This window comes from Ziziphus jujuba, chromosome 2, assembly GCF_031755915.1.
Source record: "Ziziphus jujuba cultivar Dongzao chromosome 2, ASM3175591v1".
Lineage (NCBI taxonomy): Eukaryota > Viridiplantae > Streptophyta > Magnoliopsida > Rosales > Rhamnaceae > Ziziphus > Ziziphus jujuba.
In genome coordinates, this window is record NC_083380.1 from 7468828 (window position 1) to 7537189 (window position 68362).

The 68362-nt window shown below is 33.7% G+C and overlaps 12 protein-coding genes and 1 non-coding gene across 27 annotated transcripts in view; 6 read left to right on the plus strand and 7 right to left on the minus strand.

Moving 5' to 3' along the window:
* Positions 1-474: 474 nt before the first annotated feature.
* Positions 475-4864, minus strand: LOC132799114 (serine carboxypeptidase-like 40). Of its 2 annotated transcripts, XM_060814656.1 has the most exons (8): positions 4724-4864; positions 4038-4355; positions 2823-2930; positions 2430-2704; positions 1545-1805; positions 1190-1401; positions 956-1061; positions 475-760 (listed from the first exon to the last, which is right to left on the minus strand). In XM_060814656.1, the coding sequence occupies exons 1-8, from the start codon at positions 4728-4730 to the stop codon at positions 602-604; spliced, it is 1446 nt and encodes a 481-aa protein (XP_060670639.1). In that variant the 5' UTR covers positions 4731-4864; the 3' UTR covers positions 475-601. The 2 variants fall into 2 exon arrangements, with proteins under 2 accessions (XP_060670639.1, XP_015881553.2); XM_016026067.4 differs by lacking the exon at positions 4724-4864 and having other exon boundaries at positions 4038-4691.
* Positions 4865-9402: 4538 nt separating this feature from the next.
* Positions 9403-10653, plus strand: LOC132800590 (protein BPS1, chloroplastic-like). The gene has a single exon (XM_060814657.1). It carries the CDS (start codon positions 9523-9525, stop codon positions 10450-10452), a length of 930 nt encoding a protein of 309 aa, XP_060670640.1. The 5' UTR covers positions 9403-9522; the 3' UTR covers positions 10453-10653.
* On the minus strand, positions 10607-14617 carry LOC132799106 (agamous-like MADS-box protein AGL15). Its single transcript, XM_016026070.4, has 8 exons — positions 14202-14617; positions 12928-13003; positions 12483-12547; positions 12296-12395; positions 12133-12174; positions 11916-11957; positions 11651-11823; positions 10607-11353 (listed from the first exon to the last, which is right to left on the minus strand). Exons 1-8 carry the CDS (start codon positions 14381-14383, stop codon positions 11266-11268), a joined length of 768 nt encoding a protein of 255 aa, XP_015881556.2. The 5' UTR covers positions 14384-14617; the 3' UTR covers positions 10607-11265.
* A 2555-nt stretch (positions 14618-17172) lies between these two features.
* LOC132799216 (uncharacterized) lies at positions 17173-21065 on the minus strand. 4 transcript variants are annotated; one of them, XM_060815151.1, is made up of 9 exons: positions 20672-21065; positions 20441-20518; positions 19051-19164; positions 18878-18946; positions 18730-18749; positions 18594-18646; positions 18421-18451; positions 18233-18314; positions 17173-17645 (listed from the first exon to the last, which is right to left on the minus strand). In XM_060815151.1, the coding sequence occupies exons 1-9, from the start codon at positions 20853-20855 to the stop codon at positions 17446-17448; spliced, it is 831 nt and encodes a 276-aa protein (XP_060671134.1). In that variant the 5' UTR covers positions 20856-21065; the 3' UTR covers positions 17173-17445. The 4 variants fall into 4 exon arrangements, with proteins under 4 accessions (XP_060671134.1, XP_060671135.1, XP_060671137.1 ...); XM_060815152.1 differs by lacking the exon at positions 20441-20518 and having other exon boundaries at positions 20672-21059; XM_060815154.1 differs by lacking the exon at positions 20672-21065 and having other exon boundaries at positions 20451-20474.
* Positions 21066-21992: 927 nt separating this feature from the next.
* Positions 21993-22898, plus strand: LOC132800609 (glyoxylase I 4-like). The gene is made up of 2 exons (XM_060814740.1): positions 21993-22402; positions 22530-22898. Exons 1-2 carry the CDS (start codon positions 22067-22069, stop codon positions 22773-22775), a joined length of 582 nt encoding a protein of 193 aa, XP_060670723.1. The 5' UTR covers positions 21993-22066; the 3' UTR covers positions 22776-22898.
* Positions 22899-24086: 1188 nt separating this feature from the next.
* LOC132800504 (protein transport protein SEC31 homolog B-like) lies at positions 24087-33727 on the plus strand. Of its 2 annotated transcripts, XM_060814350.1 has the most exons (22): positions 24088-24724; positions 25629-25683; positions 25798-25920; positions 26655-26751; positions 26833-26869; positions 26985-27090; positions 27168-27225; positions 27653-27750; positions 27916-28035; positions 28472-28514; positions 28702-28823; positions 28898-29025; positions 29146-29701; positions 29877-29969; positions 30484-30669; positions 30766-30979; positions 31141-31253; positions 31450-31698; positions 31971-32096; positions 32185-32470; positions 32897-33135; positions 33220-33727. In XM_060814350.1, the coding sequence occupies exons 1-22, from the start codon at positions 24405-24407 to the stop codon at positions 33313-33315; spliced, it is 3465 nt and encodes a 1154-aa protein (XP_060670333.1). In that variant the 5' UTR covers positions 24088-24404; the 3' UTR covers positions 33316-33727. The 2 variants fall into 2 exon arrangements, with proteins under 2 accessions (XP_060670334.1, XP_060670333.1); XM_060814351.1 differs by lacking the exon at positions 31971-32096 and having other exon boundaries at positions 24087-24724.
* Positions 33728-37530: 3803 nt separating this feature from the next.
* Positions 37531-39659, minus strand: LOC132799115 (serine/threonine-protein kinase-like protein At3g51990). The gene has a single exon (XM_016026063.4). It carries the CDS (start codon positions 39353-39355, stop codon positions 37868-37870), a length of 1488 nt encoding a protein of 495 aa, XP_015881549.3. The 5' UTR covers positions 39356-39659; the 3' UTR covers positions 37531-37867.
* A 4398-nt stretch (positions 39660-44057) lies between these two features.
* LOC107417451 (acyl-CoA--sterol O-acyltransferase 1-like) lies at positions 44058-46183 on the plus strand. The gene has a single exon (XM_060814269.1). The coding sequence runs from the start codon at positions 44548-44550 to the stop codon at positions 45835-45837; it is 1290 nt and encodes a 429-aa protein (XP_060670252.1). The 5' UTR covers positions 44058-44547; the 3' UTR covers positions 45838-46183.
* Positions 46184-46599: 416 nt separating this feature from the next.
* Positions 46600-48473, plus strand: LOC107417470 (acyl-CoA--sterol O-acyltransferase 1). The gene has a single exon (XM_016026077.4). The coding sequence runs from the start codon at positions 46867-46869 to the stop codon at positions 48016-48018; it is 1152 nt and encodes a 383-aa protein (XP_015881563.3). The 5' UTR covers positions 46600-46866; the 3' UTR covers positions 48019-48473.
* Positions 48474-49692: 1219 nt separating this feature from the next.
* On the minus strand, positions 49693-54737 carry LOC107417468 (putative disease resistance protein RGA4). The gene is made up of 3 exons (XM_016026074.4): positions 54215-54737; positions 51196-54117; positions 49693-49811 (listed from the first exon to the last, which is right to left on the minus strand). The coding sequence occupies exons 2-3, from the start codon at positions 53969-53971 to the stop codon at positions 49807-49809; spliced, it is 2781 nt and encodes a 926-aa protein (XP_015881560.4). The 5' UTR covers positions 53972-54117; positions 54215-54737; the 3' UTR covers positions 49693-49806.
* On the minus strand, positions 54094-54526 carry LOC132800702 (putative disease resistance protein RGA4). The gene is made up of 2 exons (XM_060814930.1): positions 54215-54526; positions 54094-54117 (listed from the first exon to the last, which is right to left on the minus strand). The coding sequence occupies exons 1-2, from the start codon at positions 54524-54526 to the stop codon at positions 54094-54096; spliced, it is 336 nt and encodes a 111-aa protein (XP_060670913.1).
* A 365-nt stretch (positions 54738-55102) lies between the features above and the next one.
* On the minus strand, positions 55103-58319 carry LOC132800493 (pheophytinase, chloroplastic-like). Its single transcript, XM_060814268.1, has 6 exons — positions 57947-58319; positions 56818-57586; positions 56363-56589; positions 55908-56099; positions 55665-55821; positions 55103-55491 (listed from the first exon to the last, which is right to left on the minus strand). Exons 2-6 carry the CDS (start codon positions 57568-57570, stop codon positions 55252-55254), a joined length of 1569 nt encoding a protein of 522 aa, XP_060670251.1. The 5' UTR covers positions 57571-57586; positions 57947-58319; the 3' UTR covers positions 55103-55251.
* Positions 58320-58706: 387 nt separating this feature from the next.
* Positions 58707-68362, plus strand: part of LOC107417439 (uncharacterized) — a 10773-nt gene continuing 1117 nt past the window's right edge. Inside the window, exons 1-12 of one of the 10 annotated variants that reach the window (XR_009635622.1) lie at positions 58707-60343; positions 60473-60785; positions 61466-61545; positions 61809-61927; positions 63177-63397; positions 64414-64544; positions 64659-64731; positions 65890-66039; positions 66125-66624; positions 66715-66839; positions 66984-67062; positions 67927-68362. The exon at positions 67927-68362 is cut by the window's right edge and continues 1117 nt beyond it. This is a non-coding gene — a transcript (uncharacterized LOC107417439). Of the gene's footprint in view, positions 60344-60472; positions 60786-61465; positions 61546-61808; positions 62921-63176; positions 63398-64413; positions 64545-64658; positions 64732-65889; positions 66040-66124; positions 66625-66714; positions 66840-66983; positions 67063-67147; positions 67411-67926 lie in introns of those variants that run through there. The other 9 variants (XR_009635616.1, XR_009635617.1, XR_009635623.1 and 6 more) reach the window with 9 other exon arrangements.

A 68362-nucleotide genomic window follows, 5' to 3' on the forward strand; every position in this document is an offset into this window, starting at 1 on the left:
TTTTTGGTGTTTCAAGATCACAAATATAAAATTATATATCCAATAAATTAAGTCTCTCATCATGAGCTGGTCTTCATTATAAAAATAAATAAATAAAAACTTGCTTCATGGTTGTTGGATTTTGGAACTATTTTTACTTTGTTGACCAACAAAATATTAAACGGAGTTTTGCTTTGAAAAACACTGTGCGTTAGCAGCCCCTCTTACTCCACAGCAGCCCAACTTATAATGTCAGCAAGAGATTATAAGCCGCCAAATCAGAATTTTCATTCGGTTTAGGAGACTACTCTGCTCAACTTCAAAAGTTGGCAAATTTTATTTTTTCAAAACAAATGCCAAAAAAAAAAAAAAGGAAAAAAAAATTTGTTTACGAGTTTCATGAAGAGAGAAAGAATCACAAAAATCAGTTAAAAGCAAAGTAGATATTTGAACATTTGAGGTAATTACTATGGATTTTTTTATTAATCAATGAAATTGAAAAGAAATCAACTGTAAAATAATTAGCATTATAAAAACACAAACCATCTAAGCATTGAGATACTATAAAATTTTCTAAAAAGAAAAAAATTATATTGCTAAATTGATAGGCTTATTACAGAAATTAGCCATATCGCGAAGTATCAGGAAGTGGTGTGCCATCAAGGAAGTGTTTGATGAGTGAAAGGGCTCTAGGAGGCTGATAGCTTGGCACTTGATGCCCTGCTTCCCTTACCGTTGCAAATGTTAAGTCCCCTTGATATACTTCTGTGTATCCACCAACCTGTTTACACAAAATGTTGTATTTATATTCATAACAAAGATTTATAATCTTAACCTGGAAGAAAATCTAAGCTCATAGTTGAGTTTTTTGTTTTCATCTTCCAAGGAAAAACTTAAAGAGAAGGACAAAATCATCTTGGTGAATTGAACTGTCTTTTTCCAAATTCATTAGAGAGCTTTTGGTTTCTGACTTTACCTCCCCATTGAGTAACCAAGGATGCCATTGGGTCTTCACTGGAAGGTTCAACTTTTGAATGGAGTACTTGGTTGAAGTAACCGGCACCCTTCCATCTATATCACCACTGCATCACGAACAAATCCCAATTTACATGATTCAAAATCTCAATCTTCACTATATCAATTCAAGGTTTTAAATTCTCTGTTCTGGTTTTATGAAACCAATGGTATCGGTGATTGACCATGTAATTACCTGAAAATCCAAACTCTAAGTCCATTAGCTATTAGCTCGTGTATAATGGGAAGTATAGTTGTGGCACCATCAGTCCAATCTTTGATCACATCGCTGCATGGTTCCCAATCATGTGTGAGCTTAGTCACATTGGCATGAAGAGCTTCTTGAACTTCTGGTCTATTCAAGTAAGCATACACATAGTAATCACTGCAAGGATCAAACTTCAATACCTGAAATATTACCAACAACACAATATTACCAACTGAAACTTCCTCAGAAACCAAATGACAAACAAATAAATCTTCATATTCCAAAAGGGAAAAGGGGACAAAAACCCATGAATGGGAATTGTGATTGTGTTTTTGTTACTTACAGAAGCTTTTTTGGGTCGAGAAGTGAGATTGGTAGAAGCGCAATTTGGGGCATAGATGTTGTAGATGTCAATGTAGTAAATGTCCTTCTCAACTTGATCAGTGGCTTCAGTGCACTCGTCGGTTTGAGAGGTTGCATTGGGTGAGAAGTCGCAGTGTTTTCGGATTGTATTTGCAGCATCATCTGAAATGATAGCGTGTGACGCAAGAAAGTCATACATCCCTTTTGAATCTGTTTCATCATTGATCACTGCATTCCCAATCTGCAAAATAGGCGACACACAAAGTTATTTGGCATATGAACTATTCAGCTCCATAGGCAGACAAAATGAAATTCCCCATATGAAAGTTTATGGGCCAAGTAAACAATCTTGGACCACCCAAGAGTTGTAAATGGGCTTTATGGCCCAGATACACTAAAAGGCCTAGTCTAGATTTCACTTGACAAAACTATCAACCTAGATCGGTAATGATGAAAGAGTTTGGAGAACATTGGGACATCATAATCATGATCATGACGAATTATAGACAATATTGCTCCACAAAATGTGGAAAAGTAGGTCAAGGAAAACCCAATGGAATCTAAAGGTTATACCCAAGAACCTTGAAATAAAAATTTAAAAAATAACAATAATAATAATTAAAAAAAAAAAAAAAGGGGATAGAACTTATCATGATTACAAAGACATGGGTATATCATTGCTTCACAGATAGGTAAGAAACATAACACAATGCTTCACACGTGAAATTATCAAAAGCAAAAAACGAAAATAGTGCTTATTAGCTGAGGTCGGGCCCCATTTCATAGGACATGATTTTGGGCTATACTAAGAAGCTTGAGGTCCCCATTAAGAGTGTAGAGTGAGAGAGAGATTAGGGAGACATACAATTATTCCTTTGAGGTTGATAATGGTCTTGTTGGCCTTCTTATTATGGTAGAGAATAGTATGAGCAAGTTGAGGAACATAATGTCCTGCATAGCTTTCACCAGAAATATAGAAATCTCTGTCTTTGTATTCAGGAAATCTTTCCAACCAATTCACCAAAAACACATAGTTATCTGCAGCTGTTCTTCTATCTCCACTTTTGTCATAATCTGATGTTCTATTCGAGTATGAAAATCCTACCCCAGCAGGAGACTCAAGAAACAAAACGTTTGCAGCTGAAAAACAAAAAATAAATAAATAAAAATGAATTCCAAAAACAAAAAATGAAATGAAAATTTAATTTTGAAAACAAATGATCAATTTTACATTATTCTTTCTAAAATCTAAGCATACCATAATTCCATGAATATCTGTTTTTGTAAAGTGTTTTTCCATCACTAAAGACACGAAATGGTCCCAGCTCTTGCATTGCTCCATATGCAAGAGATGAACAACCAGGTCCTGCAAACCAACAAAAATTTAATTAATTAATTGTAGGATTATCTCGAACTCCGCATTATAATCAAATTTAAGACATTTATAAAATAATAATAATAATAATAATTTTCTTATGGAAGCCTATTTTTCTGTACTTATGTGTAAAAGGCATAAACGAAAAAGTCAATAAAGTAAAGTTGTACACATAAATTATCTAATGGAACAACTTTTTTAGATATGATAAATCATGAATTAAATAATTTTTAATATATATATATATATATATATATAAGAATGATAGTTTCATCAGGCACGGCGAGAAATCCTCCATGGGAGAGAAGTTTGGGATTTGAACCCCGGGAAAGGAGCTGGTACGGTGGTACCACTCATCTGGACAAGAGACTGAAAATAATATTTTATTTTTTTTAATAACAATTTGATATTAAAATAATTAGGTAACCAAATTCAATAATATCATAAACTATAAGACCCTTTTTACGATAACTTAATCCAATTTTGAAAAAGCAAAGCAGCCTAATCATTAATTGTCCGATATGATTATTATAATAATAAATAAAATATAAGATATTACGAAATATCTTTTTTTCTTTTTAATACTAAAATTTTTCCAACTTTCTTTTTAATACTAAATTTTTTCCAACCTAAAGCAAAGAAAAAACCAAAGTGACTATCATGCAAAAGTCTGTGGCTTTGCTACAAAAGTAAATAATGTACAAAGACTAGAGAAGAAAGAATAACAAAGAGATATAGAGAAAGTGCAATAACTACCACACAACAATGCTAGAAATTTAACTACCACACAACAATGATAGAAATTATCAACTATTTCAGGTTCAGATGCTATAGACTTTTCTTGGATCTTGATCAAATTTTCTCAACCATTCTCTCAGAAAAATAAAATAAAAGGGTATAAAGGGTAAGTAATAAGAAATATAACTATCTTATTGCTGCTTCAGCAATCAACCTATTCACTGACAAGGCAAAAAGGAAAATTCCATATATATAGCTTGAAGAAATGGCAATGACATATTGAAGATTGGAATGAAATGGTTGAATGAATATAAAGTCATTTATAGTAGAAACTAAATATTATTAATAAATATAATATACCTCCATTTAGCCAAAGAAGAAGAGGTAATTCATCCTTAGAATGCTGAGCTTCAACAAAATAATAAAAAAGTGCTCTTCCTGCATTTTTGTCCACAGTAACATAACCACCATAATGCGAAAATTCAACCTGAGGTTGTCCAGGCAATCTGATGATCCTATCTTTCTCTTTAAGACCCTCTTGAGGATGAATATTGCTTTCATGATCAATATTTCCAATTGCCTTGAAAAGGCTTATGTCCATGGCTGAACTTCCAGCTCTCTGCTTGGACTTGTAATGGCCAGAAAGTGATTGTGTTTGTTTCCTGGCATGGATTTGACCTGTGAAACAGGAAAGAATGAGGAATATGGAAAAGAGAAGGAAATTATAACAATGGTGGCTTTTTTCCATGTTTTGCTTCTTGCTCTTGGCAAATTAGAGAGAGGAAGAGAACATGGAAGGAGAAGAACAAGAGATTTTTATATAGAAGGGCTTTGCTGAGTTGTGAGTTTTTGGATCCAAGCTAGCTGTTTTGATATGATCAAGTGGTGAATGTATGGGTATTTTTATATGTATAAGTTTCAACGAACCTTGAAAATTTGAAGGGCTGGGATTAACTGGGTGTGACTGATTAATATATATATATATATATATATGAAAAATTAAAATAAAGGGAAGCATATATAAGAGAAGTATGTTTCTTAGTTACCAATCATGTTCTGCCATGTGAGTAGTGTTCAGGTAGTGCTAGGCCATTTAATATTATCAACACACACAATAATGGAAATCTAATCATTCGACACAAAAAAATAATAATAATAATGAAAATCTAATCTGACAAAAATAAAATGAGTAAGATTAACATTTATAAATCCTTCATTGGGAAATTTCAAGCGTTCCATCAGGAGTATCTAACATTCCTTGTATTATTTGTTCACCATTTCATAAGTTTTCTCAACAAAAATAAGAAAGAAAACCTTATCTTAGCTTTCAATTATGATGGCTTACTTAATGATTGCCCCTTTGAAATAATTATGAGAATTTAGGTACAAAATTGTATGCAATAAACCACAACAAGCAAATATAATTTTTCGTGGGACATACATAAATGGTCCCTATATGCCCCTTTATTTTACTAAGAACAAAGTTCTACATGGTGGAATAATAATTATATATATTTATATATCTCTCTCTCTCTCTCTCTATATATATATATAGATATATCAATTTGATGTAAAGAAAAGATTCTTACACACACATACATATATGTAAAACAGCAGAAAGATTTGAGGGGTGTATTTATACTCGTACTACTTTTTATGTTATTAATTTTCTGTGGTTTTCTTGGTAGAATTGTATTCCTAACGCACGTATACATCCCCTTTTTCCATGTGAACCAGAGAATAATAATACATAACCCTTAATTGCCATCACAAAAGAATCCTGATGGGTCAAATTCATGAACATGCAAAGTGGGTCCTACCAAAGATTTTAAATGCAGAAAGTCAACATCCCCTAATTTCATATATTGCCCAAGAAAAAGTCTATATCCAGGGAAAAGAATTTGAAAATGTGTAAAAAGAAAATTGTAAAGAGAGTATCCCAAGGCAGTAATTAAACTGTAACAGCAAGAACAAATTAAGAATAATGAATGATTATCTAAAAGTATTACCCTTTTGATAAAGATTTATCATGTAGATACAAGTTTAAGGCAAAAGAGGTTCACATAATTTTCATCAACATTGTTAATGATCTGTAGCTTTTTCCCAATTATATTAAACTCTTAAGAGAGAGACAGTTTCTAACTTCAAATGGTCAATTTTCTTTGCTAGCTGTAGGCATTGAATTACTTTTTCATTTAGGAATCTCAGATTATATTACAAACAACCATCTATGAGCCAGAACAAAATACCTTTGTTATTGAAAACAGTTGGGTGAAAAATACTTTTTAAAATATATATATATATATATTCTATTAAAGAAGAAAACAAAAATAAAGTAACATATATTATCAAGGAGAGGAAAACAAAGAATTGGAGGATTTTTCGGTTTGGATTTGGAATTTGATGATATCATTGGATATGAGGTGCCGATTTGGAGTCTTTTTGAAATGGAAGATACATAGTTGGGATATGGATTGGACTCTAACAGTGAGTAGATTCCCTCAGCTAGTATAATGGATAACTATATTTATGTATTTATTTTATTTATTGATTCAGAGAAAAACCAAAAATAGTTGTCTTTTCAGCTGTTATGGTAGTGAGGCATAGGCATATAAACATAAAATTAAACTAGAATTACTGAAATTATACTGATGGTTAACAATGAATTTTCGACGTAGAACTAATAACCAATCACATTTGAACATGTGGACCACCAAAAAATTCCAAATTTGGAGTCCAATTATTGATATATATATATATATATATTCTTAAAAGCTTGTTCCAGTTGGAGGAGTTTTACAATAAAATCATGCAGATGAGTGTAAAGGATGATGACTATGCCTTGAATATATTAAGGACAATTGTTCATAAAGATAAGAAAACCACTAGAATTGGGGGTGGATTGAAATTATTTATGTATGTAGAGTAATATTCTTAGTGGTTTATATTTCATTGTCAAAAGCTTTATCTTTTCAATACTACCTAAAATGTTTTTGTATTGTTATTGGAAAACAATACACACAAAAGAATCCAATAATTCTGTAAACAGAAAAATACAAAACCAATGATGGTAATACTTTGTTCTAGTTTTGCTAACTTTAAAAATTGGGTCAAAAAAACTAGAGTATATTCCTTGTGGGGTCCAGTTCCGTTTGAAGGTTGAGGTCAATTTATCCTGTTTTGCAACCTCTCACCATCTTGACCCCATTTTCTCAAACCCAGCCCATGTGACATTTTTACTGGGCCTTTTTCTCTCTTTTGTTTCTTTCACCATTATGATCCCACAAAAACTTCTCTTAGGACATACTAGTTGTCTAGCCTACACATGCGCCAGTTTTCTCTGTCCTTACATTGTTTGCTCTGGAAATTACAATTTCTTTGTTTATACAATTAGCATAATCATATTATACATAGAACTCTTGGCTATGTTTCTATTTTAAACTAGTTTCATATTGCTTAGAGGTACTTTTCATTTATGTTCTCTCTGACACTTAGAAGGCACAAGAGTTGCTGCAGAATATTTGTGGATATATATACAAATTTCAAGCCAGTTGAATTATTCCTTATTTCCCGTTTAGTTTGATAGTAACAAGAAATATTTTGGTTTCCTATAATTGAATTATACTTCCTTACTAGGTATGATTCAGAAAATATAAAGTAAATAATAAGAAGAAAAAGAACTCAAAGAAACCATGATAATATGTATCATCCATAATGTATGTTATCTGGTTTATAATAGAAATGATTTGCATGTGCTATGCTAGCTGTGAATGTATTATATGCATGTGCTTTATTTGTCCCTTTAATATTAAAATAAAAGTTGTACGAACCTTATAAGCAATTGCTTTCTTCTCAAATGAAGAAACAGACACAAAAAGAATATGACATACCCACCTTCCTCTCCTAGAATTCTGCCTACAGGAATTAGACCATCCTTTTGAGCCAGTTTCTTTCACATGATCAAGATATGCTTTAGAATAGAAGTCCCCTTAATAACTCTTCTTTATATACTTACTAGAAAAATCTAGTGGGGGTTTTGATTAACAAGTAAGAATTGGAAATTTACCCTCCTTTTACAATCATTTTTTGGTTTGGTAACCTAACGTTCCATTTTATGAATTCTAACTATGATCCTGTACTATAGTACAAGTAGATTTGAAAAATGATAAAGAAAAGTTGCATATACCAATGAAGGGCTTTTATGACTGTTATAAAGTGATTACTATATTAAGTAAAAGAAAGATTAATAGAGGATTGCAAGCCTAAGAAGATCTACCATTGTCCTTTTCTTTTCGGATGGCTTTTGTTTACTAAGAAAAGTTTTTCCAATATTAAGGTTGTAAGTTGCTTCTTAGTTTGCTTCAAAACCAACACTAACGATGAAAACATGTCTAATTTGGCTCTTACTTTTGGGAATTTTTTTGAGTTGTTTAAACAAAAAGAAAGCAAAAGGGAAATATCTTTATGTTATTTTATTGAGTTCTTTGAACAACAAAAATATCTTCTCTTGTGTCTATTTCATTGAATACTTTTTAAGTAAAAAAAATAATTTCGTGGGTTACACTTTTTGTTATCAAACCAATTACTTTCACTTTTCTTTCCAAACAAATTTTTAAAAAAAAAATTTTAAAAAAAAAGGGAAAATGTTTCAAGCATAATGAGCTAATTTTCTCCATGGGGCATAGCAAGTTGAAGCAAAACGTGTTGGTATGAAATTTCTAGGTTGCAACCGTGTGTTCTGGAGGGATACACTTCCTTCCAGGTTCTACCTACCTCACCACCAATTGAATTTCAACAAAGCATAAACTTCTTCTTCAATCATCTTTATTGAAATTGACCATTTATCACATATTCTTATTCAAAACTCTTTTATGAAATTTTTTTTCTTAAAAACATTTATCAGAAAATAAATCTTCATATAAAAATGGATTATTGATGGCTAAATTTCAGATGGGTTTTGCACCTAGCGCTCATTTGAGCGCAACTACATGTGAAAATCAGTCATGACAAGATGTTTTGTCTTAGAATGATAATGGCTAGCTTGGGACAATCACAGACTTGTATATGGACCATAAATATGTGTATATATATATATATATATATTTTTTTTTTTTTGTGGTTTTATATATATATATATATATATTATTTTTTTGGTGGTTTTTTTCAGACTATGCATTTTTTTCATTGTTTGATTAGCAACCAAAAACTCAAAAAGATTTATAATCAGGTGGAGCACCATGATGTGAACTATTGATCAAATCAGGGGGCACTAAGTCGTACAAATGTTTCTGCTTTTAACAACAGCAAGCATAGAATAATACGTGTTCATGAACATGAACCAAAAAATACCATCCTCGCCGAAGAACCCTTTTCTTTCAAGCTTCTATCTATTAGAACCCCAAGTGAAAGGACTTAAAAAGTAGTCCTTTTTACACCAGGAAACAAACAATAAGAATGAGAAAAACAGAAAGGGTTTTCCATATTTTTTTTTTTTTTTTTTTTTTGGTCCTCTCAAAGAAGCTTGTAGATTAAGGTATAACTGGACCAAATTGTTATAAGGTAGCGTGTAGGCTGATAAAACTAATTAAAATTAAATTATAAATAAATAAATAAGGGAAATGGATAAGCACATTTGACCAAACTTTGATGTCCATGGTTTTTGAATATTCAATGGGGTATTTTTTTAACAGCTAATGTTGCTTGTTTTTTTTGCCATTCTTTATTGTTTCTGTTCTGCTAAAGCAAACACAAATTTTTAAAAGACTTGTATATAAAGCACAAGCACCAAAACTTTGTAAAGAACTTTCAAAACTCCTTTTTTTTTTTCTTGGTATTGTTTTCCATCATGGTTCTTTTGGTTCCAAAGATTGGCAAACTCTATACCAAACAGGAAAGTCATCATCTTGGCTGCAAGTCAGAAGCTTTATCATCTGCTTTAGAGGCTTTTAGATCCGATGTTTCGAATGGTTTGAACAAGCTGTCAGTGAATTCAAAACCCAGGTTGGAAATTCTATCATTTTCATGGATTCAGCAATGTTTTGAGCTCATCAACATCATCAACAAAGCTTTTGCCAAACTAGTTGTGGACATAGACTGTCCTATGAACAAATGGGAAGCTGCTTCTGTGGAAGAATATCTGAAATACAGCTTGAATTTGCTGGAACTTCTCAATTCAATTAGTTTATCTATTTCAAATCTTGGACACTCCAGGCTTAGAATCTCTCATGCTTTGAGCCTTGTGGAGGAATCTCCTTCTTTGGCTATAGAGAGTCTGAAAGCAAGTCATACTATGAATTCCAGCAAGGAATTCAAAAGGAATATGAATAAAGAAGATGGAAAAGAAAAGTCTTACTCAGGAAAGGAAAGAGTCATCCATGAAGCTATGATTGTTATGGAGAGCATGGGATTTTGGATATGTGGGATTTTGCTATCTGGTATATGTGGGGATGAAAAGCCATACTCAGAGATGAGAAAATTTTCCAGTCGGTTGGTAGTTTTTTCTTCATTTCCGAGATTAGATTCGAGTATTTGCGAGGCAATAATGGAGAAAAAGAGTGAGTTGGTAGAGTTGAAAGAGCTTAAAGATGCAGAGGCTTGCCTTGTTGCTGCTATAACCATAGGGAAGTACAGAGATGGAGCTGAGGAATTGCAAAGAAGATTAGAGAAATTTGAGAAGCTGCTGGAGGGTTTAGGTAAGGAAGTAGATCATGTTTTCAAGGAGGTTTTGAATGGAAGAAACCAATTGCTCAAAAGCCTGCAACAGAGAAAACAATAATTTTCAATTGCTTTAGCTTTTCTTTGTACAAAAATTTAATGTTTTATCTTTCTATGTATCTTATTTGTTTTGATTGGAATCGTGTATAATCTTCTTCCTCATAGAAAGACCTTCCATATTCTGAAAAATAGCTAATATTCATGGTGTAAAATGATTTTGTGAATTACCCAAAAAAAAAAAAAATGATTGATCTTGTGGTTTCGTGATTCTGTTTACTGTTTATATTCTTCAATTGAATGGTTTGCAGAATGATTTTAAGTTTATCATGTCAATCTGGTCTTGAAATGTTTGTTATTAGAACATGTAATGAAATATAAGAAGTTCATAATTGCGTCTGTAAATCCCATGAAGCATTTTGCAACTCCTTTTTATTTTCCTTTTCTGTTTTTCTTCTTTTCTTTTTCTTTTTTCTTTTTTCTTTTTTCTTTTTTTTTTTTTTCTTTTTTACTCTTCGTAAAGGATAGAAAGATGAATTTGCAAACAAAAGAAAGAAAAAGAGAACCTACAGGCCATTTTGTTGCATGCTTTTAAACCCCCAAAAAAAAAAAAAAAAAAAAAAGTCTACAATTTGCAATATCCAAAACCAACAACTTAAAAAACTGGTGTGACAACTAGAAAATTTTCTCCTCCACCTGAACTGGCAGAATATAGAAACACCATCTCCATTTCTAAATTTGGCATTGCTTTTGGATCCTACATTTTTCTAAAATGGCTAATGTTACTTTTTCAACAATCTCTGCTAAACTTGAATCAACTGTACTAAATTCCTGTTCTGTTGATTCTGTGCAAGAAAAATTACAAATGAAAAAACGATCACAGAAGTCCCAATTGGCTTCCCGAGTCACTGGAGTGAATTTCCCCCTCGTGGATCTTCTTCTTGTGATAAACATCACTTGCCAGCCTGAAAAAGCCAGTGTATAAATATGATATGCAATTCAGTAGCCGAAGAAGAATACCAAAACTGTAAGTTCTAACTGAAAAATTGCCACTTCCAAGTAGTATAGCATGAAAGGAAGTCTTCAATTATATGTATCAAGATCTAAGAATGAGCATGGATCAGATAGAACATTGAAAATGTATTATACTAAAAACTTATGTGAATAATCTACTTGGTTAAAACTGTCAAGGATGCAGAATAAGCAACAAAACAATTTTTCAGTTTAGTTAAAGGTTTAATGACATAAGAAAGAAGGATTACCCCAAGTGCAATGTGGTATCTGAATCTCCTTTCTCAACTGCAAAATTGGAGGACAAGTCTGTATTCAAGATACCATGGTTTACAAGTGAACTTCTCTTCTCAATAGGGTAGTATTCGAGATAGGATGGAACTGGGTACTCTGTTTGTGGAAATAGGCATCGAAGCTCTTCAACCTACAAAAAATAGCCAGAAAAAAGCTTTTAATATATCACCCAAAAGCAAGTTAATTTCACAAATTCTATTCAGCATGAAGACAAGTTTTTGCCTGTCTGCGCAAGGTTTCATTTTCCAATACAGCACGCTGTTCCTGAAAACAAAGAATTGAACAAATATATTACCCTTAAGTATTCTTTGTTGTAAACAGCAATAATTATAAACTCATAAAACATATAATAATAATAATAATAAAGTTAAACTCTTATCAAGAAGCCAACTTCCCGAACTATAACTAAAGGTTTGCAAGTTTTAGATGGGCCATGTACCTGTACTATTGATTGCTCTAGTTGCTCCATGAGTAACTGCTCCTGAAATGGTAGACATCTATTAAGGCCTTTCAAACTGTTTTTCATATTAGTTGACGTAATACCTAATATGAACTCCCAAAAAAAAAAAAAAAAGATAAAGAGGAAGATTGAATATGCAGACCTTCCTCTCCTTCACTGACAACAATCCATCATTTAGTTGCTGTTCTAGGTGCTGTAATTCTCTCAGGGTTAAGCCAGTAAGGTCCTTACCCAATAGATGTCTACAGAATCAGAAGATTCAATGTTATACATGATGAGGATCTTGTAGTGGGGAAGAATCTAATACCAATAAACCAAAGGAAACATACAATTGCTTCTTTTGTAGCTTTGCAATTTCCTCTTTTAGAACATCCGCCTCCTTAGAATCTTGTTTCTGAAAAATAAAAACAAAATACCATCATTAGAAGCATATTAACAAAATCTGAGGACAGAAGGGTATTCTCAAAGAAGCTATTGAAACTGTCCACCAAGCCTCATGTATGACCATTTTGTTAAACCCTACATCTTCTTCAGTTGAACATTGTGCATCAACACATATCTTTCATTAAATTAGGCAAACTGAACAGGATGTCAATGTAATGTTACAATGCATTTGTTTGGACATCTCTTTCTCTTTACCTAAATTCTATGAGAAACCATACCTCGTCGTGATCTTGTTATAGAAGAAAGAGGAATAGTTTGTCACAACAAGAACTAAAACTAAGACAACAAAAATCACCAAGAGTAACAAGGCCGGCATGTTTCATTGAATACCTCCATCTTGTATTCTACAACAGCAGTCTCAGGAGAATCTAGACATTTGTTGTATCTTGAGAGTGTTCGCTTCATTCTGCAAAAAGTTAGTGAAAATAAACATCCATAGGCGTTGTTTTTGGCAAATGAAGCATGCATTTGAACTCCATCTGCAGCCTGCCCATATCATATAGAAGTTTGCAATCATCATAGGCTAACATAACTACTACTGAAAATCTTCTACCTACAAATCGTTCCAATTCCTTCCTCCAGTAAATTTCCTAAATAATCAACATAACCTATGTTTCAGAGAATAGAATGTGAATGCACCTTTGAACTTGACTTGTCATAGCAATTCAATTTCACAAGTCATGAAAGCAAAAGAATTCATCAAAATTTAATATGTGTTCAACAAGAAAAACTTGAACCATGTAATCATCCCCAATAAAATCCACTGGACTGCAGCATTGGGACCAAAAACTTTAAACTCTACAGAACTTTTTAACCTCGATAAAACATTAAGAGAGATCATCCAGCAAATATAACTGCACAAAATAGATCAAAGGTTAACCCGTTCATTCAAAGCAGGGTTCATCAAATTCTGATCAGGAAGACCCTCACAAAGCCAAGCATTATAGTACTTAGAATGCTCCAATGTAAAAGCATATTTGGGAATGGGGTAATCCTCAAAGCTGCCCAAGTTTAACAGAATCTCACTGAAAATAGACTTCGAACTTTAAAGATCATATTTTTCCATGGAGAAAAAAAATGGCTTTTTAGCATGATTCTAGTATGCTTCAACAGTAACAAGAAAATGTGAGAATCGTTTTTTCTTTCTTTTCAACAAAGGCATACGATACAGAACCAAAAAATCCCTTTTTTTTTTTTAAGGAGAAAAACTAGAGAAATGCCATAGCTAAAAAAGGCCATACTGAGGCTTTAAATTAACAATGGTTGAAAAAAAAAATAATAATAATAATAAAATAAAAGAACAGAGCATCTTAAAAACCAAGCACATGCAAGTACAAGCAACAATGAAAATTCAGAAGCAGTAGCAGCAGCTGTAGCTACTGCAAATACCTCAGATAATTCCTGTAAAGCTATGAAAAGTCCAATCAAAATAGGCCAAAATAAAAACATTGAAATCCTCCCTAAAATGACAGAGTACAAAATCTCAACCAAAAAAAAAAAAAAAAAAAAATGGCTCTAAACACATGACCAAGAACACATGCAAGAATCCCAAACCATCAGAAATGAAAAATCTCAGAGAAAAAAAAAAACCAGGAAAAACATACCCAGAACTAGAAAACTCAAAAAGCTTGCCGGTGTTAGAGAAGATAATAACAGCAACCTCGGCATCACAAAGGATAGCCAATTCCTGAGCTTTCTTGAGCAGTCCAGCGCGTCTTTTAGAGAATGTGACTTGCCTGCTATTTGCATTCTCAATCCTCTTGATCTCAATCTTCCCCCTACCCATTTTTCCAAATATCCAATTGATCAAAACCCAGAAAAAAGAAACTTCAAAGAAACCAAAACACACACACACACACACACAGAACACAGATTTCAATTCCAAAGTCTTAATGGGTTTTTCTTTTTCTCTCTCTTTGAAATTTTATTTTTTAAAAGAAAAGAGTACAATCTCTCTCTTAACCCATTTGGGTTTTCTGCTAAACTTGGGAAAGAGGGTGTGCGAGATTGCTAAATTTAGAGTGGGGAGAAGATAAAGGGGCGTGTATATGAAAGAGAGAGAAAGAGAGAGCGTTTTTTACCCCAAATGGCGAGAGCTTGGAAACGGCAAGCTTGCATGGCTCTGTATACTATTTAGAGTTGTGCATGACTCTTTTTTGCCACATTTAGAGTGATTTGGTGTTAATAGGTCTCTGGTTGGGTCCCACAAACTATCTTTTTTCCTTTTTTTAATTTGAGTTCCTCAGTCAGTCTGTCCTGTGGGTCCCACTTTTCAGCTCAATGAAAACAAATTTAATTATTTTTAAATTTTTATTATTATTTTGGGATTCAAATTTGGTAGTTTTTATAATTATAGTTGCTACATATAGTAAAGCTACTGCCAAATATAGAGAAAGAGGCAGTGGGGCTATTTTGTGTTCTTTGCTGTTTTAGGGATGTGGGGGAGGAAGTGCAAATTGCTATCCTTTTTCCTACATTTATACAGTTTTTGGTCAATTGGGTCTGTTGTGGCCCCCACTTGTGTTTTCTAAATTTATTTTAGGTTTTTTAATCTATTTTCCCACAATAATTAGTTTTTTGTTACATTTAAGTGTTGGATTTGGTAAAAGCCACTCTAAAATTTAGAGGAAATTTTTCTTTATTTTTGTTTTTCCCTAAGTATTTGCTGTTTTGGGAAGGAGTTCAATTTTAGTGTCAAATTAGTGCCTTCTACTTATAGAAAAGTTGCTAACAGGGTTTGTAACATTTTTGTAATTTCACATTTTAGTAAAAATGCCCAAAATGATATTATATTTATATCTGTATATATATATATATAGGTTTTCTGAAAAGGAAAACTGTCTGTTTTTGGAGGGGTGCTGCATTAAATCTGTTGCTACATTTAGAACTTTGGGTTTTGATTACCTTATGGTTTTAATTGCCTTCTTTTATTTGCTAGATATGGAACTTTGTTCCTTTTTTTTTTTTTTTTTTTTAATTTCCTTCTTCATCTATTTGCATAATTATCCCCTAACTTCCTCTTTAACTAGCCTACGTTTTTGGGTTTTCTTCATTAATGGGGAATTCTTAATTTTGGTGTTATTTATTTTGATGCTGTATATCTATATGCATTATGTCCTTCTATTTATATGGGTAAAGACTCAATTTACAGTTTTAATTATTTATAGTGTGGCATAAGATGCTGCCAACTGCCAAGCATAATATCATCAAATTCTTAACTAAATAATTTTTTTTCCAAAAAAAAAAAAAAAATCCCATCAATTTTGAAGTGCCTCTTTCATAGTCTTCTCAAATTTTAAGAGCAAATCTGAAAATTAAAAAAAAAATAAAAAAAATCTAGAAGACTAATGTGATTATCCTTTAATTTTAAATATAACAAATGGGTAAAAAATAATCAAAATAGAATAAATAATATGATTAATAATATGGGTTGTGGCTTCCCAAAAAAGGAAGTATCCAATTTTAGAAAAGATAAGATTTATATAAATCTTTAGTACGACTAAAGAGAAATTAATTACCTTTTTCAAAAAAAAAAAAAAAGAGAAATTAATTACCTGCTGAACTACCCCAATAATTTCCAAAATATAACTGTTTCTTTTTCCTTTTTATTTTTTATTTATTTATATCCTTTTTTTTTTTGGGGGGACGTCCAAGAAAAGTAACCGTTTTGAATTATGATTTTTAATTTTAAATTATTCATTCTTCGATGATAATACCTTTTTTTATCCGATTGAAAATATTACAATATTAGATTTAATAGATGACATTTAGATGGATGAAATCACTTAAAAAAAAAAAAAAAGGAAAAAAAAGATGATTAGACATAATTGGATGGCCTTGTTACCCTTTCGTACTTTGAAATTTTGATTCGGAAGAAATATTTGGATGAAATGTATTTTCAAAAACAAATTTCCCAAATAGGAATAAACATAGTCCAAAGTTTCATGACTTGGTCTCTACCATTTTCAATCTCATGTCCAAACACATGGACCTTTGATAAGACAGACCATGTCCTTAAAAACCAATCCTCTTCTCTGCTGGTGTTTTACATGTTCAAAAAACCAAAAATGGGCCAAGTTTCCAGGACATTAAATAATTTCCCTCTCTCACTGTTTTATCTTTTGGATATTAGAACTGGTTTTAAAACTTTCCAGAGCTTATATGAATAAAAAATGATTGTCGCTTGCCAAAAGCCATAGCATATTTACCTTCCAGACACCAACAAAATAGAAGAGAAAAAAGGGGCATAGATACCCAAGGCCAATCACATCTCTGAATTGGGTCAATTCACATATCCTCCTATAATTTTCAACTTCGACAAAAAATACAATTTTTATGAACACCTTTATCAACCCCTGTATAATTTTTCTCTTCTTATTCAATCAAATATTCAATTACATAGAAGGTCCACCTCAGCTAAAATCCTAATTTATGTAAAGACTAGCTTATGCAAAAACTAGTTCTCCATCAATCATTTTAGAATCAGTAGATTTTGAGACATTAAAACTTAAAAACAAATTAAAATTCTACTGGTACACTAAAGTACATGAAAAAAAAAAAAGAAAAAAAAAGGGATGCTTGTATCTGATCGGTATATTTGGTTTTTTTTTTTTCTTCTGTTGTTTTTGTTTTTTCTTTATTTTCCACACTGAAAGCTAGCCCTGGCACATTGATTCAACAAAACAGAATCCTTTTTTATCAGTTACAAAAACCTCAAGAATGCTAATGATTAGTCCTCATTGTACAAGCAAGAATAATGATCACATATAAATGATTGTTGAAGCTTGTAAAATAGGGTGTAACCCGCTACCTCTTCATCAGTTCAGTGCTTTTCAGTGGAAGTTATTACTATAAAACATCAGCTTTCAATGGATAGACGGTTGCATTGCTTAGCTCCGTATCATCCGTCTTTTTACACACATATATAAAGTGAGAATCTGGATCTTCCAATACATAATCTGGCGGAAGCAAGCCCTTATCAGTGGTAGGAATAGGTTCCAAATTTGACTTTGTTGATGAACCTGCAGGCTTTTCAAATCCAGGTCTAGCTGCAAAGAGGACAGGAAAAAAATGAAGAAAAAAGAAGTGAGAGGAATAGAAAGAGGGGAAAGAATTGACAGAATGCTCTTAATCGACAATCAATCACTCTCAAGTTTCAAGAAAAGACAATTTTATAAACAAGCAACCCCTTTAAACAGTTTCATTTTTGCACTGCAAGGCTTTCTCTTAAGTTCAATTGTACCCATCACCACCTCACAAGGAACCCAAAGGAGGAATAAGGAACTAAGAGGAAAACCTAAACAAAAATTATTTAGCAATATAAAAGACAACTTGATATCTTTGCATGATCAACAATATCCTCTTCCGTATTGAAGTTTGCTGTTTGTCAAACTATGAGTTCTAGACTAATTTTATAATCAAATATTTGCGTAGATATTTGCTTCTATTATTGTTTATGCTCTCATAAACAAGTTCCAAAGCCTAAATTACCTCAATGGGAAAAAAATATCAATAGAACTTAATTTCACTGCCTTTTATTAAGCAGAATAAGTAACACTATGGAAGCAGAGTCATATCCAAAGAACCAAAGAAATATGGACAAGAAAAAGAAAAAGGAATCTAATGAAAAACTTACGTATGATGTATAATACAGTTTTCCAACTGTAAGCTGGTCGACTCAAATGAGGCATCCTTACTGAAGGATCACCATATGTTATCTGTGGATTTACAATTCAACAACAGATAATAAGTTTTCTGCTTCAGGTTAAAGAAAGAACAGACAAAATGAGGAGAAATAAAGCATGTCTAGAGGTGTGTAGTTACCAACATATAAATACCCCCCGGTTTAAGAAGCCTACAAAAAAATAAATAATAACTTTAGAAATATAGATATTAACAATACATATAACAAACATAAACAAAATTCAACCTCTAAACAATAATATGTAACTAACTGCAACACATAGTTGAGCTTATAGAGTCTTAAAGTCTACAACCTACTCACTTCCCCTAGCATCTGGGCAGCACTAATTGGAGCATCGGTGCCACACTAAAATCAGAACAAGATGGAAGTATTAGAACAGTTCCAGCAATGAACAAGGAGTGGTAAGAACATCGGAGCATGAAACATACCATCAAAGAATCAAGAGTGCCTATTATGGAGGTTTGGCAGGCCATTTGTGCACAAGTGGTGGCACCAGCAACGCAGCAGAAATGCATTAAATGCAAAATTAGAGCACAATACAGAAAATTCCGAAAAACTAATGTAATAAATTTATACCTTTATCAATGACACCGTCAAATGATTCATCTGGGAAGAAGCTCATATCCCTAACATCCATTTCCATATCTATTAAGATTTATATAGGAAATTTGCCTTCATACTTGAGCTCATGGTTAAGAAATATCAAAACAAAATGGACTATGCATATCAATATTTTATCAATAGGATACATTTCAGCTGAGGGACGTGGTCATATTTTTTTTTCATCAGGTCAATGGCAACTGATGAAACATCAATGTTCATTATGTCTTCATATCCATCCTTCGCCATATCCTCAGACATAACTACCAAAATATTCAAAAAAAAAAAAAAAAGGCAGAAAGTAATCCATGAGAAAATGGTCAAACAGCCAAAAGCTTATATACCATATATTTTACTCCAATAAAATTGTAAATCACATCAAAATTTTGCCTTTCAAATTTTCAATTATGGCAAGGAGGATGTCAGGTAGAAGCATGTCAAAGCACCCTAAACAGTATTTTGCATTACATCATTGCATAAAACTCTAAACTTCCACATAGAAGGTAACTAGAATATGTCGCCATGTCCAAATTAGCACATTATACCAGTAATTTTAAAATCTGGAATCTTATTCTCATTTTAACAAGTCAATTGGAATGATTACATCATAGATCAAAATGTAAAATTACCATCTTGAGTATAATAGTGCACAATGAAAAGGATGACAAAAGAAGCATTTATCTCAAGCAACTAGTATGTTTAAACTAGAGAAACAAGATGCTACAAATTTCAACGCCAAAACTTGGCAACTTAATGTACTAGTCTTAGATCCTATAGTTTAAAAGAATACATTTGCTGGATCAACTTTATCTAAATTTTGATTTTTTTAGCTAACTAAACATGATATTTCCATTTCTAGGTTTTTAAAAGATCGGACTCCACAGAAAATTTCCTGGTAAGCTCCTAGAATGCCTTAGAAGACTCTAATGTGGGTGAGCTCCAGTTTGAAGCCCAACCTGATGGATTCATCCAAAGCTGTGACAAATTAAGAAAATCAGCTCCACTAAATAAAACAGTTAAGCTAAATTGAAACTGAAGTTCCCAATAATGTATGCTTATGAAGAATTGGATCCATTACTCATATTTAAACCTCATTCACCACAAATCTAATAATTAGGGATCATCCCCTAACCTCCCCCCACCCAACTTTCAAGTAAAACGAAGATTTTCACATCAGGTACTGAATCATACATGCCTTGACAAGTATCATACTTCTTTTCGTTTACCACACTTTCTCACCGACCAAACAGAATAAAAAGATAACGGAATCCACTCAATTTGGGGAAATTCAAACTGAAGCGAAAATACCCAAACGGGTTACTTAAAAGAAATATAAAAGGTCCTAATCCATTCTCTACATATAAAAGAGAAAAGCACAAATCCAAATTTCTACACAATTTTATCCACTACCAAGAACGAGCAAAACAAGCATCAAATACTCCATAATTAGGAACTGCACCAAAAACCCCATTCTTTTTCCTTTTATTATAACCCAGCCAGGAAAAGGGAAAAGGTTATATTCGAAGTCTTAAACATCACCAATCACAACCCAATATCGAAAAAATCCAATCTTGCTCCTTTCCTCTCTAGCCCTGTTCATCTTTTCGCCAAACAAAGCTAAAAACAAACAAAAAATAAAAATAAAAATTTCAATGACCCACAACAACCCAGTTCATTTTTTAGCCAAACAAAGCGAAAAACCAACAAAAAAAAAAAAAAATTCAATAACCCAGAACCAGAAATCTAGAAGTAAACAGAGAGAGAAATCACCAGCATTGCCACAGCCCACCATAAGAACACGGGAATTAGTGGAAATATACTTGCGGACAAAGGGTCGGAGAGCAACGTAACGCTGATACCAGTCAAAAGAACCACCTTCCTGGATATATCTTGCATCCCAGTAAAGGGCATCGCCATAGTTGTAACTGTTGCAGCTCGAGACGTCCCTGTACATGGTGATGGTGGTGGTGACTCCGGTCTGAGACCCGGCTTACCCGGTTTGATCTTCTCTGTGGTAAGCGACGTGGTGGAGAAGCTTGTAGGCTGTGGGCGAAAAAGAAAAGTGGAAAGCTAAAGGGAGAAATAAAAGTGGAAACTCGGTGGGTTTTGTTTTTTAACTGTTTGTTGGTTTCTGCTTTGCGGGTAGGCTGTGGCGTTTGGTTCTGAAAAAAAGTGATTTTTTGATTGAGTTAGTGCTAAGTTTTTGGTGGCATTCATTCATTATTGATTTTTTTCGAGGGATTTTTTTTCTTTTTTTTTTTTCTAAGATTGTGCTTTGGATTTTGGGAGGTTTTTCTTCTTCTTTTTTCCTTTTTTTTTTTTAATTTTCTTTTGTAGAAAAATTAACCTGGATTGTTTAACTGAGTTGTGTGTGTGTGTTTTTGGGGAAAGTTCCGAGAATGTACTTTTCCTCTTTGCAAAGTTAACAGGTTTTTATTTTAATATATTTTTCAAACAAAAATTTGTACTTTTCTTATTAAAAAAAAAAAGTTATAATGGTTATGGTTTATAGTGAGAGTGTTAAAATAGTTTGATCTTTTAAAAAATAGTGTAATATAATAACCAAAAAAATGGTAAAATAAAATAAATTGTAGTCAAGTATTGTATAGTTTCTGTAATGTTTAAAATTACTAAAGGGAATTAATATTTTTCTCTATTTTTATTTTCATAAAAAGGATCTTGAATTTTAAATTGAAATGTTTTACTATGTCCAAATTCCAAAAAGCTCCAAAGAATAATTAAAAGTACACCTTTATAGATTTTAAAATTAATTGAGAGGTCATAAAAAGACAAAATAATGAAATTTTGTCCTCTTTTTTTTTCCTAATTTTTTTTGAAAAGGACAAAATAAATGATGCAAATTCATTTTAAATATTTAAAAATAAATACATTTTATGGGTTTAATTAATTACCTTAATAATAATTTGAAGTAGGTAATCATAAACCTCATCATCAGCAGCAAAATGCAGGCGTCTCCTTGACACAGCCACACGTACAACCTTCCCTTTGTATTTTTCCACCACGTGTTATGTATCCTCTCCAGCCTCCACCTCCTCACCATGTCTATGGCTTTTATATATAAAACACAACCATGCTTAGCTCTCTTTTGCCACTTTACATGAACAAACAAACACATCCATAATCTTTAACATCAACATTTCAAAGATGGAGAAGAAAGAAGAACAATTGAAAAACAGAGTAGACAGTGATTCAAAAAAAGCAGAGAAAACAGAGAAAGGTCGAGATGATGGTGATCATGACCAACTTCCTTTAATGGCTTTGAATCATGTATCCAGGCTCTGTAGAAATGTTCAGGAATCCATTGATTTCTACACTCAAGTTCTGGGTTTCGTTCTGATTGAGAGGCCACAAGCTTTTGATTTCGATGGTGCTTGGTTGTTCAACTATGGAGTTGGGATTCACTTGGTTCAGTCCAAGGATGAAGATAGATTGCCAGACACTGATCATTTGGATCCCATGGACAACCATATTTCTTTCCAGGTTCATAAAAAATTTCCTATAAATCCCTTTGTTTTTTTGAGCTTTCATGGACATTGTCAATGGTGGTTTTCGCTGTCTTCTTTTCTCTTTCTTTATTTTTTATTTATTTTTTTATTTTTTTGGGCAGTGTGAAGATATGGAAGCAGTGGAGGAAAAACTGAAAGAGAGAAATATAAAGTATATGAAGAGAACATTGGAAGATGATGAAGGTGGGACTACAATTGATCAGCTTTTTTTCAATGACCCAGATGGGTTTATGATTGAAATCTGCAACTGTGAGAATATGAAGCTTGTTCCTGCTGGTTCATTTGGCAAAATTAAGCTTCCTTTTGATCGCCATAATCCCCCTGTTGAGCTTAACAATGGGAATTAATGCAGCTTCTTTTTAATTGGAATTTCATTGCCTTTGCATTAGAAAAAGATTGAGATTGCTTGCAAAGTACCTGTTATGTAAAAGAAGTTTTTGAATGATATTTAAGTAATAGAACTTATGGAAGCTTTTGATTCAAATTCTGTGAATTTGTTCTAGAGAATGCTTTTAAAACCTATTTTTGGGAACTAAAATTATAAATTATCCAATGCTTCCAAAAGCTTCTTCTTCTTTTTTTCCCGGTTTTTAAACCAAAAGTGAGATTCTTCATTCTTCAATAGTATGGTGCACTCTAATGTTTGCTATTATAAGGTAATAATCAGTACCAAACAAGTAATTATTTTCTAGCTTTTATCATGTGTGTCACATCTAAAATATATAAATATCAATTGACTCCGTACATCTTATTAGCTTATGTGATTTTTTTATTCTCATCTTATATATTTTTATAGAAATACGAATGTTATGTCACTTTCTTTTTTGGTCGCATAATGTAATGTCAATTTGGAAATCACGTTTAAAATGAAAACAGTTTCTCGAAAAGAAATTACAATGCTACAACAAATAAGTACGAATAGAAGAAAACTAAGAGAAGATCCATATTATTAGATTACTAAATCTGTAATTTATTTTAAAAGTTGATTTTTTTGGACAAATTTAAAATTTTGAGTTAAAATTATTTTTCTAAAAAGAAAAAAAAAATCTCGTTTTAAAATAAGATATATTCAAACCATTTATATTTAAATTTTATAGGGGATAATATAGAAAATCAAAAGAAAAAAAAAATAAATAAAAACATTTCTTAAAAAAAAACAAAAAAAAAAAACATGGAAGGAAAAAAACTTTGGGCTACTGCTCGATTCCTGGCTTCCAGCTGGATTAATGGATCTGGATTAATGGACCTGACCTTACCATCAAAAAGGCCCAAACTAAGGGCTCTTAAAAGAAAAATATTCAAAAAAAAAAAAAATTAATAAACCCTTGGAACACTTGTCATGATTTAATTGGACAACTGACGAGAAAACACACACTCGCTCATTTTTTATTCTCTACTGTAATTTCATGTCAACTTCCTAAGCAACCGCTACGTAATGTGTACATTATAGACCAAAATGCCCTTAACTTTATCAACAAACACCGATTACTCGGAAAAGGTACTAGTTTTTGAGCATATTGATACTGAGAACCTTAGTCCACACGACAAATACTTGAAACCTTATAACAAAACCCTCGGTAACGTAAAAAAATAAAATCAACAAAATTTAGCCAAAAATATTTTCACACAACACACACCCGCACAGAGAAAAAAATAAAAATAAAAATAGAGGAGAGAGAGCGAATCGAAGAGAGAGAGAGAGAGAGAGAGAGAGAGAGAGCGAGAGTGTGTGTTTTTCACTTTCGCGCAAATACAAAAAAGAATTTTATTTTCCAAACAGATCAGATCGAACCCTAAATTCAATTCTCAAAAATCTTCCATTTTCGCATATCTGAATCCCTATTTGAAATTCTCTGTTTACAGATCCAATTTTTTTTTTTTTAATACACTCTTCTCTGTGTAATCTGTAATACGTATATAGATATTGGTTAGTGGTCGGGTTTAAAGGGGTTTGTTTGTTTTTTAATTTTTCGGCCATGGCGTGTATTAAAGGGATAAATAGATCGGCCTCGGTGGCGCTTGCACCGGACGCGCCTTACATGGCCGCGGGGACGATGGCCGGTGCGGTGGATCTGTCGTTCAGCTCTTCTGCTAATATCGAGATCTTTAAGCTGGATTTCCAGTCTGACGATCGGGACCTAGCTCTTGTTGGAGAATCTCCGAGCTCTGAGAGATTTAATCGTCTCTCTTGGGCTAAGCCTACTGGTACTGGTAATGAGCAGTTTGGGCTCGGACTCATTGCTGGTGGTCTCGTTGATGGCAACATTGATATCTGGAACCCACTCGCTCTGATCCGGTAATTCTTTTCTGAATTTTTTGAATTTCGTTCTTTTTTCTTTTTGGGGTTTGAATGAATGTGAATCGAATTCAATTGGATTTTTTTATTGAAATATCTGGATTTATGGTTGAAATTGTAGTTTTATTTACGGGTGTTGAGAAAATGTGGGAAACTGAGGATTTTGATTTAATTTAATTGGATTGTGGTACTTGAATGTGACCCAAATTTGAATTTTTTTTTATTTCTTTTTGAGGAAATTTTTTTTCCCCCTATTTGGGGTGACTCAGAGAAAGACTCTATTTTGCGTAATGGGGACATGGTTTGTTCTTGTAATTTAAAGCTAATTTTTATTTGTCGAGAAGTTGGAGGTAGATAAACGGAGAATTTTGGATTTTGGATAACTTGATGGGCGGGAAATTGATGCTGGGAAATTTACCTGTATGACCTGGCCTGAAATTTCTAATTAAATGCTAATTTTGTAGAAATTTGATATCTGTGACTGCTTTGTTGCAATGCTTTTTTTTTTCCCGTTCAATCTGATCCGATCTTGTCTTTTTTTTTTTTTTTTTTTTTTCTCATTTTGGTTTTCTTCACCGTTCAATTGTGGTGAATTCGAGCGACTGTCTTGCTTTATGGAATTTGGGAGAAAATGAGAGTGAAATTTGACTAATGACCTATTTGCTTGGTGGCAAATTGGAATCATAAAATGAAAAATAATATGTGTACCATCGTGGCTGAGTGACTGAATGGATGTTAAATGGTTGCTGGAAATTATGCTTTTGTTTAATTCAGACTGCAGTGTAACTAGACTTATTTGCCTTGCGTATAAAATGATAAGATGAAGGATATAAGTAACAGTAATTAGTAAGACTATTAATTTCTAGTTCGCAAAAGTCTTATTATCGTTTTTTTCTTCTTTAAGTTCTGAGGCAAGTGAAAGTGCTCTTGTTGGACATCTCACGAGGCATAAAGGGCCTGTAAGTTTCCCTCGTCTGTGAATTGCTTGCCTGCTGTTTGTGATGCTTTTTCAATCATTTGGGCAAATGATGATTACATTACATGCCTTCTCCAACTTTTTCTTTGAATCTTAGGTTCGTGGCCTTGAGTTTAATTCAATTGCACCAAACTTACTTGCATCTGGTGCTGACGATGGTGAAATTTGCATCTGGGATTTGGCAAATCCTGCAGAACCTTCTCATTTTCCACCTCTCAAGGTTTGTGGTCATTGGTTGCTGATAGTCCAAATGGATGCTAAATTCTTCATTTCTAAATGTTTAATATTTAAATCCTCCTCCTCCTCGAATGTGCACATAAATATCAACTCAGATTTGTTTCATACTTTACCTTTTATAGTTCACTCTTATTAACAATCGATGAAATTATCATGTCATCAATTGCCATATGGTAATTTAAAAGTAGGAAAACATTTGGTAGATACCTTTTCCAAAGAGATTTTAACTTTTCAGTTGGTACTTCTTTTAACAATCTATAATTAAAAATAGCCTCAAGGCAAATTGGTTGGATGTTAGAGGCAGTTCCTTTCCTGAACTAATGTTCTAGAGGTAGTTATATATGCATATACACTAAAGTTACTTTGTCACTTTGTTCATTTATTTGTTTGTTAGTTATTTTCACCAAAAGTGGCAGGATTATAAAGAACATTAATATGTACTACCGTGACATGGAAAAGTTTGAGAATGTGTTTGAAAATACAGAAGTAGGAGATGATACTATAAGAAGCTACTAGAAGAGAAAGTTAACAAGCATGAAGTTATTCTTTTAAACATTTATTTTGAGTCTCCTCATATATTAGATATACTCAGTAGTTTTTTGAATTCTTTAGATACATCTTTGTGTCATGAACTTTCCAGATCTCTTTTTCTTCTGATAGATCATATGGGTTAAATCTATGCGGATATCTAACACAGTTTTAGTCATTGTTGAGCAGGGTAGTGGTTCTGCTGCTCAGGGTGAGATATCATTCTTATCGTGGAATAGTAAAGTTCAACACATTTTAGCATCTACTTCATATAATGGAACAACGGGTAAGGAAAGATCCTATGGTCAACTAATTGTTATCTCTTAATTTTTGTTTAGTTGGAAACTGAATATCTTCTGTTTTCCAGTGGTTTGGGACCTAAAGAAGCAAAAACCAGTAATAAGGTAATCTTTATGCTATTTGCTCTGGACTGATCTATGTATTTTTACTCATTAGAGTCTCTTGTCAAGAGACATAATGGTGTTATTGATAATCTGAATGACCTTTTCCAATTTGCAGCTTCTCGGATTCGGTTAGAAGGCGCTGCTCTGTTTTGCAGTGGAATCCTGATGTTGCCACTCAGCTTGTAGTTGCATCAGATGAAGATGGCTCTCCTGCTTTGAGGGTAATAGGTTTGCTGCTTATATTGCTGTATTTTTAGGGGTAAAACTTCATAATTTATTTAGTATATTTTGCAAGCAGCTTTGGGATATGCGGAATGTAATGTCACCAGTCAAAGAGTTTGTGGGACACACTAAAGGTAACAAAAAGTTAGCAAACTGAATCTTCTCCCTTTTTTCTTTCCTTGTAATGATGTTTAATGGTTCACTAGCATATGTTTTATCATGTTATTCTTTTATTCCTTTTGGCTATTTTTGCCACTTAATGACAAGTGCAAGTGAGTTTGTATGTTAAAGCATTAAAGCTAGAGCACCTTTACAGTGTCTCTCAGTTTTAGCAGATTACTCGAGTTACATTTTTTTACCATACATTGACATTAGAAAAAACTCTTTTACCCATCGGTTTTGCATAGCCTTCTCTTTTCTTTTCTTTTGTTCAATTGAAGTATAGTAAATGTGACATAGCATTGCTACGAAATGCACTTTCATTTTCCAAACATATTTTCCTCATACACCTTACTGGACATGCTTATGATTTTGTCTGCTTTACCTGCATTCTTACACCAGGTGTAATTGCAATGTCATGGTGCCCTATTGACAACTCCTATTTGCTTACATGTGCCAAGGACAACCGAACTATTTGCTGGGACACAGTTTCTGGAGAGGTATGGCCTCTGTCATTCCTTCCAGCAGCCACTGATATCTGTGTCGAGCCCTTTCTATTCGGCCCCTCTGTCCTCTTCCTCTTGTTTTATGTTCAAGTTGTGATAAATTTACAATAGTTTCTGATGGAAATGCCCTTTTTTTTTTTTTTTAAACTCGTTGTTTAGATTGCTTGTGAATTGCCAGCAAGCACCAACTGGAATTTTGATGTACACTGGTATCCAAAAATACCCGGAGTTATATCAGCATCTTCATTTGATGGGAAAATTGGCATTTACAATATTGAGGTATTCCACAATGCTTAATTTGTAATTACTGGTTTTCACCCAATATATGCTTCTTTAGATTTTCAATAAAGTTGTTGTATTGAGTGATGGAATGTAAATGCCCAATCTAAAATGGTCAACATTTATCTTGGCATTAGTTCATTAAATGGAATTGCCATATTTGTTGTATGAGCAAGCTGTATCACAAACTTTGCAATGTGGTGATATGTCCATTTCGTGAGAGACATAGATTCAACAGATACCCCACCTTGGGACTCAAGTAGCGTTGATCTACATAGTTTTTTTATCGATGGATTGTGGTTTAGCACCCATCTGTTAGAGAACCCATCATCCTACTCAATATTGTAGTTTGTATGAATATTGCCTCTTTTATTTATTTATTTATTTTTTAATTTTAAATATTTATAATTTCTTTACCCTGTTTTTCACCCTGCAGGGCTGCAGCAGATATGGTGTTGGTGAGGCTGATTTTGGTTCAGGTAATGTAGTTTTAGTTAGTAGTTGCAATGAATGAGCGATAACCCTGTTTTTAACTATATGTACTCTATTCTACAGTTCTGCACTAATTGTCTATGCTCTCTATATAGTGTATGTTTGTCTCTGTGTGGGGAGTCCTGGTAACTAACTTCTATCTTGAAATGATATGTTATATCCTTTTCATGGCAGCATATTTGAGAGCTCCAAAATGGTATAAACGTCCAGTTGGCGTATCTTTCGGCTTTGGAGGCAAGCTTTTGTCATTTCACCCTAAGTCATCTGTTTCGGGTGCTTCACCTGGTGTTTCAGAGGTATGCTTCTCTTGTTCTGCACCTAGCTGTTTGTTATAATGAACTTTATTGTTGATTTTTCTCCTGGTGTCCAGGTTTTTGTACACAGCTTGGTTACTGAACAGAGTTTAGTAAGTCGTTCCTCTGAATTTGAAGCTGCAATACAAAGTGGTGAAAGATCGTCTTTGAGGGCTTTATGCGATAGGAAATCACAAGAGTCTGAGTATGTCATCATAGTCACTAGGGGGGATAACAAGTCTCTCCGTTGAGAACTTAATTCTCTGTTATCATCTTAGATAGGAGAATAAATATTGTCTTCTGATTTTTGTTTTTGTTTTAATAGATCTGAGGATGACCGAGAAACATGGGGCTTATTAAAAGTTATGTTTGAAGATGATGGTACTGCAAGGACAAAGCTTCTCACTCACCTTGGATTCACCTTACCTGAGGAAGCAAAAGATAGCGTTCCAGATGACCTATCCCAGGAAGTTGATGCTCTTGGACTTGAAGAAACAACTGATAAAGTGGGATTCGGGGGTGAAAATGAAGCCACCATTTTCCCCACTGACAACGGGGAAGATTTCTTTAACAATCTTCCTAGTCCTAAAGCTGATACACCGTTGGCAACCTCTGGTGATAAATTCATTGTTGGAGATACTGTTCCTGGTACAGAACAAATGCAAGAAGAGGTGGATGGAATTGAGGAGAGCACTGATCCTTCTTTTGATGAATGTGTTCAGCATGCGTTAGTTGTTGGAGACTATAAGGGGGCTGTTGCAAAGTGCATATCAGCAGATAAGATGGCCGATGCTTTAGTTATTGCGCATGCTGGTGGAACAGCATTGTGGGAGAGTACACGGGATCAATACCTTAAGATGAGCCGTTCTCCTTACCTAAAGGTTATTGAAATTTCTATCTTCTATTCTTAGATGCATTGAAACACTATCTTTTACATTCGATTAGCTTTGAGATATATAAAAAGATCTGACTTCTTCCATTTTATCTTTCGACTGTGGAAATTGTTAATATTATCTTGAAAGTTTCTCTCATCTCTGGACTCATTTTAACTTTCAGGTTGTTTCAGCAATGGTAAACAATGATCTCCTGAGTCTTGTAAACTCTAGACCCCTCAAATTTTGGAAAGAGACACTTGCTCTTCTCTGTAGTGTAAGTTTCTAACTCGAGGTTAGAATAGATTCACTTATAGTTTGCATTCTGTATCAGATACCAGATAAAAAGCAAGATTGCAATGAATAGTATTTTTATTTATTTTATTTTTTTTGAGAGTTCTAGCCATTTTAATTTTCGATGGAAGTTATTTTGTTTTTGCTGATTATGTCTAAACATCCCCTTTTTTGCTTCTTCCTGTTAATTAAAAGTCTACGAACAAGCATGAGCATGCTTATGCCCTCTTTCCTCTGTTTCTAGTTACAATAAATGCTGCTGGATGGTTAATTATTATTATTTTCAGATATTATGATTTGAGCTTTGGCACAATTTTGTGGATAAGCTGAATTGTAATAAACTAGATGGTTACAATTGATGCTTTAATACTTGGGTTGTTCCATTTTTTCCTCTAAATTTACAGTGGTGGATATGCCCCTCTTGAATTATCTTTACTAAGGAAACATGTCTACTAGTTGACTTTTTAGCTTACTATCTCTTTATTATGAATAAACAGTTTTCATCCAGAGATGAGTGGACTTTGCTTTGTGACACACTAGCTTCCAAACTCATAGCTGCTGGCAATACACTGGCTGCAACTATTTGTTACATTTGTGCGGGAAATATTGATAAGACGGTAGAGATTTGGTCAAGGAGTTTGAAAACTGATCATGATGGGAAGTCGTATGTTGACCTTCTTCAGGTGAGTTTGGTTCTATTGTAGTCTGGTTTGAGCCCCTTTTTTTTTTTTTTTTGTTTGGGTGACCATGGAGCTAATAAAGTTCGTTTAATATTTTAGGACTTGATGGAGAAGACTATTGTCCTTGCTTTTGCGTCAGGGCAGAAACGGTTTAGTGCATCTTTGTGCAAGCTTGTTGAGAAATATGCTGAAATTTTAGCTAGTCAAGGGCTTCTAACAACAGCAATGGAGTACCTAAAACTTTTGGGTTCAGATGAATTGTCACCAGAAATTGTAATCTTAAGGGATCGTATCGCTCGTTCTACAGAATCTGGTATAGTAGTTTGGTAGCATATAGTATGTTAATGTATAGCTTTATAGGTAGTTGAAGTATTCCAATAGATGCTGTTCTATTGTTAAAAAGTCATTATCTTGTTGCCTGAGAGTGCAATGCCAGTTGAGGATACTTAAATATCTGTACTTCAATTTACACAGAGAAAGTTGAGAAGGCGTTGCCTTTTGATGGATCATCTACTCCAAGTGGAGCTGTGTATGCTGCTGATTCTTCTAATTATGGCGTCGTTGGGGCATCTTCTACCTATTATCAGGTATTTTTTTCTTCACTATTTCTTTGCCAATTGTTTTTCCTTTTGATTGTTGTCCAGGGACTATATCTGCATTACAGTTGCAACATTCTATGATCAAGAGTTGCAACCTAGAGACTGATCAATAGCCAGTATATGGTTAAAATTATTCTTAATGTTGCCCTTATTGTGAATTGAGTCGCTCTTGTTTACTGTATAGGAACCAGCATCTTCACAGTTGCAGTCAAATGTTCCTGGCGATACATATGGTGGAAACTATCAACAACCTGTTGGTTCTTCATATGGAAGAGGATATGGTGTTCCTTCCCCATATCAGCCTACATCACAGCCTGCCCCATATCAGCCTGTATCACAGCCTGCCCCATATCAGCCATCACAGCCTGCTCCATATCAGCCTGCATCACAGCCTGCTATGTTTGTTCCATCGCAGACGCCTCAGATTCCTCAGGTAATTTTTTTTGTTTTCTTGGTAGGTAGGCCTATTTTTATTATTGATTTTGTGGATAAAATTGGATTCCGTATCATATCTTTGTTAGAATCTCTTATGTTTCCACAAAGTTATTGTTTGTAAAAATTGGTATTTTTATGTTGATGTTGGATATCGATCAGACCCTTGTAAATTTGACAATTTCCTTTTTGGAGATGCCAATTTTCTTCTATCATAATTATTGTGTTAGCATCTGTATATAACATGACTGCTTATTTCCTTGCTTCTCCTAGGAGAAATTCCCTGTACCTCCTGTTTCCTCTCAGCCTTCTGTGAGGCCCTTTGTTCCATCAACTCCTCCTGTCTTGAAAAATGCAGATCAATATCAGCAGCCTACATTGGGTTCTCAGTTGTATCCTGTATATACACTTTCTTTCGGTGTTACATTTGATTTGCGGGTAACTTGAATGATGGGATGAGCTTAATATTTCTCTAATTGCATTTCAGGGAACAACAAACCATGCTTATCAGCCTGTTCCACCTGTGGCTGGTGCAGCTGGCACTCTTCCATCACAATTGGGTGCAGTTCCTGGCCACAAAATGTCAAATGTTGTTGCTCCCTCTCCTCCACCAAGAGGATTTATGCCTGTCACTGGTTCAGGAGTTGTTCAAGGACCTACTTTGGGTTCAATACAACCACCTAGTCCTACTCAATCAACACCAGTACAAACTTCTGTGACACCTGCAGCTCCACCTCCTACTATACAGACGGTTGATACTTCTAATGTTCCAGGTAATTGGATTTATTATATATCCAGGTTGAAAATTTGAAATTTTCCTGGGTTCTTTAGATCTGATGCCCCCTTTGAACGTCATGATGGTGCTGCAACAAAGCTTCATTCTCGAAAGGCATTGCTAGTTTATATGCTTTAAAATGGAACAAAAGAAGAAAAACTCACCAAATTGACATAAATGGGATGGCAATATTCTGTTGGGCAGTCGATATAATCCATTGTAACACTTGGAAAACGGTCTATTTAAAGCTTTAACTTCCTGATGTTGGTATCACGTGTATGATCAAATAAATTGAAGATTTTTGAAAATACTATTATATATATTTTTAATTGATGTCTCTTTGCTTGGAAATCCTTTTTTTAAATTTTTAATTTCCCAATTTTGTTTACTAATGAGCTTGTCTTATCTGGATATCTTGATCCAGCCAACCAAAAACCTGTCATCACAACTTTGACGAGACTTTTCAATGAGACATCAGAAGCTTTGGGAGGTTCACGAGCAAATCCAGGTAAGAAGCGTGAAATTGAAGACAATTCAAGGAAGATAGGTGCATTATTTGCTAAACTCAACAGTGGGGACATATCTAAAAATGCTGGTGATAAGCTTGTTCAGCTCTGCCAGGCATTGGATAATGGTGATTTTGGAACTGCCTTGCAAATCCAGGTGCAATGTTAACATTTACAACTCTTAGTTTTTTGAGCAAATGTTAGATCGGGCTGTTGACTTTTTTCATCTACTTTTTGTCAGGTACTTCTCACCACTAGCGAGTGGGATGAGTGCAACTTTTGGCTAGCTACACTCAAGCGAATGATCAAGACCAGGCAAAATGTGAGATTGAGTTGAGAGGGCATAAAATCTTAAAAAATATTTCGGTTGCTTGTTTCAAAAATTTTCATGTGTGGTTATGATCTCCAAGCCCTGATCCTCCGGTTCTAAATTTGTACACAAGAATGGCATTGCCAGATTTCAGCTTCAGGGTTTTGTCCTTGTTATGCTCTTCCTCACATCTTGACTGGCTTTCAATTAATTACTTCTTTGAAGGCAACAACTAGTGAGTTTGAAAAGCAGTTAGTGAAGATAGTTTCAGTGCATTAATGGGACTTTTCTTTTGACAGATAGCATTGATTTTTTCTTTTTTTCAATTTAATTTTGTCCTTAAAAGTTTATAGAATGTTTAGCCAAATTGTAGCATCATTGTGTTTTCATTTATATGAACACCATATTTTAATAACATGACTCCAAATTTTGTTGCTTAGCGCTGTGAGTATCACTTTCGTATTCTTTTAGGAATCTTCGATTTTTTTATCTTTTTAATTATTTTTCCCCTCTCAGGTTAAAAAATTTACCTAAAAAAATCTTTTAAAAAAAAAAATTTTACAAAAAACCGTTCTGCCGTGCGATGATATGGGATGCACCGAACATTATTTGGTCTGCATCGTCATACAGTTCCTATTGTAGCAATTGAGTATCCTGTATTATTTTGTGAAAATTTTGTCCAGTTCTCTTCTTATTTGAGTGACTTCAAAATGGATATTGGAATGCACTGGAAGTGTCTAAACATGTGCGTTCGTTAAATAAGACAAAGGGAGTAATTTAAAGACAAAAGAAAAGTTTTCAAGGGAATGTGAGGCTTTCATATTTCACCTAATCCTTGGCTTTCCTACTATTTTCCTTCCATAGGATTGTAGGCTTTCTCATTTCACCTAAAAACCTTAGCTTTCCTTCTATTTTCCTTCCATAGGATTGTACTTTCTACTATATCCATTCAATCTGAAAAAACTGGCACTTCTAATAATTCATTTTGCAAGGAGAACCTGTTCATAAAGATCAAAGAGTTAACTCACCTTTACACGTTCCACAAAACCTTTTAGAGTACTTTATTGTGTATTTTAAAGATCTAAATCTCAAAATGATTTGATAAAAATGGTTTGGAGTCAAGATTTTGAGGAGAAATTGGACATTTAAAAACAAGTTTTCGACAATACTAATCAAAACCTTTTATAATACTTAATTATGAAGTCTAAAGATCAAAATTGCAAAATGGTTTAATGAAAATGGTTTAGAATGAAGACTTGGGGAAATTATAAAGATTTGGAACAATATGACTTTTAAAAACCTTTTATAATACTTTATTATGAACTTTAAGATTCTAAATTGTAAAATAATTTAAAGAAAATAATTTATAATAAAGATTTGGAAAAATGGAACGTCATAAACAAATTCTGACAATATCTAACATTTTTTTTAAAACATTAGTTTAAAGACTTAAATCACCTTTTATATGTTCAACATAATCTTTTATAATAAATTATGAACTTTAGAGATTTGAATTTCAAAATTCTTTTATAATAAGTTATGAACTTTAGAGACTTGAATCTCAGAATTTTTTTATGAAAATGGTTTAACATAAAGATTGTGGGAAATTTAAACCTAATAAATTGAACAAGTTTTGGCGAATATACACATATATGAGTTCAAGCAATTCCAAATGATACATACATAGAGGCAAAAGAAAAATATACAAATATAAATATCACAAGCTAAAGGAAGAAACTTTTACTGTTACACATTAGGCTGCAAGAATAGAGGGCTTGTGCAAATCACGAGGATAAAAAATATTTGATTCGTTGTGGTCCATCTTTCTCCATATATATGGATTTGAAGTCAACCACTCAAAATTCTTTCCCAGAAAACACAAACTCTAAAAAACAAAATATCACGTTTCAGAAGTTTAAAAGGAGAGAGAGAGAGAGAAGCACTTTGGAGATGGGAGTTGGAAAATTAATATATATGAGCTGTAAAGCCTTAATATATGTAAAAGGAATATAACATCTTATAGCTTCCTGATAACAGCTACAGACACCAAATGTTATCGATAATATTGCCCCAGTTTTGAGTTCAAAAAACAGTGTTTTGTGCACTGCTTCCAAGCATTCTTGATAAGTAAAGCTCAGCTTGTCTGTATTATAGAGCTGTTTTATTCTCTCCATTTAAAAACAAAAAAATTTAAAAATTTATCTGAATAAAAGAGAATGTTTGGCTGCAACATTAGCTCCACTTGAGTAGAGATAACCTGGGTTGTGTGCAGTCTTGTTCTTGAACAGTACAACACCGTCCCAGAAATGGGTGAAAACAAAAGAAGTTTTACTATTAGATTAAATTAGTTTTATATAGTTTTGAGTATTTAAATAAGAAGCATTATATGTAATAAAACAGTATTTTTCATTAGAATAGAAACTCTTAAGAAAAACTCTATATAGTAAGGATTAGTTCGACAATATATACAGCATAGCCTTAATTTTTTTTTTTTTTTTTTTTAAACAATGGAGAGTGGTTTTATTTTTGATAATTCATTTCTTGTCTTTGTCTAACTTTACATGGTAGAGGGTGAATCTTCTTTTTACTTTAAATTTCTTGGAAAGCAAAAGTGATGTTCATTCCAAATGGGGAATACGAAGCAAACTAGCTACATGATTTGAATGAAAGGTTGGTTTTCTTCTTCTTCTTTTTTTTATTTTATTTTTTTATTTTTTATTTTTTTATAACAGAATCGTTTCCTTTGAAAGTAAAACGAAGTTGTTGGTTCAGTAATTTTGGTACCCAAAAGCATGAAACATTATGATGGAAAAGAAAAAAAAAAGAAAAAGGAGAAAAGAAAAAAACTAAAGAAAACTTGCACTTGGAAATAATAATTAGGTCAACAAGTCTTTTATTATTATTTTATTTTACCACGTCGTGGTACAATAAAAGAAATTAAAAAAAGGAATTCTAAGAAATGAGCAAACGGGGCACTATAAGTCAATATTTTTATTATTTTATTACTGGTGGTGTACAACTTTTTCCTTATTACCATGTCATATGGGAAAAAATGGTTACAATTGGCATTAGTTGACTAATTATATTTGACTTTGAAGGATTATTGGCTGTGGAAGATAATGAGCATAGAAAAAATGACAAGGCTGGGCTGGCATCACATGGGAATCTGAGTCATGCTTATAGTTGGATCCTTACATGATATTTAAGCATCCTTACATGATGTAAATAAGGAAGTTAAATAATTATGAACAAACTTAAAAAAGATATAATTATTTCAACGAATAATACCTTGAGTAATTTGCCAATCTTCATAATTAAGTTGGTTTGAAAGTGTATTGACGGTTTAAATTATATTATTTGGGTATATAGTTTGCCAACCATAAAAATCTTGAGCCCCTTGATGCCAAATGGCTAAACTATATAAACAGAAGTTTCCTGATGCTCCACTACATAATTGTCTTGCTATTTGATTTTCTTAGGTGGATATGGGCTGATCATGTATTATTTGGAAAAAAGCCAACCACATTTTTCAAATTCTGAAATTATGTATTGGAGAAAAAAACAGATAGAAAAAGAGTTACAAGTAAGACAGAATCCCAATAATGCAGATATTTTTCTCTTGTTTGGTGCAAAAATCTATTTGGGTTTCTTTGGGATGAAAGTGCCAGAAAAAATGGAGGTAAGTAAGTGATTAACCTACTTATGATTGTGACGTTTTACCCGACTCACTTCCAATCGAAAATAGTATCAAATTTTCAATTTTCCAAAAAATTCACAGAGAAAAACTGAAAATAGCTTCAACCACAATTTGCAAAGACTCCAAAGCCACATTCAGAACCTAATGGAAAGTTAAAGTTCAAAACCCATCATGTATCTCCAAGAATTACTTCAACCATCCCAAAAATTAGAAAGCTATTTCTTGGGAAAATTTTTTAGCTATGTTTTGTCCATATCTAGATGGAAGAAACTGGAAAACTTCTCGAGGGAATATATTGTGGGCCATACTTTTCGGCTATCTTGTCAAAGAAGATAACAGAAAATTTCTTTCAAGTCGTCCTACATTCAGGACTTGACTATATTCCTAGATTCATCCTCACTCCATTTCAAAAAGAAGCTTTTGACTGGTTTTAATTAAAAAAAATGATAGAATCTGAAGATGTAGAACCTACATTTTGATTCAAATTTTGGTGAATCTAAACTTTTCATTCAAATTATATTAGTACAAACAAATAGTAAGACAAATTGAAGTTTCAAGGATGAACATCAAATTTCTGTGCATTTGATGGTTTTTGAATCAGTTTCATGTATGCATTAAAGTGCATTTCTTATCATACATAATCAATATTGCACAACAAACATGAAAACTAATACAACGATCAAACAGCCTATAATTGGGACATAAGCAATGTGCCCATGATCTTCACAATTGTAAAAATGAAAAACAGATTAACAATGAATGAAACCCACAAACAATGAGCTACAAACAAATTTACATGTTCAATATTGAAAGCCAGAGAAGCTTACAGGTCCAACCTTTGCTCTATTTTTGAATCCCTTCACCAAAATTTTATGCTCTGAACTATACAACTTCAGCTTTATGAGAACGAAAACTTGAGCGAGGAATCACATCGTCTCTGCTCGTACATATTTCTGAACCTTTCCCAAAGGAACGGTTTCTTCTGAAATGCAACACATCTTTTTTACCAGCATCATTCCGGGATGGAGTTTTCCATCCAATGATATGTCTTCCACTACCAAATCTTGAACTAGAAACCCGACTACCGGATTTTGAAACAGGCTCAACTCCATCAGCATCACCGCGCAATTCAGACTCACCATCTGTAGTAGCCATAAGCTCCATCAAATTGCTACTGAACCCCAAGTCAGAGTAAACTCTCCTTGAACTCCTCATGGCTTGTTTAGCAAACTTAGCATCCATGGAATCCAAATTCCCTTCTCCAAAACCTTCAACCATGTTCAAATTAGGATTTCTAACTTCAACAGGGCGTCCTACAGTCTCTACCATCAAACATGGATTATTAAAACCATTCCATGTATGCAGAGGAACCAACTTACTCAAACCACTAAGCCAAACAACCACATCTTTCATGGCTGGTCTACGCTCCCTACAAGACCTCACACACTTGGCTGCTATAACAGCCAATTGCTTCCTTACAACAGGATCTTTGGGAGGTGGAATTCTTGGATCATAAACAGCCATTAGCTTCCCTTTCTTTATAAGGGGAATAGCCCAATCCACTATAGAAGGTGGTGAATGACCAACATCAATAGCTTTCCTACCACTAATAATCTCTAACAACAAAATCCCAAAACTAAAAACATCAAGTTTTGTGCTCAAATTATCTGGGGTCACATAGCAAGGATCAAGGTACCCCATGGTACCTGCAGGGGGTGTGGACCTTAGCCTATAGTCATCAACATGGCACCTTAATGCCAAGCCAAAATCTCCCAAACGGGCATTGAAATTACGGTCAATAAGCACATTTGCGGACTTAATATCTCTATGAATTACAGGTGGGTTTGAAGAATGAAGGGTGTCAATGGCCTTAGCAGTTTGCAAAGCCAATCGAATTCTTCGCCCCCAGGTGGGAGGTCGAGGACTAGAATGAATAACATCGTAAAGAGTACCATTGCTCATGAACTCCACCACCAAAAGCCTATCTTTTGAATCATTTGTATAACCCACCAGATTGACCAGCCTTGGACTCTGAATCTTGGACAAGATCTCGATCTCATTGTCAACCTCATTGGTGATCTCTGGTGCAGAGGAAGATGCAGGTCTTTGACAGAGGTTGTGATGGGCTCGAGAAGGCCTTTTCACAGCAACAAGACGACCACGGAGGACAGCCTTATAGACATAACCATGGCTTCCTTTCCCCAACAACTTCTGGTCAGAGAAGCCATTGGTGGCTGCCTCAAGGTCACTGTAATCAAACTGTTGGATCTTGATGGGCCTTTCTTGAGGAGAAGAGGTGGTTTTGGAAGATGGGGTATGGGAATTAGAGGTTGAGATAGCAGATTCAGCTCTGCAAGATAGGTACCCCATCAAGATTTCACCTTTTTTTTCTATGTTTTTGGATTTTGGGTTATAGTGAATTTGTGAAAGGAGATGGAGGGTGTTATATATCTTATTTTCTCGTTTGTGAATAAAAAAGATGGAAACTTTTTCTACATCAAAGAAAACAGAGTAGAGGAAAAGAGGTCTGGTTGGGTTGGGATGTGGGTTTTGGAGATGTTTTTGGGATTTGGAAATGTCTGTCTTTGTGTGGTCTAAATGCAAGAGAGAGAAAGAGAGAGAGAGAGAGAAGAAGGTGGGGCGATAGGGCGGATTCTTTGCGTCTGGTCTAGTGAGCCCACCAAATAGGAATCCCAAGGGAGATATACAATAATAAATTACCATTTATGTATTTTAACCTTAAAAATTGCACTATATTAATGTATTTTCATGGGTGTATATATATCTACAGTAGGTTATACTTTTCTTTCTTTTCCCTTCCCCTCCCCCCCCCCCAAAGCTCTGCTTCTTCCCCAAGTATACAACAAGCTAATCATTTGAGAAAATACTTTTTCTAAAACACCTTTCAAAGCAAAGTGACTGACAACTATTCAATACCTTGCTTGTCTTTAAAATATAGTTAAATTTAGCTTTTAGGCGATGGCTAAAATATACCAAGAGCTATTAACTCATCTAATCACTTTTAGGTCAGCTTCCAATCTATGGTTTCACACCCCCTCCTCTCCACAAAAAAAAAAAAAAAAAAAAAAAAAAAAAATCCACGGTGTTGTACATGTACTTTTACCTTTTCATTACTTTACTCCCTTTATTTAAAAAAAAGAAAAAGAAAATTGAAATTAGTATATGTCACATTCATTGATTTGTATTAAGATAGAATACATTTCTTTTTTTTCTTTTTTAAATTTTATCTCATGACTACGTATATTTGATATGTCAAACATGTCATATATGTATATATATATATATATATAAACTTTTGCAACATGCTCAAAGATCAATATGCATATGTTGAAACTATGGATGATATGTCATGTTTCAAAGTTCACGTATATCATTCAATAATAAATAGTAATTTCCCTGCTATTTATTATTTCACTATATTGTGGAAGCCAATCTCTATTCAAGGAAATGTTATAAAAGCAAAAAAGTATATAAAAGTTAAAAATTTATGAAGGAAAAGAGAAAAGGGAGACGTGTTTTTGCCTACATTAATGGCATTTAATCATCCCTTCCACTTTGCAGGAAGCAGAAAATAGTACATCTTCAAAGATATCAAGTAGAGTCAAAAGACAGAGCAAAATTAGGACTCTCTTTTTGATCCTTTTTTTATAATGTTATTAATCAGAAAAATATCACTTTTCTTTTTTATTGGCAATCTCTAAGCTTGGAGCTACATAGCAATGGAAAAGTCTCTAAAGCAATTCTTCCACATAGCACAATTGTTTTTGATTTTTTTTATATATTTGTTTGTTTATTTATTTTTTTGTTCTCTTTTGACAGACAATAGCAGTAGTTAGAAGTGGGCTTTAAGTTAAAAAAAGAGTTATATGATACCAAAATGGACTTTTAAACTTGATTATATATCACTGTCAAAATTCAATAGTAAATAATTTATATAAACTTTTTGATGAAGCCCATTTTAGTAAAACTGAATCTAGCATATAATAGTAACAAAGAGACAACATTTATCACTTACGTTTTGGGTCTTTCTTCTTTTTTTTGTTTTTTAGCCCCCTTAATAGTCTAAACCTTCAATTACTCAATACTTTTTGGTAAAATGATAGTGAAAAATCCAAGGCCTTCTATTAAAGTGTTAACTATACGCCACATACATAACTCCACCAATTATCCACCCAAAAAAAAAAAAAAAAATATTCACCAATGTGTCCTTTCTGGTAGGCATCATGCTTTACCACTTTCGTTTTTATATTTCCTGAGATTACTACACGTGACTTTTTCATTTCTTTTGCTTTCTCTCTCTCTCATAATAATTAGCAATGAGAGCCACATCAATTTTGCTACTAAGTTTAAGCCATAAGAAATTAATAATTATATATACAGATTGTAATAATGTGGATCTGTTCCAAGGAATGACAACTAGCCATACAAGTGGTTGCAAAATAACTAAACCAAGCTTTTATCATAACAAAAAGCTATAAAGATCAAAATTGAAGTGTTAGACAAAGGATTTTTTATTTTTTTTTCTTTTTTATGGATCAATGGAAGGGTATTAAAAATAATTAATTAGGTTGGTCTAATGATATGTTATTCAGACCCATACTTTTTCGAATTAAGATGCTAAAAGAATACTCTTAATCAGCCATCCATACCAGCTTTTATTTTATTTTTTCCCCCTAAATTGAATTGAATCATCTCCTCTTCTCTTGATTAATTTAATTATTCAATTATCACCTTTTTAAAGATTTTTTGATCAAATATATAGCCCTTTTCAGAAATTATCTATAAATTGGATAGAGCACCAATTCATTTCACACCCAAAAAAAAAAAAGCTGAAGACTGCGAGTGGAAATCAAAGGAAACGGCAGAAAAGAAACCAACATGCATGTAAATTGCCAGACATAAGATTGGAGACAGGGACAGACTACAGTGATAGAAGATCCAGATCCTATCTGCATCGCATTTAATCAAATAATTAAATATGTTTTTGACTACTAAATTGGAATCTACGCACAAGTTTATACTTTCTATTTCAACCCCTGTTTATTATTATTATTATTATTATTTTAATCAAATGTATATACGCATACAGACGTTATATGTATCATATCTTTTACTCTGTATATACGCATAAAAGTTGAAAAATATAAACATAAAAATAAATAAAATGAACATATACTTTCCAGTTCACCAAAAATGGAAAGCGAATCAAACAACTTCATGATGGTAGATCTCTCAGTTTCTGTATCTTTATCATATTGCTACGGTGTTGGTAAACTAGTCCAAATAGGCACTCCAAGACTCTTCCTCATCATCCTCATCGTCTTCCTTTTCTCCCCCACTACCTCTCAAGCTTTCAACCATTCATCTTGGAAGTGGAACTTCTTTTTTTATTACATGGCTTGGAAGCTTCAAAGCTTTTGCTTTTCATTTTTCGGTAAAGGTCCTTCAGCTGTAAATCCATCAATCTCTTTAGGACATTTTCTAGCTATTAATTGCTTGCCCATTGACATCCAGCAAAACCCATCTCCAAAACCATTGCAAAACCCACCTCCAACACCATTGTAAAACCCTTATGAGATCAAATATCAATGGCCAAGTTCAGAAGTACCCATCACCACATTCACATCCAAATGGCCGAAATAGAAAACCTTGCAGAGACCTGAAAATAACCCAACTTGGGAAAAACCCATATCAGAGATCATCAAACGGACCCCAAAAAGGTTCTAATTCTAAATTGATAGTCCACAAATCACTATTGGTTTATGCATTGAAAGGTTTGCTTTTTGCATTCCTAGTTCCTATGCTTTATTGCAAAGAACATTTGCGTTAAAAAAAAAAAGAATGAAGAAAAAAAGTGATCTTGGCCATTAATTGCTTCTTGATTTACCTTCTCCCTTGAAATTCAATTATCCTCAGTGGCATTCATGGTTGGAACTCTGTTTGGATTAGACATTTCAGCCCCATTTCAATGAGCCATTGCTCTCAACCTCTCTCCCAGACTTCTTGGGAAGAAGATTGGAACCTCATGGTCTCCCATGTCCTTCGTCTGACAGTGTATATGCATCCATCTTCTCCGTTTCTCCGAGCATGTCATGGACCGTAAATGGGCCTCAATCCCATCTACCATGGCAACTTTTTTGGTGTCTGTATGGCCTGATAGAGGAGCTGATTTTCTATTACGTGGGTCGGGCCAGACCCACGTGGGAGGTGACGTTGTTGTTTGTCGTCCCGGGATTTTTTTCGACGGTCGAGATCGTTTTTGAAGAAAACGGTGGTCTTGACTCCTGGGTTTTGATGGAGAGTTGCTATTGGATTGTTGAAGAGTATGCCTGCTCACGAGGCCTTTTTTTGAAGAATATCAGTCAAAATTTCAATGGTTCAGATAGATCTGACGGCCTGTATTCTAGTTGATCGTCAAGATGGATACTAGATTTTAGTGCTCGATTTCCCAAAAAAAAAAAAAAAAAAGAAGAAATCTAAGTGGAAAAATATACTGGAAAAAGTGAAACCAATGAAAATGTAGAGGAATATTATACATATTTTTTTCTTTGATTAAGAACTTCACTCTCAACCAGTTAAGCTTTCTTTATGCTGGATGAAGAATTTCTTATGCGAAAAAATTTTCATTTATTTAGTTCCAAAGGAAATATTCTTTGCAAGAATTAATAATTGGTGCAGAGAAAATATTCTTGTTGTCATGTTAAGTAGTGCTATTCAATTTCAAGCTGTTTAAGCAAATATTTTTTTGTTATGGATAAAATTTGGTATGAGCCATCAAACCATACAAGTCACAAATTAAATAGAACTAAAAAACAAAATGTTCTCTATTATGATAAAAAGTGATATATCTATATCTATATAGATCAAAATTTTAAGTCTGAAACATTAAAGGATGTTAAAAAAGGACTGCATAAACTAACTAGTGAACTAAGAGAACACTAGATAGTTTTTAAAGTGCACCAGAAAAAGAGAAATAGACCCATAAATAGTTTAGAAAATGCATACCAAACAATATTCCATCTATTAAAAATAAAAATTTCCAAAGTGTACAGTTTACTTAATTAATTATTGATTTACACATCTACATCACCTTCGATCTTATATATCTTTTTGTCAATTTAATTTGGAAGGATATGTATAAATGTTTATACTTTCGAGTTCAACATATGGCAAATCTCATTAAATAGATACATAACACATGGGAGTCACATGCTATATATCCCATTTTCTACACTTTGCGTGCACACAAATTGAAAAACATATTCTCAGCAAAAAAAAAAAAAAAAAAAAAGAAAAAGAAAAAGAAAATAATGTTGCAGAACATAAACATTGAAGTCATAATATTAAGGTTGGTGTTAGCCTGTTGCCTCTGGTATTCCAAAATCATCACCGTCTAGTCCATTTTCATTCACTCAGTAAATCCTATTAAGATCATACTCTGATTATGCATGGTTTGTATTTTTATTTATTTATTTATTTATTTTTGGGTGATTAGGCATGGCTTGTAATTACATGATAGAGATTATATAAAATATAAGTGGATGGTGGTTTCTCTAGGTGGAGTTGACGATCTACACTTAAACTTTTATAACAAAATCCTCCATCTCCATCTTTCTTTTCCAGAAACTGGACAAAGAATAAAAATGGAAGGCGAATTCAACAACTTCATGATGGTATGGTTCTCAGTTTTAGTATCTTTATCATATTGCTATGGTGTTGCTAAACTAGTCCCAGTAGGTATTCCAAGACTCTTCTTTATCTTCCCAATTGTCATCCTCTTTTTCCTTCTACCTCTCAAGCTCTCCACCATTCATCTTGGTGGTGGAACTGCTTTCTTCATTACATGGCTTGGAAGCTTCAAGCTTTTACTATTCATTTTTGGTAAAGGTCCTCTAGCTTTAGATCCATCAATGTCTCTAGGAAAATTTCTAGCTATTGCTTGCTTACCAATTGAGATCCGACAAAACCCATCTCCAAATTTACATCCAAATAGAGAAAACAGAGAAATCCCACCTCCAAAACCATTGAAGAGACCTGAAAAAATCCAACTTGGAATAAAAAACCCATCTTTGCCAAATCCAAATCAGAATGGCAAAATCAAAGAAAACCCACCTCAGAAATCAGGCTCTAAATCACCACTATTGGTTTATGCAATGAAAGGTTTACTCCTGGCTGTTCTAGTCCATGCGCTGGGTTACAAAGAACATTTCCATCAAAAAGTGATCTTGGCCCTCAATTGCCTCCTGATTTACATCCTCCTTGAAATTTTGCTATCCACAGTGGCCTTCACTGTTCGAGTTCTGCTTGGATTAGAAATCGAACCCCATTTTAACGACCCATTGCTCTCGACCTCTCTCCAAGACTTCTGGGGAAAAAGGTGGAATCTCATGGTCTCCCGCGTACTCCGTCCGACCGTGTACGAACCCATCATCAGTTTCTCCGAGCTTTTCATTGGTCGTGAATGGGCCCCATTGCCCGCTATAATGGGAACTTTCTTGGTGTCTGGTCTGATGCACGAGCTGATTTTCTATTACATGGGGCGTGTCAGACCAACCTGGGAGGTCACGTGGTTCTTTTTCCTCCATGGACTTTGTTTGGCGGTCGAGATCGTTTTGAAGAAGAAGTTGGTATTAGTGTTTCCCGGCAGGTGGAGGTTGCCTTGGATGATCCCGACGGTTTTGACTCTTGGTTTTTTGATGGAAACCTGCTATTGGCTGTTTTTTCCTCAGTTCCTTCGGTGTAATGCTGACGTTAGAATCATTCAAGAGTATGCTGATTTTGGTGCTTTTTTGAAGAGTATAAGTCAAAAGTTTGCATCTTTGGTCAGATAATCCAACGGTTTGTATTCTAGTTGATAGTCAAAATTGATGGTCCATTCATTGTGCTCGGTTTTCCAGGAGAAATCACGTGGAAAACTATGCTGAAAGATGTGAAACCAGCGAAAATGCAGAGGAATTTCTCTTTTGCTTTTTCTTTTTTTCTTTTTTTTTTTTTTAAATTAAGAATTTCTTTGTGATGGATTAGGAATTTCCATTTAGGTTGTTAGAAAAGCTTGTATGATTCTAATTTGAGAGAATTTTTAAGTATTAATCACTGAGTTCCAAAAGAAATGTTCTTTGCAAGAAAATAATTGATGAAAAGAAAATATTCTTGTTATATGATCCTGAAGTAATTTTAATTCAAGCTGTTTAAGCATTTCTTTTTATTATTATTTATTTTCATATGCTTTTGATTGAGCTTCGCTGTTTGGCATATAGAAAATCATTAAAATAAACATATACATGATTTGACATGTTTTAATTTTTTGTGAAAATTTCCACCCATTAAAGAAGACCAAATTAAAGTTGGAAGCACGCCAAAACAAGCTCAAAATATTTTAGCAATTAATTAAGGCAGCCGGTTGTTCTCAAATATTCAAATCATAATTCATTGAAAATCTTATACTTCTTATTGGTTTATTAGCAAGACACATGTCCATTTCCCAATGGTAACTGGTAGAAGATGGAAATTATATTAAAATCTTGTATAAAACTTTTTTATATAGCTTGGATGGTCAGATTGAATGCCCAGAGAGACAAATAAGTCAAAGCTTAATTAGAACTTAATCATGATATAACAAAACAAATAAAATAAACCAATTCCGAGAATAATTGACACCCTGTTCATTTATGAGTTGTCAACAAAAAATGGCTCAACATAGTTCTACAATGTCTCTTTTTTTTAGGCTCTTGAATGACTTCAGGTCAACCCCTTTTTTTAACTTTCACCATTAGCCGTACATGGTGATGGTATTGGTCATCCTTTAGGCTCCTCACAGAAAAAAGATCCGAAGGCAAAGAGAAGAGCAAGATTGGAGGCAAATGGAGGGTGAGATTCGCAACTTCGTGAGGGTATGGTTATTGATCTTTATCTCTCTCTGTTACTGCTATGCAACTGGTAAAGCAGTGTCCAAAGGTCCTGTTAGATTTCTGTTTATTATACCAGTTATATTCCTCTTTCTCTACCTTCCTCTTAAACTCTTCACCTTGCACCTTGGAGGAATGACAGCATTTTTTATTGCTTGGCTTGCCAATTTCAAGCTCTTGCTTTTTGCATTTGGTAAAGGTCCTTTGTCTTCTGATCCTTCTATGTCTCTCGGACGGTTTATTGCTGTTGCTTGCTTTCCAATCAAGATTCAGCATAACCCTTCTAAAACAGTCTTAGAGAAATCAAAAAATGACCAAAATGGAGCAAAATCACATTCCACACAGCAATCACATCTAAACGGAAATAACAGAGAAAATTTGCCTCTTGAAGTGCCTCAACAAGGCCAAAAATCCCTTTTGAATTATGCAGTAAAGGGTCTTTTATTGGCCATGTTGGTTCGAGTTTATGATTACAGTGACTATATGCATCCAAAGGTCTTACTTGTTCTCTATGCCATCCACATATATTTCCTTCTTGAACTCGTCCTAGCCATGGTTGCAGCCTTGACTCGAACCCTGCTAGGACTAGAACTTGAGCCGCAATTTAATGAGCCTTACCTCTCCACCTCGTTGCAAGACTTCTGGGGTAGAAGATGGAACCTTATGGTCAGCGGTATCCTAAGGCCAACAGTATATAAACCTGTACTGAATCTCTCGTCATGTGCCATTGGCCGGAAGTGGGCTTCAGTCCCGGCGATAATGGCAACTTTTGTGGTGTCTGCTATCATGCATGAACTCATGTTTTACTACTTGGGGCGTGCCAAGCCAACTTGGGAGATCACCTGTTTCTTCCTTCTTCATGGATTGTGTTTAGTAGTTGAGGTTGTTTTGAAGAAGGCAGTACCAAAGGGAAAGTTTCAATTACCGAGAATGATCTCCCGGAGTTTGACATTATCATTTGTGATGGTGACGTGTTTTTGGCAATTTTTCCCTCAGTTACTTCGTTGCAGAGCTGATGCTCGGATGCATGAAGAGTATGCGGTGCTAGGCAACTTCATGAAGAATATTAGTCGTACCTTTGTTTCTAGAAACTTGCAAGCTCTGTAGTCAGTTATTTATTGTTCCGCATTTGATCAATTTTATATGGATGTTTGATTTGCATTTTTGTCACCCAAAGTGTAAAAGCATAGTTTGATGAAGAGTACTTATATTGTTTCTGTATAAGAATTGGACTAATACATCAGCCAAGCAATTGAAGCAATGAAGATCGAGCTCTTTTGTAAGTGCAACTTTTCTCTGTTAGTTGATGATGTTATGCTTTTATTGTTTATTTGTATAGTCATTGAGAGAAATGCCAGAATGCCTAACAATAAATTCAGAAATTAGTAATATGGAAATTCTGGCATTTGTTGTCCAATTCAGTACTAAAAATTTAGTGGAGAAGAATTGTGAGAATGTCATTGCAGGGCACAGGGAATAATAAGTTGTTCTAGCTTTGGTCTGGCAATTGCTATGCCTATGTGGTATTACTTGATTTGTAAGAGGTTTTTGCTGTTTGGTTCTTTGCTCTCTGTTGGAGATGGTTTTTTACATAAGCATTTGTAAAATGTATATCCTTTATTTTTCATGAACATTTTCTTGGTAGAGCTATAACAAAATTCAACAATTCATAGAATTACTTAATACAAGAGCCGTATATTATCCCAAAAGAAAGAGCAAAAAGAAAAAGTTAAAGGGCCAAAAAGAAGTTAAAAGGCAATACTAATGAAAAAAATGGCAGTATATTACTTTTGTAAAGAGAAATGGTACATTTTGGGTAGACCTCATCAAAGGCACCGAACCAATCATATGTTACAATATTCACCAAATAATTATACAACAATTTGATACTTTTGATCACAGTCTTGTTGATACTACAGGGTTTAAGCTTGCTGAGATATGAAATCTTGATATCAGAGAGGATTGAGATGCCAGTCAATTTCTAAGTGAGCACAATCAAATGAACCTTTAACTTTATTTAAAGCTGCTTGCCTGTGTTGTAGCAATAGAACTGAGCACTCTTCTACCTGCTTTTCATCGTCGTTTTTCTTCTTCTGGGGCAACTTTCTTGAGAAACTTTTCCATTTTGATTCAAACACAGAAGCTATGAACAAGAGATACAACAAAAAGGGAAAAAAACAGAACTTTATCATGGAATAATTGGTATAGCATAAATAGCAGGCTTTTCATTGTTATTGATAGCATAGCTACATTATGTTTTCCAAATACTAGAATGAGGATGCTCCGTTAGGCAACTCAACATTCAGTTCCTAAAGATGAAGTAATTCAACTATGACCATATGGCAACATTAGCAGTCGAAAATTTAAGGAATAAAATTACTTCTTTTAAAGCAATTCCAACAAAAGCAATGAAAATTAAGAAACTTCTCCAAGTGGTTTGGCGATAAGTCAAAAAAATTTACAGCTGATTTTAATTAGACTAGCACTAGATACTACAATGGTTTTCCAATTTGCAAACGATTAGTACAACATGGACGAGTTGATGAGATTCGAAGGATTAGGACAATTATGAAGAATCAAACTTCTAAATTAGAAGTCCTGGAGTGGAAAAAAGTCAAAAAATAAGTTCTCTTATTAAATGCAGCCAGGAGCTAACACAAACACACACATTATAGATATTTTCGGTTTTATCATCAAAAGTTTAGAATTTTGCTAAAACCATTCAGAAATCTGTTAGTGTGGAAACAAAGGATTAAAGACCTGATTTTTCTTTGACAGGTTTCAAGAAAATACCTTCACTTCTGTCCTGAAAGCCTTGAATAAAGCAGGCACAAATCCATGGCCTTCCAGCACGGGATGCTTTTGCCCCACCTTTAAGTTCACCATTATGTTGTTTTAAACTGAATGAAAACATGACCTAGATTTCATAACTTTGGTTCATCTATGGATGAAATATCCAAGCATAATAACACTAATTCATATTTCATAAGGAAGAAATAATAAATAGGAAATAAACTGTGAGTAAACATGTTAAAATTCATAACGAAGATATACCGAAAAACTCCAGAAGAACCAAAAATGCAGCCTACAGAGGACCTTATGACAGCTACCAAAAATTTCCAAAAACAACACAAACACCAATTCTAATTCTCTCCAACACAAAAAATTCAATTGATAATTAACTGCTCTAGCTAATCAAAACTAGACAAAATACAATTAACAAAAACTGCTCTCCATCATAAGTTGTTCTGACCCAAATGAACATTTATGAATCAGAAGAAACGAAGACCCATCTAAATATTTGCCAAAAATTTCTCAAAAGGGCTAATCTCCAGGTAAAAATATGTAAGAAACGGAATGGTATACCGGCGAGAGAAATTGGTGGTGACGCCAACGTAGGTCTTGATGGGTGCATTGGTGGAAAGAATCAGATACGCAGACCACGAGCTCGAATCTGAACCAAGACTCGATTTTTCTTCTGCTTTTCTTCTTGTTGATGATAACAAGTATGATGATGATGATGATGATGATGATGATGATGACAATGGTAGGGATAGTGATGATTTGGAAAGGTTGGATTTGGGTTTTGGGTGTTTTATGGAAGGGAATGTGGCAGAGAGCTTGCTCATCATTTTTTGGTAATTCTTTATTTTGTTTCAAGTTAAAAAGCCGCTAATGTATGTTGCTTTGGTGTCTACTTTCTAATTTTAGAAGTACGTATAAATGTCAACAAAACACACACACACACACACATATATATATATATATATATTTTTTTTTATGTATTTGCTTATGTTATTTCTTATGGATCTTCTATAAATATTTGTTCTTTTCAAGATTTTCTTTTCTTTCTAAAAAAAAATATTTGTTTTTAGGTAACCAGTACTTTAAAAAAAAAAAAAAAAAAAAAAAAAAGGTAATGTGTAAACTTATAGTAACATGGATGGCTGTTCATCTACACTGCTTAGCAGAAACCATAAAAAACAAAACATCAAGGGAAAAGGGTGAAGCTATTACATAAGCGCTGCAAGAATAAGCTAATTATCAAAACCAGCTCAACTAAAATACAAGATTGTGGAATTCTGAGGAAAATAAAACAGATAAAGAAGTTGGACAAGGGTTTGATTTTCATTCATTGGATTGTGTGGAAGGTTTTTATCACATAAGAGAATAAATTTTCTAGTCCCAAATGAAAAATCATGATTTTTTCATTTTCTGCAAACTGAATGAAATAGCTGCTTTTTTTTTTAACTTTCTATACAGACACAAACTTTAGGTACTAACCAATGGCTTGAATGTATGGGCCATTGACCTTGATAAAAGGAATGTGTTGGATCTTGTACCAATCTGGACCTTTGTCCTTCTCCAAGTGTATCTCCAACTGAGGACAGCCCCATATTGACAAAAATTGAAGGGCAGTCAGGCCCTGCATTGACTCTGGTAGATAAAGTAAATTTTCACAATACCAAAGCTCCAGCTCTCTAAGTGAAACAAGGTTTCCCAACCACTCAGGCAGACTATCTACTTTTGGACAACTCCAGATATGCAGTGTTTGGAGGTTTGTAAATTGCTGCATGGTATATGGCAAGGCTGTTATATTTTCACAGTTTGAGAGTGAAAAATGCTGAAGAGATGTTAAGCCTTGTATTTCTTCTTCCGGCAATGAAAGTAGACCGTGGCACCTGTCTATAGCCAAGGACTTGAGAGCTTTGAGGACACCTAACTCTGATAAACATTTGATATTGGGGCAGTTGCTGATAGATAATGATTGAAGTAGAGAAAGACTATTGAGCTCGCCTGAAAAATTAACAAGCTTTGGACAGTCTTTAATTTCAAATGATAGGAGACCTGTTTTGTTACTCAGTAAACCTTGTGGCAAATCAACAAGTTCCTCAAATCCACCAAGTGTGATGTTTGAAGGGGATGTCATCTCTGTCACATTCATCAGTATATCTTCTCTGCAATATATGAGCTCTAAACACTCCATGGATGGAAGATTTGGCAAGTTGATAAACTCAGGTGCATCTTCAACTTTCAATTCTTTCAGGCAGGAAAGTATAACTCTTCCCTCTGCTGATGACCATCCCAATAGATTAGGCATGCTTTTCAGTGACAGTCTTTTTAGTGATACATCGTCAGCAACTCCGGTATTTTCTTTGGAATCACTGCAGAAGTACATTGTGGCATCCATTTCATCAATGGTGAGAAACTCAAGAAGAGGTAGCTTCCCTAGTGAAGGAAGCTGCACACACCTGCAACATTTGATCAAAGAGAGTTCCACAAGATTTGTGAGATAATGATTCATTAACCAACTGGGGAATTTCGAACCCATGTAGTTCTCAATGGTTAACTTCTTCAACTCACTGCTTGGTTGCAGGGCTTCAATAACACCATCTACATTTTCTCTTAAACTCACATCAGCAACATCCTCCCAGATGAACTTCAATGAATGGATGTGCCTTTTATCCTTCAAGTTCGCATCCTTCACAGATCCTACACCATTCCTGACGTTTTCCAGATTTGTAATCTTTAGCTCTCCGTGGAGGTCTAAGCTCTTCAATTCTGAAATGCCACATCCAATTTCTCTACCAACTATGAACGTTGGCAATGTTTTAAGGGAGGTGAGCTCTCCAATTCCATTCGGCAATTTGGACAATAAGCCACATCCATAGATGTTCAAATGCCTCAGGTTAATCAACTTTCTCAAGTCATCAGGTAGTTTTTCCAACCGAATGCATTGCAGGAGCAGCAGAGTTTCTAGATTATATAGACTGCAGATGGTGTCAGGTAACTTCTTAATATGACTATGAGATAAATTAAGGTACCTTAAATGTTTCAAGGCACCAACTGACTTGGACAGCTTCTTAATCCGGGTACTGCTTATGTCTAAAGCACGCAAGCATTTCATTCTCATGATCAAATTGTGTGGCACTTTTGCAATCTTTTGCTGTCCAAACAATAGGAGGAGAGAGCGCAGCTTCAAATTATCCCTTATAAACTTCATTTTTTTAGTCTCATTACAAAGTACTGATAAATGGCGCGTATCTGATGGAATAATTGGTTGCTGACAAACGTCCAGCATCAAGCAAGCATTACCTGCTACAGACTTTGCTAGATCATGAAGAAGATGGTGCATTTCACATTCAACTATGTCACCATTGCTGTCTTTGGCTGCATTTTGGAAGAAGGATCTGCACAGCAATTCATCGAAACATTCATTTGCGACTGCTTCAAGTTGTTTCCCTCGAGTTGGTTGAATAAATCCTTCTGCCATCCATAAATGAATGAGATTCTCCTTCTTTATCTTGTAGTCCTTTGGGAAAAGGGAACAGTATGCAAAACATTGTTTCAGATGTGAGGGTAGATTCCTGTAGCTTAATCTTAGCACAGGCAAAATCCCAACTTCTTCCCCCATAAATTTCCACATTTCACTGTTTCGAACATTTAACCAGTCATCCTTTCTTTTCAAAGCCAATGAGCTTCCAAGAGCCTTTGCTGCTAAAGGTACACCCTTGCACTTCCTTGCAATTTCTTTTCCAATTGCTATTAGATTTGAAGTCTCTTCTGGTTTTCCATTCTTGAATGCCCGTTTCTGAAACAACAACCAGCAATTCTCATCCGAAAGACCCTTTAAATGATAAGGGCTGACAGTTCCCATTATTAGTGCAACCTTTTCACTACGAGTTGTGACTAAAACTTTGCTTCCTACAGAACCATGCCTCATTGAGTTCTTCAATCTGTCCCATTTCTCATGGTCCTCATTCCATACATCGTCTAACACCAGTAGAAACCTTTTCCTTGTCATCAATTCTTGAACGCGCCGATGAATAGTTTCCATTTCAAGAAGATCACATCTGTTACCAGTTGCAGATTCAACAACTGCTTTCATGATCTTCTTAACATCAAACTCTTCAGACACACAAACCCAAATTCTTCTCTCGAAATGCTCCTCCACACTTTTGTCATTGTAGACCAATTTGGCCAGGGTTGTCTTTCCCAACCCACCCATGCCGACTATAGGAAAGACTGAAACATCTCCAGGATCATCAGAGAGATCCATAAGAAATGTTGTGATCTTCTCTTTCTCTTCATCTCTCCCGAATATTTCAGATGCATGCAAGTAAGAATCAGTTTGTAACCTTCCAGTTGATTCATTACCATGAACATTAAATAAATTCTCTCTCAAATGAAGTTTAAACCTTTCATCTGCAATTGTATTCAATATTTCAACTATATTGTTTAATTTTCTCTTCATTCTATAACGACAGAGAATTGGATTTGATTGGGAAAAGAAGTTGCGTACTATTTTTATGATGCAGCCCTGCGGATCATGGAACTCCATTTTGTGTTGTAGAGCTTCTGTCATGTACTCGTCCAACAAGTCATCTGCATCATATGCCACATCTTTGAGCTTTATCAGCCAATCTTTCACTGCTTTCTCCAGTATATTTCGATCTTCGGCATCTTCAAGGACAGAATGAATTGATGACAGTACACTGTGAAGCTTTCTCATCTCCTTCTTTGTTCCTTGCAAGAAACCATATTCATCAAAGATTTGAGAAGACAGTTTCTCAAATATCACTTGAAGGAGTGAAGAAAGAACTGCCTCTGCCATTGCAAGTTAGGAAAGAAGAGAAAAAATAAAAATAAAAAGACACTGATTTCTTAGCAGCACTTTCTACCGTAGAACGTACAAACAATCCCAAGAAACACTGATTTCTCTCCGACTTCAATCAAAACTTGGCAATTCGAGGGAAACTTTTTGTCAATGAGAAACTTCCTTCCAACCCCACTTCTTTTTCCCTCCCACCTCAGGAAAGACATATGTGCTTTTCCTGGAAAAGTCATCATTTACATGGTGCCACTATATAATAAACTAGGATATTTAGAAGCGCGTTTGACTTTTTAGGTACCATTATGATGGCGCTCCCACTACAAAGGCCACTTTTGTTAACGTTTATCACCAAAAAAAAAAAAAAAAAAAAAAAAAAAAAGCCACTTTTGTTTAAAAAAAAACTGCAGATTGAATATATGCATGTATGTGAAGGCAATTAATATTGGAATGATTCTATTTGAAGAAACATGATCTCAAAACCTGTTCTTTCTTTATGATATGGTAAGTAATATATTCCCGTTTTAACTTACATAAATATAATATTAAGATTTGTGAACCATTGAAGACCACACCGAGTTGGGTTTTAAACTTTGAAACATATACATTATCATTCAAAATAATATAAGCTATTGAATGATTCACTTCATATAATTATCAATCAAAGGATATAATACATTTTAAAAAAATCTACACTATCTTTGAAGAACTAACTGCCAACTTTGTTGTCAAGATTTCAATTGTACGTTCCCAAACCGAGATTTGACATAAGCACTAATCTGGTTCCAAAGTGAGAATTCTGATCCAAAGAAGTGTACGCTCACGGATTTTGCTGCTCCATCTCTGACAAATTCCAAGTCCTTGGTAATGTCAGACTGGACATTTGCTGAGTCATCAAGCAGAGGCAATGTGATTGAACCATGAGATTCTAGGTTTTTGATCCACCCACGCAATAAATAATTCACAACCTGTATGGAGGAAACAGAAAGTTATATCCATTGCATGTGAGGTAGTAAAGAACTTTGGCCACTATTTCAATGGGAGACTGAGTCCTGGTGACTATTCTCACAATCACAACATATGAACCACAGAATGGACAATTGAAGAAATTTGTGACTAAGAATGAGATAAAGTGGCATACCTCAGGAACTTCATCATGAGGGCAGTGACCAGCAGGGCTAATCTCATAATATGGAGCTTCAGGCACTCGGCGTTTCACCTGAAGGCCCCAAACAGGTCTCACCCAGGGGTCTTCTTTCCCATACATGAGAGAGATTGGCACATTGTTTTCTCGACATCTAGAAAATAAAAATGCAATGAACTCCTTTAATAAGAAGCAGTATGGTATGATAACTTTAGCAGTCTGAAATTTTGTATTAGGTACCTAGACAAAGCCTCCCAAAATGATAGTTGTCCTTTGGGAGCAAACATAATTGAGGCAAATGATGCAGCAGCAGCTGGATGACGTGTTGTCTCAAGTATCCGAGAAAACACATTATCAACCTTTGTCGAATGATCTGCATACACCTGCTTGAGTATCTCGGCAATGCTATTGGGATCACTTATTTTCTGCCAACTAAAAGCAATAGAAGAAAAATTAAATGGTTTTACTTGAAGAACACTGGGCATGCAGAACATAAATTGCAGATGTGGGAACTTCTTCATCATGATTTAAAGTTCAATGAAGCAAAACTAAACAGCATCAAGCATCTTGTAATAGCTTAGTTCTTAAAATGAATCAAGCAGAATTCCTATTGGCATGAAACTTATATCAAGTGGAGATATGGCTCCTAAAGAAAACAAAAACCATAGAATAACTAATCCACTAACAAAACTTACACAATTTCTGTGAGCTTTCTCACACGAGAAGGCAGAGGGAATGTTCCAGCCCATGGAAACAGTCTAGCAAGTCTTGGAGATTTGATTGAATTTGGTAAAAATCCCCAGAAAGGAGTTGCATTGAGCAACGTGACACCTTTAACCAAATGAGGGTTGCATGCTGCAAAATATAAAGCTACATATCCTCCTAGTGAGTTCCCTACAAGATAGACTGGTTCTCCAATGACCTGTGAAGAAAAACAAATCTGTTTAAACCACATTGTATATATACTAATTCCATGAAATCGGTTGTTGAAATCTAAAATTTTATGCTATACAAAAAAAATAATGACTAATTATTTGGCATATTTACACATGAGCTTTTACTTAAATAGAATTTTAAGGTATTATTTGTAAATTCCATTATATAATTGAAGAGGAAACAAAATTCAGGAGCTACTGAGACTAGTATGCACCTGTTCTATGAAGTATCGAACCTGATCCTGCCATAGATCCATAGAGTAAACAAGTTCACTTGCCCAAGGTTCAGTTTCATCTCCAAAGCCCCACGCTTGATCTTTCTTATCCGATGCAACCCCTTCCTTAGACATAGGAGTAGGGTCTTCAAATGGCAATGACATGCCCTGCCCTAGAAAATCAATTGCCCATACTCTATGATCCCGACCCAAATCCTTCAGTTGCTTGTCATAATGAAATGAACCAACACCAAAACCAGGAAGAAACAGTACTGGTGGAGAGGTTACATTTTCACACCCAGTTTTCTCATAATGGACATTGAATTTGGGCTTCCATTGCCAAAAGCAACTACGAATTGGAGCTGCAGATTCTCCACTGGATTCGTCCGGCAAACCCGGAATCAAAACCTTAGTTCCTGATTTCCCAGTTTCTGAGAGAGTTCTTGCATCCTCTTCCCCATCAATCACATAACCATTATAGCTTCCACTCAAGACCTTGGAATCAACGTGTTTATCACTTTGATGGGCATTTGATGACCCAAAACCTCCCTGGTGATTAGGGTTCCTTAAAAAAGACTGACCTAAATTGTGGAATCTCAAAGACCCATTAACACATTCAATCTTAGCAAACAAAATTCTGCCTTTCCTAAAAGTTTGAAGCTTGGATTTATTCGTATTTGAGCTTTTGGCCACTAATTTCCCTTTCAGATTTACATAACAGCATGGTGAAGAACTACAAGGAAGAATCTCCATTACCAGAATCTAAGCTCTGTAATGATCAACCATATGAAATGATCAGCAATAAGTTATCTTTACTTTCTCTTTAGTTACATAGCAATGATAGAAACCTAGTAACATCCAAAATTCTAACTTTTTTTTGTTCTACTCCAATTAAGCCGAAAGATAAAGAAAAGAGATCTTCTAAAACACAACTTATAAAGAACAATTCTCAAAACATATTAAGCTTAAAATTATACACGAATCAGCTTAATATCATGCTCAGTCGAAGATATTCACATGGAGTTTCTAATTCTAGCTCTTTTAAATCAAATAAAAAACATACCCATCCGCATAAACATAAAATTATACAATAAAAAATTTAACTTTCCTCTTTTTTCCTTTTGCTTACCTCAAAAATTCGAGGAAGAAAAAATCATTAGAGTCGTTGAAGGTTTCTGAGATTCCAGTCTTCTCCAAGTATGTAGAAGATTCTGACAAATCTACTGAGAAAGTCAGTTGCTTGAAAGCTTCTACCTTTCGAAACCAAAGAGGAAAAGAAACTGTTTCTTGTAAAGGAGTTAGAAAATATATATTTCTTGAAAATAAAAAATATGCCCTGTTTGTACAAAAAAACAAAATAGAAAGTGAAAAGAAAAATCCAGTCTTTTTTCACTTTTTTTTTTTATGCTTACAAAAAATATTTATTCCTTTAATAATCTGATTCATTAATTTTCAGATATTTGTTTTATATCAAGTCCAATCTCGGTTTACCAGATGCACAAGAAACGCTGAAGCAAAAAAATAAATGAATAAATGGCTACCAAAAATTGAAAAATGGAAAGAAAAAAAAAATGAAAAGAAAAAGAGAAAGAAAGAGGGAAAAACAAACTGTCAGAAACTTCCCTTGTCTCTTATAGACCAAACTACTTCCCCACGACAATGGTAGTCGGAGGGCGAAGATACACTACAACCAATGAATTTGTAATCTCACCAATGATCTTCTGACAGAAGATCTATGCAACTGGGCCCCACAGCTCTTTTCAAAGGATAAGAAATCTCTCATCCAGATTCCAAATCATCATCCATGTGAAAAGATTGTCTGATCTGACGTGGGGTTTTGTGGAGTTGACATATGGAGGGTTTAGAGAGTAGATAAGATGTTGCAAAAGCAGAGAAACAAAACCCAGAAAAAGGAGCCGTATTTATATATCTCATGTGATTTTGCGCAAATGGAGGCATCATGGGTTTGGTGAAATTAACACGTTTCCGCTTCTAGCATGTGGATTTGAGGGGATTGAAAGCTGCTGCTCTTTGTGTTTTTATTAGATTTCAGATTTCTCATCCGCCCGGTGACCGTTCTGGTGAATGACTTTGCTTGCACATTTAGCACGCAATGTGTGGTCGGTTCTATTATTTATATTGGATTGTCGGGTTAATATCATTAACTTTTTGGCTTAAATAAAATTTATTCATGTTTCAAAAAAATTTATCACCTTTTTCTTAATTTACAAAAACTATTATTCTCTTTTTCAGCCGTAACTTAGTTGAACTACAATCAAAGTTATGTTGTAATTAGTTTAAATCTGAGAAAACTTAGATGGAACATTTCCTTATTAGTATCTGTGACAGATACAAATAATAGTATTTTAGATTTTTTTTCACTTTTTATTTTCCTTTAACAAAGTTGCAAACGTATTATCTGTTGTGGTAAATATGGTTTTCTATGTGATATATTTTTGTCAATCATATATTTTTTGTCTATACTATAAATGAGAAGGGTTGACAAGTTATGGTCTTTTTTTACTATTCAAAATGGTTAAAAAACGACTGCACCTTTTGCGTTTTGTATTTTATTTTGTTTTGGCTTTTTTTTAATTTTATTTACTATTAACATGCTGTCGTTTATAGTAAAGATACCCAAACCTACCATTTTGTCGTTTTCCTCCCAAAATGGTATGCCAAGGATATAATAGTAATTTTACATAAATTAGAAAACAATGGTGCAGTGTCAAAGAGTACAATGCTATTGCGGAGAAGGTGTATCTCCGGTATGGGAAGGATTCTGCAAAGTTGAGGGAGGGGTGTACTAAGGTATGGGTTGTATTGATTCTTGCGATGAGGAAGGTGTACTTTGGTATTGTTTTGGTTTGCTCCTTAAGATGTGAAGCTGAGACCTCAAGAAATTATCAGAGTTAAACTCGAATACAGTGATGAGGATGTCAAGAAGCAGCAGAAACGAGGAGGAGGAGGAGAAAGAAAGGCCATACAAGAAGAACGCACTGATTTTTACTTCATTCTTCACGGCTAGAACAGGGTAGCTTCAAATTTTTTTTTTTAAAATTTTTCACTTAATATATGAACCCTTTGGTCTCTATCTTTGAAGAAACTCCCTATCTCTTTTTCTTTCTCTTTCTCTGTATTCTCTGTTCTAGCTTCTCACCGAATCCTCATCCCCACCACACAAAAGGAAAGAAAAAAAAAAAAAAAAAAAAAAAAGAAAACAAAAAAGAAAATGTCTTCCCTGAACAAGCTTTAGGGGATGGATTTGATGAAACTGTATATCCTTTGTGTATACTATAAATGAGAAGTGCTGACGAGTTTTGGTCTTTTTTACTATTCAAAATATATTATATGAATATGAGTGGTAGGAAATCGCTTTAACGCTTTCCCTTCCTTGACTCCGTGTGAGCTCCTCTTGGCCATTGTCGAGCACAGTGAGCGTATACTCGAATCGGTAGCCCTGATTAAAAAAGAACCGCTCCATAAATCTCCTCTTAGATTTTATTGGAAAACAGAACAACATTAGGTATTGTCTCTCCCTCTCCTCCGCTTTTCCCTCTTCCTTCTTTTATGTTTCTTCAATTTTAAACTTATTTATATTCATTTCCTTCTTTTATTTCCTGGTCCTTTTTTTTTTTTTTCTTTTTCTCCTAAGAATCGGCATGGCTTGATGATTTTACAAAGAAATAATAATAATAATAATAATAATAATAATAATAATAATAATAATAATAATAATAATAACTAAAAAAAAAAAAAAGGTGGCAGAGTCACAGAATAGAGAGGAAGAGGATTGTGACTTGGAAGAGAGATTTTGTAGAGCGTATCAATTGGAAATCCTTGGTCTTGGCCGGGAGCAGTTCCGATCTCTGGCATTTTGAATTCCATTTTATACTTTTTATCCAAAAACAATCCAAGCCATGTCGCGGGAGAGACCCAGAAGAGGCACTCTGCCTCCTGCTCAAGAGGTACACCAACCTTCTACAATTAATTTCTGTTCCTCATATTAACATTTCAGTTTTTGTATTTGGTTCCCGAGAAAACTAAAATACTAGAATATCTCATTTTATGTTTTTGTGGGATGGGGCTAAAGTTTTTATTTTTAATTTTTTTTTTGCGAGCCAAATATCGAGTGAAACAAAAATTTATGGAGTTCTATATTTTGCTTATTAAACTATAAATGAAAATTCCTAAGATTATAAGTATGCTGAATTTCTTCCCCCCCCCCCCCCCTCTCCCCCTAGATATTTGATAGCTGTTAAATGGTGCGTGGTTTTTACATTGGATTCGGTTAGTCTTTAACTGGAACATGCTTAAATCCTTATGGATGATGGCAGAAAAATGATCAAGTAAGCTGCTTTTGGTTTATGGGATATCGAAGTAACACAAAAGATGGCTCATTTTGTTATTTTTCTTTGTTTTGTGTTGCAATTCTTAAACACGATCTCTGTTTAAGTTTGATTTTTGAGTTTCAAAGAATGATGATTAATTTCAATTATTAATTTTTGTGGATCTCAATCATTATGACAACTAAATATCCGAAAATACTCAAAAGACTGTGGAGTTTTTCTTGCAACAAATCTCGTTATTTTGGCTAGCAAGCATGATCCTCAATCATAATGTATCCTGTTTTTGCTTTTAAATGCAGCATATTGACAAATAAGCAAAAGTTGTAGAATGGGGTAATTGCTATGGGGCTCAACAAATGTACAAATCGATCAGTGCAAGGTATAATCATTTCTTTTTTCTGTTTTATTGTTGTCCTGTTCATTTAGATCAAAACTTTATCTTATGTTTTACACCTGTGATGAAAAATATAATTCCATTGATTATAAATTCTTCATGCATAATTAATTAGTGTGTTTTTAATGGGGAAATAAATCTAATAGTTGTTACTTACTATCATATATGTAGATGAATTAGTCTGTCCTTATGATTTCATAATGGTCATTTTTCTTCTATGTAACAAGCTATCTTTATTATTAATTCAGGTATACATTACTGATGAAAGTCGTGCATGCTTTATTGCAGATATGCATCTGCGCAGAGGTATTCTGAAGCATTGGATATCCTTCAGGCAGGTGCATGCATTCAGCTGAAACATGGGCAGGTCATACAATTATGAACACTTGAATATTTGCATAATATCTTCCCTTTATTTAGATATAACTTTATGCCATTTGAGCACATCCATTGCAAGTATCTGGGACAGGGCTTGCAATATGATAAATTGGATTGAGTTTTAGCCTACTGTTCAATCATTAGGTCCATGTCTATCCTCGTTAACATGTGTGTCTTCATCCATTTGACTTATTATATGTGAACCTTATTTCATTTTTTTTCTTTTTTTTTTAAATTATAATATATCTATAGTTGAGATAAGTGAAGCTGAGGCTCTTTATGATATGTACATCTTGGAGCATATCATAACAAAGGAAAAGTTCCTTATGATGATGAAATGCTTGGTCAGTTTTTAACTTGTGATGTAGTATTATATGCTTATCAATTTTCTCTTGGTTGGTTCTTACCTTTCACAATTATGATAAGTACTTGTTGAGTTTCCCTTGGTGGTTATAATTACTTTGTTCCATCTTATGCTATATATCTGAAGTCTTCTAATATGAAATAAACTGCATCACATGATTATATGGCGATTTATGGTTTTTGGTCTATTTAACATTTATGGTGTTATCTTTCTTGGTAATTATGATAAAATATTTTTCTTAGATCGTGCTAGGAAAATTTATGAGAAGTTTCCTAAGATTCCTATTGCGGCACTAAATTTAACCGAAGATCAGGACATCCAACAACTTTCTGAAGCAATTGGGGCATGCAAAAACACGTGTAGAGGGTTGCTCATCATTTTTAAAAGCTCCTATTAAGTGAGACAATATGCCATTAACATGCCTCTGTCACAATAAACTTCTTTGCCTGGAAGTAATGGTTTGGAAAGGATACATGTGAAAAATAATCTCTAGGATATTTATCCTAGGAAGAAGGAAAAAGCAAAAGAAAAATTAATGGGAATTTTAATAAATTTATGATATATTATTTTATATTATTTGTTGAAAATTATGTTAACTAAAAAGTATTTTACTTTATCTTGTGGATCAAATATGTAACACACATATAAAGTAATTCTTTTTTGTTTTTAGAGGTGTGAATATATATATATATATATATATGCTTAACACTTTTACACATCAATACACGTGCAAAGCACGTGGGCCGAACCTAGTATATCCTTTAGTCTATAATATAAATGAGAAGAGCCAAAGGATTTGGTCATATTTTACTATTTATAATGGTTAAAAAATGACCATTTTTTTTTGCGTTTTATTTTATTTTGTGCTTTTCAGTTTGTATGTCTTTTGGAAATTTGAAGAAATTTGAGGGTTGTTAACGTCTTTTAAAGTATCTACCAACTTTTGTACGGGAAGTTGAATCTTTCCTCTCCTGTGCATTCTTCATTCCTCCTTCCATTGAAGCTCAGATTCACCCAAAAAAAAAAAAAAAAAAACAAAAGAGAAGAAAAGAAAAATAACTCTGGGATGTGCTTCAAGGTCGCTTGGGTCATCTGGTGAGTGTATATTATATTTTATTTTTTCTTTCTTTCCTTATTTATTCTTCCTTCCTCCTCAACAATCCTCCGTGGTCTCTCTCTCTCTAATGGGCTTTCCATTTTCCACCAAAATCTATATTCTCTTCCTGTATGTTCATGTATAGATTGGGTTTTTTTTCTGCCTTTCAATTTGGACCAAGTTTATTTATCTGTTTCAATTTTAGAGAAAATAAGATTAGGATTTGTATTTTATTTGTTTGTTATTGGAAGCCGTGTAAACCTTTTAGTTGGTTCTGGAATTCAGTATTGTTTCAATGTAGTCATTAACTTGGAATCTATTGATCATATTTGATAAGCTTGGTGAAATTGTTAAAGAATTTTGGGTTATGGTTTATCTTATTTATGAATGTAGAGACAATGAAACCCCAAATAGGGTGATCGAGGTTTTCCATGTGTTGTTGTGTGGAAATAAAATATCCGGTTTCTTTAGTCTACTTTTTTCTTTTTTCTTTTTTTTTTTCCCAAAGAAAATGTCCGTTACCCAGAAAAAAAAAATTCTAATATGTGCTTGCATATATGGAATTTGATTCATTCACATAAAAATTAATATATGTATTATATATATAATATGATACTGATTTGATCCAATATGTATAAAAAAATAAATGTAAAATGAAGAAATAATTTATGTTTTGATGTGTATATAAATATGTGCATACAATATATATATATATATATGATTTTCAAAGTAAATTAAAAAAAATAAATATTTTTGTTGAATATTTTATCATATGTGAGATGTAGTAAATTTTTTCACTTTAAATATTAAATAAATTTATGTTAAATGAGCTGGACTTTTTTGTTAATAAATAATGGATTGGACTTACTCCAACTATTGCTTTGCATTAGCCTTTTATCTTTTATCTATTACGTTAATTAAAATCCTTGAATGTTCCATCACATATTTGATCTTCAACAGTTGCCATACTGGTGAGATCCACATTTTATGCTTCTTTTTTTATTTTGCCATACAGGTGTCAGGGGTTGTGGTATGGTATGCATTATGGTTATGATGACTTACAGTATGGTAAGGATAGAGTTGGTGTACTTTATACAAAATTCTGGACTTCATTATTGTACTTCAAAAAGGACTTTGACTTATCATGTAAGTAAAGATTTTGATTTATAATATTTTAAAGCCTAGTTCCTTGGTTTTCAGTATTTAAATGCCATTGGCTTTTTTCCTTTTCTATTTTTTTGTTTTTTTTTTTGTTTTCAGCTTTTCTCTCCCCCTACTCTCTTTATCAGTGACGACAAAGAACCTGAGGATTGTGTTATTCACTACAAAATTGGTAATTTTAATTTTTTCCATTCCTTTGTCTTATTACTTAATTTCCTCGTGCATTTCAATTCTTTTGTGAGTTCATGAATTTCATTGTGCATGGATTTTTGCATTTTTCATTGCTTTTGTGTGCACATGCATATGATTTATATTTCAGTTCTTCACCCAATATCACATATTGATATATGAAAAACCAATATGTATTTATGTTAACAAAATGACTAGCTTTTCTGCGTAGATTATCTCAAACATCCATTTTTTGAGAGCTCTAACAACTGCCAAAGCATCCATGTTCCTCATTCTATAGTCTTCCCTTATTTCATTATTTGTTTTAGAAATTGCAAAATGAAATGTAGCATATTCAACAACCAACCAAAATCTAAATAAAAAAACTTTTTATGAACACCATGTAAAAAACAACTCAATATAAATTGTTCGCTACAAAATTTTCACACTTGCTCAAGTGGCTTAAAATTAAAATAAGCTTTCCCTTTTGGCATTCTCCTACCCATCATGTCTCTTTCCCACACGTGTTAAAGACATTCATTTTTTTGTTTTTTTTTCCGTCATACCCATTGTTTTTTTTTTCTTTTTCAAATCATTAAACCAAAAGCTTTTTAATTAAGTAGAGCAAAAGTTGAGTACCCTCTACCCATGCCCAAAAACACACATCAATTCTTTTTTTTTTTTCCTTTTTTTTCCCCATTATTATACTAAAACCATACTTAAATAAATGTCCTTAGCATTCACATAACATCTAATCATTTTAAAAAGAACCCCCTTCAAAAACCTTGCTTCAAGATTATTCTCTTGTTCTATCCTTAAACCCCACACCATCAGACAAACATAACTATACAAAAATAATAAAACCCATTTTCAGAATTGAACAATATATTTTAACTAACCCCAACATTCATTAAAGCTCTAAACTCATAATTAACAAAACAATCCCTTTGTCAGGTGGGAAAAAAAAAACAGTAAAAAAAAAAAAACAGAAAAAAGAAAAAGTAGTAAGAGAGCATGCAATCCCATAAGAGATCGTGATGGTCATTGTTTTTTTTTCTCTCAGTCTAAAAAATAAATAAATAGTCAATGACTATGTCATCTATAATTTGGTTTATTTGATTCATAGTGATTTCCTTTTATGTTTTTCTAAAATATAATATAGCAAAATGGTTAAAGAAGTAAAGCTAATCAAGGATATTCAAGCTCAACAAAGAGGTTGGACAGTAAAAGTGGTGGTTATTGAGAAAGCAATGCCAGAGTTTCTAAATCAAGTCCAAACAAATATCAAAGGTTAATCTTAGCTGATAAAGAAGTAAGTTTGTTTTGATAATATATTTATGTTGTATAATTTGTTTCATATATAACTCAATTTTAAGTCTCTTGTTTTTCTTATATAGGGTAATAAGATCCAGGCCACAATATATGGTGGAGACATTCACATCTTCCGAGACACACTCATAATTGGGAAAAATTATTATATTTCTAATGCTTGCGTTAAAGAAATTGGTGCACAATATCAGATTGTTCAAAATAATTTGCAATGGACTATAAATGGTCGAACCATTGTGGAAGAAGTGACTGGAGATTCAGAGATAATTGTGCCTGCTGTTTACAGCTTTGTTCCGTTCTCACGACTACACACTTATATTGATTCTCTATCCCACGTTGGAATGTTTGTCTATATAGTCAATTTGTTCAGCTATATTTTTATAACTTTTCATTTATATTTAATTCATCATGTGGACAAATTTCTAATGATCTATAACATTTTAATTAACTTTTAAATTTGTTTATCATCAGATGTGATTGGAATAGCGATTGAAATCAAGCCAAAAAAGGAGATAATCACGAATGATGGTTTAGAGATTGTCCAAGAGATGACTTTGATGAATGATAAGTAAGTACTCCAAAAAAATAAAAATAATTATTAATTATTAAATAAGTTAATAAACATTTTTCTGAATTTTGATTTTAATTTTATGGACAGTATGGATACTGTGATACTTACCATGTGGAACCAATTTGTGAACAATGAATGTACTCAAATTTTGAATATTATGAATAGAAAACCAATCATAATTGGATGTCGACTTAAAGTTAGCTCATATAATGGTATGTTTCCTTAATGACTACACTACAATTGATGTTATTTTTGAACAATTTTTATGTAATTAAAATAGTCAGCAATTTTCTAAATTAGTTTTTATTAATTCAATTTTTTACATGCATATTTGTATTATTTATATCATCATACAGGTATCTCGCTTTCAACCAAATCCTCCAGTTCATTTGTTATTGAACCGGAGATACCACAAGCAGCTGCTTTATCAATTTGGTAAACTAATATTGGAGTTTAAATTTAGAACAATTTTTCTTGTATAAAAAATAAAAATAGCAATAATTAATTTGAGCAATTACAGGTATAATGCTAACGCTGAAAAAGCCATGGACAAGAATAAAACAGAAAAAAGATATGATTATACCTTGCACTGATCGATTTGTACATTTGTTGAGCCCCATAGCAATCACCCAATTCTACAACTTTTGCTCATTTGTCAATATGCTACATTTAAAAGACAATGCTTAAAGACAGTTTGCCGAGCTTAAAGACAATGCTTAATTTGTTATCATGGGAACCATCTTTTTGTTAATGTGGACATGATAGATTACTATCAGTTCATAAGTAGATTATTATCAGTCTTTTGTGAACTTATAGCGTATTTAGACTATACTATGATAGTAACACTAATATTATTATTTTGTACATTGCAAGATGTAATAGAAAATTGATTTAGGTATAACCTAATACATTTCTATTAAATCTTGCAATTTATCTTAGGAAGATAGCAATGATGCTAAGATAGATTCATCTATGACACAAGTATTTTATGACAACTTTTTGTTTAACGAAAGTAAAATAGTAATTATGAGTTTTTATGATTGTACTTATATTTCCTATGATCATTTTTTATTTTTTGTGTTTCTTTTAGTTAATATATAAATCCATGAATAAATTAAATTTCATGATAATGGACTAGAATCAAAATAAATTGTTTATGTTTTAATTAGTTTTAAAATTAATTTATTCTCACTAAATATCTAAAACATCTCAATATTGATTGGCGTATAAAAAACAAATAAAATTGAAAGGATGAAGCTAGAATTTAATTACGAACAATAATGGTTTTTGCTTTTTCAGATTTTCTGCTTTTCTAGATTTTCTGTTCATCTAAGAGTTGGTGATGCAAACCCGCCCGAGCTCGCACCATCAACAACTCGCTGGGGTACTGATCCGATACAGATGAAGGCTGGACCGATCACTAGGGCTCAAGCTAAGAGGTTTAAGGACAACCTTGCTGCCTTTATCCAGAAAGTAATTCATTCTCAAAAGGGCGTGTCCATACCTGAAAATAAAAGACCTGTTTTAAGTATTCAAGTGGTGGAGGCTGATACATCGGACACCCATACATCAGATATTTTATATCGGACACCGACATCTGATCTCGGACTTCGGATATCGGAGCCTTGCCTCAGACATCTGATCTCAGATGAGTCTTGCCTCGGACATCGGATGTAACTTAGCTCGGTCAGACACAACTTAGCTCGGACAGACATCAGTTAGTTCGGCCAGACAC

Coding starts and splice junctions, on each gene's coding strand:
- LOC132799114 (XM_016026067.4), bottom strand. CDS start 4,425: ATGGAAAAAAGCCACCATTGTTATAATTTCCTTCTCTTTTCCATATTC. Junction 1,062..1,189: donor CTTAGAGTTTGGATTTTCAG/GTAATTACATGG, acceptor TTCGTGATGCAG/TGGTGATATAGATGGAAGGG. Junction 761..955: donor CTTGGTTACTCAATGGGGAG/GTAAAGTCAGAA, acceptor TTGTGTAAACAG/GTTGGTGGATACACAGAAGT.
- LOC132800590 (XM_060814657.1), top strand. CDS start 9,523: ATGGTTCTTTTGGTTCCAAAGATTGGCAAACTCTATACCAAACAGGAA.
- LOC132799106 (XM_016026070.4), bottom strand. CDS start 14,383: ATGGGTAGGGGGAAGATTGAGATCAAGAGGATTGAGAATGCAAATAGC. Junction 12,175..12,295: donor TGTCAGTGAAGGAGAGGAAG/GTCTGCATATTC, acceptor CTACCATTTCAG/GAGCAGTTACTCATGGAGCA. Junction 11,958..12,132: donor TAGAGCAATCAATAGTACAG/GTACATGGCCCA, acceptor CTTTGTTTTCAG/GAACAGCGTGCTGTATTGGA.
- LOC132799216 (XM_060815151.1), bottom strand. CDS start 20,855: ATGTACAGGGACGTCTCGAGCTGCAACAGTTACAACTATGGCGATGCC. Junction 19,165..20,440: donor TCGATATTGGGTTGTGATTG/GTGATGTTTAAG, acceptor ATATTTTGGTAG/TTATGTCTGAGGATATGGCG. Junction 18,647..18,729: donor GCACTCTTGATTCTTTGATG/GTATGTTTCATG, acceptor TTCTGATTTTAG/TGTGGCACCGATGCTCCAAT.
- LOC132800609 (XM_060814740.1), top strand. CDS start 22,067: ATGGAGAAGAAAGAAGAACAATTGAAAAACAGAGTAGACAGTGATTCA. Junction 22,403..22,529: donor ACAACCATATTTCTTTCCAG/GTTCATAAAAAA, acceptor TTTTTTGGGCAG/TGTGAAGATATGGAAGCAGT.
- LOC132800504 (XM_060814350.1), top strand. CDS start 24,405: ATGGCGTGTATTAAAGGGATAAATAGATCGGCCTCGGTGGCGCTTGCA. Junction 26,870..26,984: donor AAGCAAAAACCAGTAATAAG/GTAATCTTTATG, acceptor TCCAATTTGCAG/CTTCTCGGATTCGGTTAGAA. Junction 27,751..27,915: donor GGGACACAGTTTCTGGAGAG/GTATGGCCTCTG, acceptor CTCGTTGTTTAG/ATTGCTTGTGAATTGCCAGC.
- LOC132799115 (XM_016026063.4), bottom strand. CDS start 39,355: ATGGGGTACCTATCTTGCAGAGCTGAATCTGCTATCTCAACCTCTAAT.
- LOC107417451 (XM_060814269.1), top strand. CDS start 44,548: ATGGTGGTTTCTCTAGGTGGAGTTGACGATCTACACTTAAACTTTTAT.
- LOC107417470 (XM_016026077.4), top strand. CDS start 46,867: ATGGAGGGTGAGATTCGCAACTTCGTGAGGGTATGGTTATTGATCTTT.
- LOC107417468 (XM_016026074.4), bottom strand. CDS start 53,971: ATGGATCTCTCTGATGATCCTGGAGATGTTTCAGTCTTTCCTATAGTC.
- LOC132800702 (XM_060814930.1), bottom strand. CDS start 54,526: ATGGCAGAGGCAGTTCTTTCTTCACTCCTTCAAGTGATATTTGAGAAA. Junction 54,118..54,214: donor AGGGCTGCATCATAAAAATA/GTACGCAACTTC, acceptor ATACAATTGCAG/ATGAAAGGTTTAAACTTCAT.
- LOC132800493 (XM_060814268.1), bottom strand. CDS start 57,570: ATGGAGATTCTTCCTTGTAGTTCTTCACCATGCTGTTATGTAAATCTG. Junction 56,100..56,362: donor AGAAAGCTCACAGAAATTGT/GTAAGTTTTGTT, acceptor TATTGCTTTTAG/TTGGCAGAAAATAAGTGATC. Junction 55,492..55,664: donor CTCATGATGAAGTTCCTGAG/GTATGCCACTTT, acceptor TCCTCCATACAG/GTTGTGAATTATTTATTGCG.